The sequence below is a fragment of the Lolium perenne genome, chromosome 6 (genome assembly GCF_019359855.2).
Source record: "Lolium perenne isolate Kyuss_39 chromosome 6, Kyuss_2.0, whole genome shotgun sequence".
NCBI lineage: Eukaryota > Viridiplantae > Streptophyta > Magnoliopsida > Poales > Poaceae > Lolium > Lolium perenne.
This window is the reverse complement of record NC_067249.2, coordinates 193413832-193485920: the sequence shown is the minus strand read 5'-3', so window position 1 is coordinate 193485920 and position 72089 is coordinate 193413832. Positions and strand designations below refer to the sequence as shown.

The following is a 72089-nucleotide window of genomic DNA, read 5'->3' as shown; positions in this document are numbered from 1 at the left end:
TGTTATTGTTGAGCAAGCCATAAGGAGGAGATCATCATAAGCTAGCAAAGGAGGAGCAGGGCAAGCTCTGATCATCAACCAGAAGCAAATCCTCTACATCAGCAAATTAAGCTAGGAGCTGGAGTGAGGTATACACAGATGATCATGAGCAAGCACTTGTTTTGCTCATAAATAAGCATATGCATACAACACATAACCCAAATAGGGTAGAAAACCCTGTTTGTATCATCACTTGGCTGCTAAGCCATTTGGTGCAAGCAAACAAGGGAGAAGCTAGCAGGAAATCACCCAAGGGAACATTGGTTGTGTCAACACAGTGACACCACCAAAGAAATCCATCATGGATTTGATCCTATTTAGCCAACCAGAGTCACCTAGCACCTAACAGCTAGCTACACCATCAGATCTGCAGAAATATAAGTTTTATGCAAGTATTTGTCAACATCATAAGCTATTGGCAATCAAATATGATTAACCAGCAAGCATTTATCCATAAACAGCAAGCCACCTGAGGTGGGAGCTACCTAAACAGCAATGAATTGTTGTTGAGGCCACCTCAACCACACCATCATTTAAACCATCAAGCCATGCACACTTATCATCACCCAAATGGGTTCAAAGAAGAGCTAGGGTCCCCAACAATTGTTGGCGTCCCTCTAGCTCCATTAAATCAAGCAATAAGATCATCACTGCCAAGAAGTTCACATCATTTATCCATCCAATAAAACAAGACTACACAGATAAATGAAATACATAAGTAAACCATGCACCAGACACTTTCATATGATCCAATGGATCACTGCAAGCATCAGCAGGTGCTGGAGCAAGCAAGAGCAGGCACCAGCACATGTTTGAGCACCACACAGACACAAGGAGGAGCCCCAGTGAGGCATAAATCATAGACCAGTAGCCAATCATGAAGAAACTGGTGATCATATTATCAGCAGGGCTTGACAGTGCATGCAAGAGCATGCTAGAGCCAAGCCTAACACCAACACATTAACCATATGAGTTAAATAGCCACAGAGCAGGAATAATTGCATCACAAATAATCAAGTAAAGCATATCCAGTAGAAAACCATCCAGGGATGGAGCTATCTAACAACAGTCATGCTCAACAGGGCATTTCTATGAAGCATAGCACAATGAATCACACACCAAGGGCACTGGCACTTGCTAAAAAGCAAGAACTACTCACTGTAGTGAGCCAGGAGGGCCAGAACAATAACCTAGCACAAGGATGAAGCAACAGTAATGGCTAGGATCGACCAGGTGAGCATCTAGATAGACAGTAACATGCACAACCACAAGTATGAGCAAAGACAACAAGCCATGGCATTGAGCAGGTAGAACAACAGCAGTAGCAGCTAGCAACCATGGCAGTAGCAGAGAGTCCAACAGCAAAAGCACAACAACAGCGGCCAGTAGAGCCATAGCAGTAGCACAGCATGATCTCTCCATGAGGAGAAGCAGTCATAGCTCAAGCTAGTAGATGGAGGAGAAGAGCTGAGAGAGAGAGATAGAGAGAGGCGTGGAGCACTTATAGGTGAAGCAGGTCGTAGAACGCGACCATGGCGGCCATGGCGGCACACGCCAGGGGCACGGCGGTGCCAGGCCAAGCCAGGCCAGGCACAACATCGCCGCATCACCTGCACCACCGTGGCAAGGTTCACGGCGGCGCCATAGCACCCGAAACATCGGCGAGCATCAGAACGCCGCGGATCCATGCCGTGTGACGACGAGTAGAGGGCGAGCAGAGGAGGCGGCGAAAGCCAGATCGATGCGGACCATCGGGTTCGCCATCGAGAGGCTGTTCTATTGCGACCCACCGCGTCGCCGGAGTTGGCCGGAGGTGGCCGGATTAATTCGCCGATGGCGGCGGCGACACAAATCACAGCATCGGGGAGAGCTAGGGTTAGGCGGAGACAGCTTCTACGGGGGGCGACTGGGTCGGTTGGACCGAGCCCAACGGGCTGGTCCAACCTAACCAGCTCGGTCACCTGACAGGTGGGGCCCAAGGGGCATTTTGGTTATTTAAAAAATGACCATTTATGTGAATCTTTCCAAAAAAAATTGTAAAATAATTATAGCTCTAAAAAAATGTGTAAACCACTCAGCATAAATTCTCTATCATAATAAAATATGAAATGGAAATTTTGAGACAATTAAAAATTAAGTCATAATTAAATGCAAGGAATAAATATTGTAATCATTAAAAATCACACTTTATATTTTTAATGATAAAATAAGTCCATAAATTCATTTGGACTTAAAAACACCTTGGCAATATTCCAAGGTAGTAATTTACTCTTAAGGAGTCTTCTTGAAATTGTTCTTATTAATCACCTCTGACATGAAATGATAAAACACCGGGGAGGGGGAACTAAACCCTAAAACTGAAAAGCATGCATATTTGCTTCTTTAACCATTGCCCTTATCGGACAATGATGCTATCTTTCAGAAACAGAGGACAAGGGTCAGTCCACACCTTCCAACTGCAAACTTTGCAGTCTTCAGGCAAGTTCATCGCTTGCTCATGTCATTTGAGTATTTTTACCAAATTACTTGCAAAGTACTATGATTATCACTCTTGCATGAAAAGCAAAAATGATAATTTCATAACTATGAATATGACTATGTGGTGGGCAATGGAACCATGGTATGAGTATGGTGGAGGTTCCATTGCAAGGGTTTGTATCCATCTAGGATTAAACAACAAATGTCGTCCAATGATCCTTGTGCCGTAATACCCGTGTTAACCATAAGATCTGGAGTGGGACGGAGTAGTCAAGTGTGTTCTCTCCTCTCGTTCATCAATGGATGCGCTTACCGTGGACACTTGATCCAGTTAAGGACAAGCGGTAGGGTGGGGGTCCCATTGAAGTCCCCACGGTAATGCGGTCTATGATGGGTTGCAACTGCCGGCTTAGGAATACAGGGAGAGTCCTGAATTGTCATTGGGGTCGGAGGCTATCCATAGGGGTATGCTCACCGGCGTGGACCCAGGGTCGGAGTTGCAACAAAGGGTGGGTGTGCGAGGTCGCGGGAGAATGCATTTTTACTAAGACCTTATACCGGACCTCACACCAAAGAAGTGTGGACAGGAAAGCTGCCCGGTTGGCACCAAGGTTAAGATATCTTATGGATAAAGTAACACACCTCTGCAGAGTGTAATGAATCGTGACCTGTCACTCCCTGTTCCGGGTTTTGGAACTGCGAACGCTGCCGGAAAGGAACTCCATGAAGTTCTAGTAAACCGGTGAAGGCTGACGGACATAGTTCTTCTGAATAAAAGCAATCTTTTGAAGAAATGGTTATGAAAACATGCATTGGTATTAGACTTTCTGGTCTAATATCGTAGCTAGTGCATTCAACACCTCTTTCCTAATATGAACTTGTTGAGTACGCTCGTACTCATACCTCTTATAATCCCTTGCTTAGAATGTCTGAACCACCTCGAGGAGGCAACTGATGGACAAGGTGGAGCCGAGGAGATCTACTATGAGGAGCCTGAGATCTCAGGCGGCATAGAAGGCGTAGACTATCTTATCGTCTACGGAAATGGGGAGACATCCGAAGGAGACCAAGCCTGAGCTACCTTAGTGTTAGTGGTAACCGAGCAGTACAAACTCCTTATTATTTAGCTGCTCGGAAGGAATAAATGTATAATCTGCTTGGACTCTTATATTGTAAGCTAAGTTGGGTTCACCTCAAACCCAGGAATATTCCTCTCTGGACCCAGGAGGAACTCCAAGATGATGTATATATTTGGTTTGTAATAATATGTGAATGATTTATGGACCATGTATGTTCTGTTATACTACTCTGAGGGATGTAATATTTGCGGATTGGTACTTCGCGAATGTTATATCAACAACTGGCATACTACAAATGCAGTGGTATGCAGGGTCACCATAGTTTCCTAAGAAAATTTTCAGCCACTTCTGCCCTTAAAAGCTTTCAATTACTTATTATGCTTTTTGACGGTTGGTGTGGGTGGATTCAAAAGATTCAGTCATTTCTAGCCCAAAAGCAGGATAGACACTTCAACTGGGTTAGCTAGTTTTTTTGAACAAATTAGGTTAGCTAGTTTGAAAGACCCTTTAAGAAGAGTCTCGAACCCTATAGATCAAAAATAGTTAAGACATGGCATTTGGTATGTGGCTCGACTCAAATGTCTTACATTTTTAACTTACATCTGGAGAAGAATTAGCCAACCAAACTGGTGTGTTCTCTATATATATATATATATATATATATATATATATATATATATATATATATATATATATATATATATATATATCACTACGGGAAAAAAGGCCATTGCCGTGCAGCCAATCATTGCCGTGCAGCGCTGCACGGCAAAGACATCTTTGTCGTGCGCAGCAAGCAGCCCGCACGGCAAAAAAAATAGCACGACTGATACGTCCAAAACGTATCTACTTTCCCGAACACTTTTGCTATTGTTTTGCCTCTAATTTGTGTATTTTGGATACAACTAACACGGACTAACGCTGTTTTCAGCAGAATTGCCCTGGTGTCTCGTTTTTCTGCAGAAACTCAACTTTCAGGAAAATCCCCGGGATTAATTCCAATGGGCCTATTTTCACATAATATTGATGGAGCCAGAAGACCAGAAGGAGGGGGGCCACGAGGCGGCCACCCCAAAAGGCGGCGCGGTGGGCCCCTGGGCCGCGCCGCCCTATGGTGGCGGCGCCTCGGGCAGCCCCAGGTGCCCTCCTCTGGACTACTTAAGGGCTTCGACCTAAAAACGCACGGGGGTTAGACGAAATTGCCAGAAGACATCCAGAACACCGCCGCCATCGCGAAACTCCGTCTCGGGACCAGAAACTCCGTTCTGGCACTCCGCCGGGACGGGGAATTGGAGGAGATCATCGCCATCATCACCACCGACGCCTCTCCATCGACCAGCCATGTTTCCACATCCATGTGTGAGTAATTCCCCCGCTGTAGGCTGAAGGGGATGGTAGGGATTGGATGAGATTGGTCATGTAATAGCATAAGATTGTTAGGGCATAGTGCCTAGTATCCGTAGATGGTACTTTTATGATATTGTTGCAACTTGTTATGCTTAATGCTTGTCACTAGGGCCCGAGTGCCATGATCTCAGATCTGAACATGTTATTGTTTCATGATGATATTCATTGTTTTATGATCTTACCTGCAAGTTGTATACACATATTGCTGTCCGGAACCCGAGGCCCCAAAGTGACAGAAATTGGGACAACCGGAGGGGAAGGCTGTGATATGAGGATCACATGTGTTCACGGAGTGTTAATGCTTTGCTCCGGTGCTCTATTAAAAGGAGTACCTTAATTTCCAGTAGATTCCCTAGAGGCCCGGCTGCCACCGGCTGGTAGGACAAAAGATGTTGTGCAAGTTTCTCATTGCGAGCACGTACGACTATATATGGAACACATGCCTATGGTTGTTTAGTACTTGGATACTGTTTTCTTTGATTGTTACATGGTTTCTCTCATCCATGCAGCGCCCGTTCATCCATCCCTGTGCCAACAATATTTTAATCCTGTTGTTTACTATAATCACTACTGCTGTCTTTGTTACACTGCTACTGATATTTCACTACTGCTACTACTATAAAACTGTTGCTACTGATAAACTCTTGCGAGCAAGTCTGTTTCCAGGTGCAGCTGAATTGACAACTCCGCTGTTAAGGCTTACAAATATTCTTTGGCTCCCCATGTGTCGAATCAATAAATTGGGTTTTACTTCCCTCGAAGACTGTTGTGATCCCCTATACTTGTGGGTCATCAAGACTATTTTCTGGCGCCGTTGCCGGGGAGCATAGCTTTATTTGCAAGTTTACTTGGATTGATATTGTTTGCTTCAAATTCTCCATCATGGGTAAACCTCGCGATACTAAAGTCGCCATATTACCATCCACTACAACAAAAGGTACAACTCTGAGTACCTCTGCTGCTCTTGATTCACCATCTGTGATAAGTCAACTTGTTTCACCACCACAAGCTTCACATGCTGGTACTTCTGCTGAATCTGAAAATTCTTATAATTTTGATGATGCTTCTGTTGTGCTTGATGATAGTGGTTCGTTAGGATCTTTTCTAGATGCTACAATTGCTAGGTCTAGATAAATTGAAAATACTAAAACTCCTAATGAAAATATTGTTTCACCTGTTAATTCACCTGAGTCTGAATACTCTAGTGATGATCTTGATGAAGATTATGTGGAACTTGATGATGATTTTATTGTTAAATGCAATGCTACTACTGGTACAAGTAATATTAAAAAGCTTCTTGCACAACATATTGTTAGATATAAACTGTCTCCTGATCCTAAATTTGCCACATCTCCTATAAGCATTAAGGATAAGGATTATGATTTTTCTCTTGATTTATCTCATATATCTATTGTTGATAAAACACCTTTTTGTGGTACTGAAAAAGAAAGTGTTGTAGAACACATGAATGAACTTTCTACTTTGAGTAGCTTGTTTTCTAATGATATGAAGAAGCGTTTTTATTTTGTTGCTAAATTTTTTCCTTTCTCATTAAAGGATGATGCTAAAACTTGGTATAATAGTTTGCCTCCTGATTCTATTGATAGTCCAAGTGGTTTGCTTGATGTTTTCTTTCGAAAATATTTTCCTGCTAGTGCTCAACATATTGCTTTGCAGAAAATTTATAGTTTTGACCAGGAAGATGGAGAGAAATTGCCTGAAGCTTGGGCAAGATTTTGCTCTCTTATCAGAGCCCGGCCTGGACATGATCTGGAAAAGCATGATTTACTTGATATATTTTATAGTGGACTAACCATTGAGTCTAGGGCATATTTTGATAGTTGTGCTGGTTGTGTTTTCAGGAAAAGAACTCCAGACAAAGCTGAAGAATTATTGGCTAGAATAGGCCGAAATCATGATGATTGGACTACACCTGAACCAACCCAATGCCAATATTGAAGAAGAGGGGTATGATTAAATTAAATGATGAAGATATGAGGGAAGCCAAGAAATCTCTTAAGGAGAAAGGTATTAAATCTGAAGATGTGAAGAATTTACCTCCCATAGAAGATTTATGCAAGATAACTCCGCCTTCATCCATGATTGAGGTACATTCTCTTCAACGCTTTAGTAGGGAAGATATTGCGCATTCGAAACCTCCTGCTCAATGCTTAGATGAGTTTGATAATTATATTGTTAAGCAAGATAATTTTAATATGACAGTAGAAAATCATTTAATGGAAAATTCTCAAGCTATTAGTAATTTGCATGATACTGTGGAGAGAACCTCCAATGATGTTAAGATGCTTGTTAAACATTTTCATATGGTTCAAACTCAAATTGATCAACTCACTAAAGTGCAAAATAAATTGTTAAAAAATAGTTCTAAAGAAAACATGCTTATGAAGTAACAACTAGAGGCGGTGTTTCTACTCAGGATCCTCTATATCCTGAGGGGCATCCCAAAAGAATTGAACAAGATTCTCAACGAACTGAAACTAGTGCTCCTTCTAAGAAAAAGAAGAAGAAACATAAAAATGTTGTAGAATCCTCTGAGCCTGTTAATGATCCTAATAGTATTTCTATTTCTGATGCTGAAACTGAAAGTGGTAATGAACATGATAAAGATAATGATAAGAATGATGCTTCTGATAAAGAAGAGGTTGAAGATGAACCTGAAAAGCATGCTAAAAATAAAAAGTATACTAAAGAAGATTTTATTGCTAAGAAACATGGTAATGAAAGAGAACCTTGGGTTCAAAAGCAAATGCCTTTTCCTGCTAAGAAACTAAAATCAAAAGAAGAAGAACACTATAATAAATTTTGTGATTGGATGAAACCTTTATTCTTGCAAATCCCTTTGACTGATGCTATTAAATTGCCTCCTTATTCAAAGTGTATGAAAGATATTGTCTCTAACAAAAGGAAAATTCCTAATGAGGAGATTTCCACTATGCTTGCTAATTACTCTTTCAATGGCAAAGTTCCAAAGAAGTTGGGCGACCCAGGTATACGGACTATTCCTTGTTCCATTAAGAATAATTATGTTAGAACTGCTCTATGTGATTTGGGAGCAGGTGTCAGTGTTATGACTTTTTCTCTTTACAAGAGACTTTATTTAGATAAGTTGATACCAACTGATATATCTTTGCAAATGGCTGATAAATCTACCACTATTCCTGTTGGTATATGTGAGGATGTTCCTGTTCAAGTTACTAATAATTGCTTAATATTAACTGATTTTGTTGTGTTGGAAATTCCTGAAGATGATAGAGATTTCTATTTTCGTGCCCTCGGTTCCTTAGTTGTGCTCAGTTTTCCCCAGCTCCTTAGTTTTTCCTCAGTTTTCCCCAAGACCTTGTCTGAAACCATCACAGGTGCTGTAACGGCCGGTTGCCCGACGGTTGACCGTTATCTTCTAACTAGTGGGGCCACGTAGAGCCCGCAAAGACACGCCATACCATCCATCTTTGTTTGACCGTAAGCATCGCTGTATCCCTGACCAAAACGCGCACGAGTGGGGCTTCGGTATATCGAATGACAAGTGGGCCATGGCGCTGATGAAAGAACATTTCCCGCCCTTTTGGGTTTTGTGTGTTTGATGTCAACACTAGGTATATATTTATGTGTGTTGATGTAGACAGGTACAAGTTTTCGGGAAATACATTTGATCGGTGAAATGATATGGCTGTTCTGAAGTTCTGAAGGTCTTTTTGTTTCTGGCGGAAGTTCCGCCCCAGCTGGCAGAAGTTCCGCCCTGGTATGTTCAGCAGAAGCCTCTCAACGCAGTTCTGTGTGCAGTTGTTCTTCCGCGACCGGAAGTTCCGGTGGGTTCGGCCGGAAGTACCGGTCAGCGGAACTTCCGCCCAACTTCTGGACAAGTTCCGGAAATCTTGATTTGTGGCTCAGTATAGTCCCGTAAGGTTTTCTCACAATTCCGGAACTTGGCCGGAACTTCCGGTCACCGGAAGTTCCGCCCTAGTTCCGCCCAAACATTTTCTGAACTGGATGTCTGACGAAGAATCTTCCTGGCGGAAGTTCCGGCCCTCCTGGCCGGTACTTCCGGTTCCAGCCGGAACTTCCGGCCCTCCTGGTCGGAACTTCCGGTGTTAGTGCATTTCGCCCCAACGGTCAGATCTGAGAGCTCCAATCATATAAATAGCTCTCTTCTCCAAAGGGACATGTTGCTCAATCATTGCAAGAAAAATCTGCCAAGCTTCACCACCATTAGAGCCACCTCAAGAGCACAAGTTGTGCAAGATCTCCTTCCTCCCCCAACCAAAGCTCTTGATCTTTGGAGATCCGAAGGAGAATACACCGATCTACATCCTCACCGAAGCGTTTTTCATTTCCCCCTCATTTGTTTGAGGGATCTCATGCTAGTGTTCCTATTTGGTTCCCTAGTTGATTTGTGTTGATGTGTTGTTGTTGATTGTTGTATTGTTACAGATTTGGGAGCCTCCAATTCAGTTGTGGATGTGTGCCCCAAGAACCTTGTAAAGGCCCGGTTTCCGCCTCGAGGAAATCCCTTAGTGGAAGTGGGCTAGGCCTTCGTGGTGTTGCTCACCGGAGATCTGAGTGAAGCCTTCGTGGCTGTTGGTTTGGCTTTCGTAGCAACCACACTCCTCCAAACGTAGACGTACCTTCTTGCAAAGGAAGGGAACTATGGGAATCATCTCCGTGTCATCGCGTGCTCCACTCTCGGTTACCTCTATCCTATTCTATCTCTTGTATTGCGTAGCTATATCTTGCTTAGTTGCTTATCTTGTCATATAGGGAAATTCACTTAGTTGCATATCTAGAGAATTTACCTTTGTGTCAAGCCTAAATTGAAAAAGAACTAAAAATTGGTTAGCACCTATTCACCCCCCCCCCCTCTAGGTGCGGCATACGATCCTTTCAATTGGTATCAGAGCCTCGGCTCTTATTTCGGGCTTAAACGCCTAAGAGTATGCCGAACGAGGAGCCCTCGGAAGGGGCCGCTAAGATGGTATCCATGGAAGACTTCAATTCGTTGAAGTCCTCCATGGAAGCCCAAATGGAAAGCATGAAAAAGATGATTTCCGAGCTTTTGGCTCCGGTCCCTCCCAAGGCTCCCATTGTAGAGGTTAAGGACACGGGTGCGTTAGAAGAGGGAGATGCTTCGGCATTACCCTCCTCTACCAAACCCGTGGAAGGTGATAACTTAAACACTATCAAATCTCCCATTGCATCTCCTAAGGGAACTAGTGGAGGTGAGAGCTACAATCGAGTACCTCCACCTTTTCTATCTCCCGATATACCGGTTCCCCATCCTCATATAAACATTCGGGGCGACCCACCTAAGTTTTCCGTTAATGATTACGATACTTGGCAATTTGAGTTTAGCTCTCATGTTCGCAATGCCTCCAATGAACTTTGGAGAATCATCGTGGAAGGCTTCAAGCCTTACAACCCCGACAAGTTGACTAGAAGAGAAGCGGTTGATAGTCAACTCAACAACACCGCCTTGCACATGATTCAAACTAGTGTGGGGACAAAGGACTTGTCTCGTGTTCGGCACTTCACCACCGCCAAGGAAGCTTGGGAAGGTTTGGCCGCTAGTTGCATTGGAAGTGAGAGCACAAGAAGGAACAAGTTTAATGCTCTTCGGAATAAAGCCGAAGGGTTCATGAGGCTACCGGATGAAGATCATGAAGACATGTATGGAAGGCTTCTCACCGTCGCCGATGCCTTCCGGATTGTTGGTGCCTCACACATCAATGACACTTGGATCAAAGAGAAGTACATCGATTGCATGATGCCGTTTGAACCCATTGATGTCAAGACTCTTGTCGGTAGAGAATGCTATTCCTCTCTCACTTCTCAACAAGCCGTGCACGAGATGCAAGCTCTTAAGGTGCTTGAGCAAAACTCTCATGATTCTCGCAATCGGGCTCTTGGGATGACAAAAGGGTCCAACCTTGCATTGGTGGTCAACTCCGTGGAAGAAGTGATCCCTCAAGAATCTTATAGGGCATCTTGGAGCATGTCCTATCCGGAAGACTTGGAACACCACTATCATGACCACATGGCGTTCCATGCAAACTCCTTTTGGATTGATCCATCCAAGGCCAAAGAAGACAAAATCAAGAGAAACAACTCAAGGGGTCCCTCAAGCTCGGGCCCAAGAACAAGGTCTTGCTACAATTGCAATGACAAGCGCCATTTCATTGCCGAATGTCCGTATGAGAATAGGGAGACTAATGGAGGAAGGCTCATCCCCAAGGACAAGAGCAAAGACTCAAAGGGCAAGTATTCAAAGCCCCCCAACAAGAAGTTCTATAACAAGAACAAGAAGGGCAAAAGGCCCTCAAGGATTGTGCTAGTCACTAAAGAAGAATACTCTTCCGATGAGATTGAAAGTGCTAGTGATGATGAAGAGGAAAGCTCAAGAGAAGTGGCCGTCATTGTCACCACCAACATTCCCTCTTCATCTCTCTTTGAATCCCCCAATGAGAATCCTCATATCAAGAATGCGCATTGCTTCATGGCAAGGTCCTCCTTGGACACATCTATTGTGCTATCAACTCAAGAAGAGTATACCTCCAGAGATGATGATATTGATGATGAAGAAGATGCAACCTCAAATGGATTGGTCGCTCTTGCCTCCCTCTCCACTAACTCTTCATCACCAAGTGAATCCCCCAATGAGGTCATTCATGTGGAGGAAGAAAGTTGCCTCATGGCTAAATCCTCCGAGGTATCATCCCCTAACCCCTCTATGCCTATCATTTCAAGTGATCTAGGGGTTGACCTTGCTAGTCTAAAAGTGAAACAAGAAATGCTAGAGTTTGATGATTTCATTCTTAACCTACAAGGTAACACTAAGAAGCATGTTTCAAGTCTCATGGTTCGTATAGCTCAACTAAATGATACTCTTGAGAAAAAGTGTCAAATAGAAAGAGAAGACTCTCTAGAGATACATGCTCTTAAAAATGCTCTTGAGGAATGTCAAGAAACTATAGCATCTCTTGAAGAGAGGCTAGAAAATCTTGAAGAACCTCAAGATAAACTTAACAAGCTCACTAAAGCTAGAGATCTTGCTAGAGCTAAGACTAAAGTGCTTATAAAGGAAAAGGCCAAATTTGGTGTTGATCATGAGAAACTTATGAAGGATCTACATGAACTAGACAAGGCTCACAAAGCTTTGAAGAGTGAATACTCTCTCCTCTCCGAGTCTTATGAGCAACTTCAAATTAGGCTTGCTTCATATGACATACCTAGTACCTCGACTCCTTCATGTGATTATGCAAATATTATTGAGGAAAATGCTAGGTTGAAGGATGAACTTGCTAAGGCCTCCTCTCCCCAAAGTAAACTTTCCTTGGATGATCTTTTGAGTAAGCAAAGGTCAAATAATGGGAAGGAGGGACTTGGTTTTAACACCAAGGCTAAAAAGGCAAACAAGAGAAAGGCCAAGCCCGCACATGAGAAAGCTAATGGTGAAACCCGAAAGGGCAAAACCATTAATGATGATGGTGCGGGAATAGATAACCCTCACTATGTTCTTTTTAAAGATTATTATGGTGATGTGTATGCTAAATATGTTGGTCCATATGATGGTTATGTTGCTTGGTCTATTTGGGTCCCAAAGAACCTTGTTGCTAACAAAAGAGGACCCATTGAGATATGGGTACCTAAATCCAAGAATTGATCTCATGTAGGACTATGCCGCCGGAGGTTCAAAATGGGTACTTGATAGTGGATGTACAAGTCATATGACCGGCGGCAAGAACCTCGTCAAGGAGTTGAGGCCAACATAAATGATATCACCGTCTCCTTTGGCGATAATTCTACATCCGAGTTATTGGGTTTTGTCAAGGTTGTGGTTGCACACAACATTACTCTTGTGGATCTCATGCTTGTCAAAACCCTTGGTTACAATTTGCTTTCCGTTTCCGCCCTTGGCAAGATGGGTTTCGCCGTCTTTATTGATAATGATATTGTGGTCCTCTTGTGGAGCAAGACTCTAAAAGTCGCTTTCGTTGGGTATCGCGAACACAACTTGTATGTGGTGGACTTTTCGGGGACCACCACGACAAGTGCGATGTGCCTATTCGGAAAGGCGGACGTGGGTTGGTTGTGGCATCTCCGCCTAGCCCATGTCAACATGAGAACTTTGCAAAGTCTTCACAAGGGGAACCATATTGTGGGACTAATGGAAAATGTGTCTTTTGCCAAAGATCGTGTTTGTAGGGCTTGTGTTGAAGGCAAAATGCATGACTCTCCGCATCCAAGCAAGACCATCATCTCTTCCAAGAGGATCTTGGAGCTCCTTCATGTGGATCTCTTTGGTCCCGTTACTCATGCAAGTCTTGGTGCGAAGAAACATTGCTTGGTGATTGTCGATGACTACTCAAGATACACTTGGGTCTACTTTCTCAAGACGGAAGATGAGACTCAACAAATATTCATTGACTTTGCTACCGAGGTGCAACGCCAACACAACCTCCTCATTATGGCAATAAGAAGTGACAACGGCTTCGAGTTCAAGCACTACACACTCAATGATTTTCTTAGTGATGAGGGGATTCGTCATCAATATTCCGTTGCTTACACCCCTCAACAAAATGGTGTTGTGGAGAGGAAGAACCGTACTCTTATGGATATGGCAAGATCTATGATGGCGGAGTATAAATCCCGCTATAACTTTTGGGCCGAAGCCATCTCCACCGCTTGTCACTCCTCTAACCGGCTCTATCTCCGCAAGGGCTTGAACAAGACTCCATATGAAATACTCACCGGGAACAAGCCTAATATCTCATACTTCAAGGTGTTCGGGTGTAAGTGTTTCTACAAAATCAAAGGAGTTCGTTTATCTAAATTTGCTCCTAAAGCTTTGGAGGGTATATTTGTTGGTTACGGTGCCGAATCTCACACTTATAGAATCTTTGATGTATCCTCCGGGATTATCATTGAATCTTGTAGTGTGAAGTTCAAAGAAAATGATGGCTCCCAAGTGGGGCAAGTTGATGTTTGTGCAGGTGATGAAATACCTCAAGATGCCATAGTAAGAATGGGTGTGATATTTTTCCGCCCCGTTGAGGGACACGGTGTGGCGTCTCGGGAAGGACTATGCTCTACCACGGTGGAGCCCTCATCTTCTCAACATCAACAAACCCCATCAAGTGAAGCAAATGATGCACCAACCAAAGAACAAGAACAAAACCCTCCCTCTTGTGTGCAAGATCAAGGACAAGATCAAGGTCAAGATCAACCAAGAATTCATGATGGCTCCGACGAGTATCCATTTGATATTTGCTCCGCACCAAATGATGTCCAAGATCAAGTACATGAGGTTGAGCACTCTCAAGAAATTGAAGTTGCTCAAGTTGAAGGTCAAGACGGGGACCCAAATGATCAAGTTGATCAAGTGACACCTCCAAGGCCAAAACGAACCAAGGAGGAGATCGAGGCCCGTCGTCTAGCGAGAAGAGAAAGACAACTTGAACTTCGTGGACACACTCATGATAAGGTTCTTGGTGATGTAAGGGCAAAAGTTTCCACAAGAAGGCAATTGGCTAACTTTAGCAATCATCATGCTTATATCTCCTTGGTGGAACCCAAGAAAGTATTTGAAGCCCTTGAAGATTCGGATTGGTTGGAAGCTATGCATGAAGAACTCAACAACTTCAAGCGCAACAAAGTGTGGACCTTAGTGGAAAAGCCAAAGGGGTGCCGCAATGTTATAGGCACTAAATGGATATTCAAGAACAAGCAAGATGAGTTTGGAAATGTTGTGAGGAACAAGGCAAGATTGGTGGCTCAAGGATTCTCTCAAGTTGAGGGAATTGACTTTGGAGAAACCTATGCTCCCGTGGCTCGCCTTGAGTCCATCCGTATCCTTCTTGCTTATGCATCGCATCATAACTTTAAGTTACAACAAATGGATGTGAAAAGTGCTTTTCTTAATGGTCCTTTGCATGAAGAGGTTTATGTTAAGCAACCCCCGGGGTTCGAGGATCTCAACATTCCTAACCATGTCTACAAGCTTGATAAAGCTCTTTATGGTCTCAAACAAGCTCCTAGAGCTTGGTACGAGCACCTTAAGGAATTGTTGGTAGACCGTGGGTTTGATGTTGGGCTAATCGATCCCACTCTTTTTACTAAGAGGGTCAATGGGGAGCTTTTCGTTTGCCAATTATATGTTGATGATATTATCTTTGGCTCTACTAACAAAGCTTTCAATGATGAATTCTCAAAGCTTATGACCGATAGGTTTGAGATGTCTATGATGGGAGAGATGAAGTTCTTCCTTGGTTTTGAGATCAAGCAATTGAGGGAATGAACCTTCATCAACCAAGCAAAATATCTCCAAGACATGCTCAAGAGGTTCAAGATGACCGAGATGAAGGGTGTAGCCACTCCTATGGTTACTAAATGTCATCTTGCACTTGATCCCAATGGTAAAGAGGTGGATCAAAAGGTATATCGCTCCATGATTGGATCCTTGCTTTACCTTTGTGCATCTAGACCAGACATAGTGTTGAGTGTTGGTGTGTGTGCAAGGTATCAAGCTTCTCCTAAGGAGAGCCACATGATGGCTCTCAAAAGAATCTTTCGGTATTTGGTTGATACCCCAAGATATGGTATTTGGTACCCCAAAGGCTCAAGCTTTATTCTCAATGGATACACCGATGCGGATTGGGCGGGAGACAAGGATGATAGGAAATCAACTTCCGGGGCTTGCCAATTTCTTGGTAGGTCCTTGGTGTGTTGGTCTTCTAAGAAGCAAAATTGTATATCTCTCTCCACCGCCGAAGCCGTATATGTTGCCGCCGCAAGTGGATGCACTCAATTGTTATGGATGAGGCAAATTTTAAAGGAATACGGTGTCATTTGTGACAAAGTGCCTCTTTTATGTGACAATGAAAGTGCCATCAAGATTGCCTATAATCCGGTGCAACATTCAAGAACGAAGCATATTGAGACCCGGAATCATTTCATTAGGGATCATGTTGCCCGTGGTGATATTGAGCTTATCTATGTTCCTACCAAAGATCAACTTGCCGATATATTCACGAAGCCTCTTGATGAAGCAAGGTTCACTTTTTTGAGGAATGAGCTAAATATCATTGATTCAAGGAGTATAGCTTGACCATCTTGCAAACACACCTTCGTCTCAAAACTCTATTTGGTTTAGAGTGGGCATGGAATTTTTCTGCCAGTTCCTGCCCCGCTGTTCCTGATCAGTTTGTGTAGTATCTGGGGGACCGGAAGTTCCGGCTCCAACGAGCGGAACTTCCGCCCTTAAGATTCCACTACATAACTGGTCCGGAACGGGGAGACAGTCCCTGCCCCCCTCACTTTCCCCCATCCAAGATCTGTTTGTTGCTTCTCTCTCCCTGTGGTGGCTGCTCCTCCCTCCGGCCGGATCTCCCTCCTCCGGCGACCCCCGCCGGATCGGCTCCGTGGATCGGCATCCCCTCCCTCTCCTCCTCCATGGCTCCCCCCGGTTTGTGCCCTCTCCCTCTCTATGTGTGGGTAGACCTCACTAGATGAACTATAGGGCATACTCTAGGCAAAGCTATGGTAGACCATCTCTAGATGCCTTTCCCTTAGTAGATGTTGCATAGGATGTTGTGGTAATGCGGGTCACCAAGCCATTGCCGCAGATCTGGTGAGAAGCTGCCGCTGTTTTCGAATAGCCGGAAGTTCCGGCCCTGCACGCCGGAACTTCCGCCCGGGCGGAACTTCCGCCGGTTCTCACCGGAACTTCCGGCCTGGCAAATTTTTCTGCTGTTACCCAATATCCTGTGCAGGCTCTGGTTTTGTCCTCCTTGCTTGTGTGCACTCATTTATCATTCCAATCCTATTGATTCCTTCCAGGTGGTTCCAAGAAGAGAGGCAAGGGTCATGTGGATGAGATTGAGGAAGAACTTGAGCAAACTAGACCATCCAAGCTCACCGCTCGTCAGCAAGCAGCTCAGAGGCACAAGTCACCCGCTGTTCGAGGCAAGAACATCCATGTATCCGTGAAGAACATGCAATATCTTGAGTACAAGGAGCTCCGTGACATAAACCCTTACCTCACCCCTCGGAGCAATAGGGTTGGGGATAAGCGGTTTCACAACAAGACTCAAGAGGAGATTTTCTATGAGGTGTATGTGCCATTCAAGAAGGGGGTAGCCCCCCAACATGCCATTGACACCGGAAAGATGGCCGCTTCTAGGTACTTTCAAGAAGCTTATGCTATGTGTGGAGAGTTTGGGCTCTATCCCATTATGGAGCTCAACAAGGATTATGATGTCGGGTTGATCCAACAATTCTATGCCACCGTCCACTTTGAATCCGATGAAGCTAGAACATTCCGGTGGATGTCCCATGAGAGGCTCCTTGAGTCTAACTTGGCAAAGTTTGGAAGCGCCCTTGGATATCCTCGCTACCCGGGCATAGATGCAAATGGTTGGAGGTGCCATGATAGTTCATTTGCTCAAACAAGGGAAGTCTTGGAGCACCTCTACATCAAAGGTTGGGGTATTCCGGGCAAGAGTGCGGATCTTCTCCCTACTTGGGACATTATTCTTAGAGTCTACCGGGAAACCATTGGACCAAAGTGTGGCAACCTTGATGAGCTACATCTATATGAAGTGGATCTAATGGCAAACTCTTTTGCTAAGAAGGGCACCGGTGAGAGGCTTGATGTGATGGACTACATCTACCATGAGATGTGGTCATGTGTGATGGAGAAGAAGCTTCCCTCGTTTGCTCCGTACATTATGAAGCTCATTGAGGACACTTGGGTTGATTCTTTTGAGAGTACCCTCATTCACTCTATTCCTATCAATATCACATCTCATGAAGTGAAGGTTTTGAGGACCAAGCGCCACAACTCCCCTATTGAAGATGTTCCACCCATGGATGAGAAGCCACCTAGCTGGGCTTCTAAGCTTGCTCGCCGCATGAGACAGATTTTTTGCCTCACCTCTGCAGTCAACCACCGTCAGTACCAGCAGCATGCAGAAGCCAAGAAGTCTCGGGTTCGTCAGAAGAGCATCATGAGGGCTCTTGAGGTGGAAGTGTCTCCTCCCGGATCCGAGGAGAACATCACTCCGGAGGCTGAGTGGGTCTCTCAGCATGGCATGCCTCTCCCTCCAGATGGTCTTGAGATCGAGTCTCCTCCTCACACTCCTCCCTACCCCGGCGCTACATCGAACCTCCCTCCCGGCTGGGCTAACGCCGACCCTTGGGACGTGTAGTTTCTCCTATCCCTTTTTGGTGCCTTGGTGCCAAAGGGGGAGAGTGAGAACGTTTTAGGTTGCTCTCCGTTGGATATTTGCATGGGGGAGTCACAAGCTCGTGTTGGCTTTGATTTTTATCGCTTGTGATTCTATTTATCATTGTGGTGTCGAACTATGTGTTAGTTTATTTGGCTTGTAAACTCTATCTATGTATATGGTAAACTCCGTATGTGAGTCTTCCATGGTTATCTATGTGTGCATGATCTTATTTTCCATATGCCTATCACTATGTGATCTTATTATCTATGTTGTATTGCTAACACTATGTGTGCATGATCTTATTGCTAACCCATGGAAGACGGTTGCAAGATATAGGGGGAGCTTCTTATGTACCAATGCTCATATCTAGGGGGAGCTCCTCTATATCTTTCACATTGTTGGTTTACATTATTCATTCCTTGCAAATACTTGTGTTGTCATCAAACACCAAAAAGGGGGAGATTGAAAGAACATTTCCCGCCCTTTTGGGTTTTGTGTGTTTGATGTCAACACCAGGTATATATTTATGTGTGTTGATGTAGACAGGTACAAGTTTTCGGGAAATACATTTGATCGGTGAAATGATATGGCTGTTCTGAAGTTCTGAAGGTCTTTTTGTTTCTGGCGGAAGTTCCGGCCCCAGCTGGCGGAAGTTCCGCCCTGGTATGTTCAGCAGAAGCCTCTCAACGCAGTTCTGTGTGCAGTTGTTCTTCCACGACCGGAAGTTCCGGTGGGTTCGGCCGGAAGTACCGGTCAGCGGAACTTCCGCCCAACTTCCGGACAAGTTCCGGAAATCTCGATTTGTGGCTCAGTATAGTCCCGTAAGGTTTTCTCACAATTCCGGAACTTGGCCGGAACTTGGCCGGAACTTCCGGTCACCGGAAGTTCCGCCCTAGTTCCGCCCAAACATTTTCTGAACTGGATGTCTGACGAAGAATCTTCCTGGCGGAAGTTCCGGCCCTCCTGGCCGGTACTTCCGGTTCCAGCCGGAACTTCCGGCCCTCCTGGCCGGAACTTCCGGTGTTAGTGGATTTCGCCCCAACGGTCAGATCTGAGAGCTCCAATCATATAAATAGCTCTCTTCTCCAAAGGGACATGTTGCTCAATCATTGCAAGAAAAATCTGCCAAGCTTCACCACCATTAGAGCCACCTCAAGAACACAAGTTGTGCAAGATCTCCTTCCTCCCCCAACCAAAGCTCTTGATCTTTGGAGATTCGAAGGAGAAGACACCGATCTACATCCTCACCGAAGCGTTTTTCATTTCCCCCTCATTTGTTTGAGGGATCTCATGCTAGTGTTCCTATTTGGTTCCCTAGTTGATTTGTGTTGATGTGTTGTTGTTGATTGTTGTATTGTTACAGATTTGGGAGCCTCCAATTCAATTGTGGATGTGTGCCCCAAGAACCTTGTAAAGGCCCGGTTTCCGCCTCGAGGAAATCCCTTAGTGGAAGTGGGCTAGGCCTTCGTGGCGTTGCTCACCGGAGATCTGAGTGAAGCCTTCGTGGCTGTTGGTTTGGCTTTCGTAGCAACCACACTCCTCCAAACGTAGATGTACCTTCTTGCAAAGGAAGGGAACTACGGGAATCATCTCCGTGTCATCGCGTGCTCCACTCTCGGTTACCTCTATCCTATTCTATCTCTTGTATTGCGTAGCTATATCTTGCTTAGTTGCTTATCTTGTCATATAGGGAAATTCACTTAGTTGCATATCTAGAGAATTTACCTTTGTGTCAAGCCTAAATTGAAAAAGAACTAAAAATTGGTTAGCACCTATTCACCCCCCCCCCCCTCTAGGTGCGGCATACGATCCTTTCAGCTGATACAAGGGGCAATACACGGGTAGGAATAAATTTTTAAACGGAGCTCTACAGCGATGGTATAGAGGAGGTGGCCTGCGGGGTGCCGAGATGAGATCGACGTCCACAAAGAACTGCATGAGGCAAGACCAGATGCATTAGATAGATATGAACTAGACGCGTTTAACCATGCAAAGAAGAGAAGAAATGGTCGATGACATCGACGACTACCTCAAAACTTTGACTGACCGTGTCCGACACGAACGCGAGCAATGTATAGAAAACTAGTGTCTCTCCTTTCTGGCGTGTATAGATGGGTGAAAGAAGAGTGTGGTGGCGAAGGGAAAGATCTCGCGGTGGTCTGTGGCGTCCAGCATAGCGGGGCGGCGTGGCCGTGCCCACCGCGGCGTGCATGCATGTTCGGCATTGGCATCAGCATGTACCTTCGGCATTGGCCTCGGCGGTATCTCTGGTGTGTCAGTGATCGAATGAGGGGACGGGATTGAGGGTGCATCCCGACGGTGACCTAGCAGTGGCGGCGAGCATAGCCGTTCTGACCATGCCGATATCGGCATCGGTATCGGCATCGTTTGGAGGCTGTGGTGCTCGAATCAAGGTGGGATTTGTTTCTTGTACGCCAAAAGTGATTTGAAACAAGTTTCGTGTTGACGGTTAGGTAACGAAAGTTTGTAACTAAGCCCAAAATTATACTAGCGCCACGGTGAGGTTCTTTTTGATAGAGCTATACGGTTGGGCAAACTTTTTTGACACTATTTAGATAGGGTTCCTTGTTGTTACACGTATGGCATCATGTATGGCAAATTTGGGGTCATTTGGAGATGTTCGAAAAAATCACTTTGCTTAAACGCATGCCGTTTCGTCTCACTGAAACCAGCTTTTCTAACAAGGTGATTTATTCTAGCTTCTCTAAATGACCTCAAATTTCATACAGCTGATCTTCTATACATAGATAGATAGATTGTTTCGTTTTTATATTTTTCGGACTTTTTATTTCCCTTTATAATACCCAATTGATTTTTAGGTCAAAACCTCGAAAAACAGCATCATGTATGGCATCATTTCCCCCCTAAATTCAAATTTTGTGAAACTTTCCCTTTTAGATATTCCTTGTTGTTATAGATATGGCATAATGTATGCCAAATTTGTTTTCAGGTCAAAACCTCAAAAGTTAACATAAGTAGATGGTGAACCCTTCCAAACTTCAAATACAGAGATAGATAGATTGGTTCGTTTATCATTTTTACCGTGAATAGTAATGGCTACAAGAAATCGGTGATGGTTTATCATTTTTTGCGTGAAAAGTAATGGATACAACAAATCGGTGATGATTTATCATTTTTTTCGTGAAAATTAATGGCTACAACAAATCGGTGATGGTTTATCATTTTTTTCGTGAAAATTAATGGCTACAACAAATCGGTGATGGTTTATCATTTTTTGCGTGAAAATTAATGCCTAAAAGAGTTTATAATTTTTAGCGCGTGAAAATGAATACATAAAACCGCCCTTTAGCATACTTAGAGAGTGGAAGGTAACCGCCGACAGAGAGAGAGAGGGGTTATCCTGCCCGTTAGATCATACGATCAACGGTCGGCGGGCACGATCCGCGTGACATGGGCTAGACCAATCAGGGCAATGTTGCACGTGTGAGAGAATTTGTGGAGGGAGAGGGCAAAACTGAGTAGTATCACGAAACCAAGGGCACCTATGTAATAAACAGACTAAGGGATTCAAATATGAGATTTAAAAAATGGAAAATGTGTGTTTTGTACAATGAAACCCATCTTGGCCTATCTCAAACTATTTGCAATACAAATATGCATGAGTGTGAGAATTGTGGCCTCATTTAGACAAAGTATGTTTTGGGGAAAGCTGTTTTGGGAAGGGCTTATTGTGGAAAACCATGCACCTTCATAGCTACTAGGTGATTTGAGAAGGCCTTTGAGAAGTGGCAATTTGTGGTAAAACTTGATTTATCTATGACTTATCTATGTTTTGAGAACTGGCAATTTGTGGTAAAGACTCCATGAGTATGTGCCACTATTTTTCGGAATTTTTCGCACATTAAATGACTCATTTAACTAGTTAATCCCATTTGTTGACTATCTGTTGACCAGCTACTTGAGGGTAAAACTGGGCATATTGCACTAGCCAGTATTAGCACTCAAGGGGAAAACTGAGCACACAAAAAATGCTAGTATAATACTCTAGGTTATACCTGAGTATATCTAAATTTACAGGGTTAGTCTCGAGGACGCGTGTTGCGGTGCAGAAATGGAAGACGTGCAATTGTTGACGCGTAGACGCGGGTCGCAGTGCAGAAGTCGAAGACGTGCAATCGTGGACGCGTGTCGCATTGCAGAAGTCCAAGACGTGCAGACGTGCAGCGGTGGACGCGTAGGACGCGGGTCGCATTAACCACCCCTCGCCTTTATGGACGCCTCCTCCCACTATCTCTGTCACTCTCACTCGCCCACGCAACGCCGCCTCTCTCACGTCCCATCATCTTCTCCAAAGCAAAAAACCCTCTCCCTCTCCCTCTCCTCTGCCGGCGAGATGGACAAGAAGAATGCCAATCCCATCGTCCATGGCGTTGTCGGCTCCAAGCGCGACGCCTCCCTCTTCGACGTCGTCCCCTCAACGGACGTTGCCGCCGTCCCCTCAACGGACGTCGCCGCCTCCTCCGCCGGTGCATCGGAGGCTGCTACCGCCGGTCGCGGTCAGATCCCGCCGGGATATGACCCCTACGAGTATGTGACGTACGTCCCGCCCCCGAACCCCTACGACACCTCCCTGGAGGACGCATGGAACGAGGTAACTACGGTTTGCTTCCTTTTTTGTTCCCCATTCTTTTTTGAACCCTATTTTTGCTGGTGTAGATGGATCTGTGGATGGATGAGTATTGGGCTAATATTTGCGCCGATTTTATTCCATTTTGCTTTGATCCCTCCTTGATTTCGTTTAAGATTTGGGGTTCGGCCGTTCGGTTAATTTATGCAAGTAATAATGGGATCTCAATCAGTTAAGTTATGCAAGTAATCATAGGATCTCAATCAGTTATTTTATGCACGAATCAAAAGATATCAATCGTTTAATTTTGCAAATAATCTGGAATGTGTTCAAGTTCAGATCTGGAATCTGTTTCTTTGCCTATGATGAATCGGTGGGCACAGATTTTTACAGGGAGGATTCAACGAACCATTTCTGTGTACAAATCTGTTGTGCATGAGCTTTGGTTCGCTGACTACATCCCTGTAGACATATAATCGTGTCCACTCTAACTGAGGCCGCCTCTGTTTTTCCTAACTTTGTTATCATGCACGTTAGTCATCGTTGCAACTCATTCACTAATAGTTCCCGTTTGATATGGATCAGCTGTCTGGCAGCGACGTCGGCAGCGACGACGAGCACCATGACATAAAGACTCGCCAGGTGGTGCGGAGGTTGCAAGTCGGCCAGTACGTCTCCTACTTCGCCATCGCCAAGGGTGTCTACAGGTGCCCCTTCTGCACTAGGAGGCTCGGTGGCACTGACTTCAACTGCCTCCTCACGGATGCCGAGAACATCGGCAACACCAACCCCAAGGTCGGCGCGTCGGTGAACCCCCACTCCTTCCGCGCCAAGCACTTGGCGCTCGGCATGCACCTCCGCAGCATCCAGCGGGTGGAGATCTCTGCCGGGCGCATGCCTCTGCTCAAGCCCAAGGCTCCCAAGGGGAGCAATAAGTGGAGACAAAAGGCAGATGGGGTAGGCGGAGTCCTGGACGTGTGCTGCTGCTGCCTCCTCCATTTTGTTGTTGGGATCCCTTTGTTGTTAGCTAGGGATCCCTCGTTGTTATGTTGTTAGTATGATGGTGCTGTGAAGAACCTCGAACCCTACTATGTTTGGCTGCTGAATGCAGCTTATTATCTAGGGAGGGATCCCTATTATCTATCCCTATTCTACTATATGACCTTGTGAATTTATCGTACATTCCCTGTAGATTTGCTTCTAGATTTAACTACATACATATGGACCAGATGGAGTACTAGATTGGGCTCCCTACTAGATTTGCTACCATATTGGGCAAACAACGAGGGCCAAAAGGCACAAATAATAATTGAAGAAAGACAGAAATGCAAGGTTCTCTAGATTTGATACTAATTAGGTGAAAAAAGGCAGAGAGAAGGAGGAAGAAAAGGTACTCTTAAAAAGGAAATGCCAATTTGGGCCGAGAGAGACAAAACCCAGCTCCTGCTCACGTGCAACCAAACGCTATCTTGTCCTGTCCCACGCGGTCCCTTTCTACCAGCCCCACGCGATGCGGGCCCACACGACGTGGCCCCACACGTCAGCACGGAACGGTCAACTTAACGGGAATCCTGCCGTCTGAGCTGCTTCTGCGGGTTTCAAACAAGCACTTGAAGAAAACTGAGGAAAAACTAAGGAGCTGGGGAAAACTGAGCACAACTAAGGAACCGAGGGCACGAAAATAGAAATCCCAAGATGATAATATGTCTATTATTCTTGGAATACCTTTTCTTAACACTGCAGGGGCTGTTATTGATTGCAATAAAGGAAAAGTTACTTTCAATGTTGATGACAAGGAGCATACTGTTTATTTTCCCAAGAGGATTGATAAAGTATGTGGAGTTAATACAATTTCTAATGGGAGAACTATCAAAGTGGGAGTTGATTGTCCTATATATGAGCCTAAGCAAGGTTATCAAAATATTATGATTGGATCCATATCAATTCAATACAAGGTAACATGATTGATTTGAAGTTTATTTTATCTTATGTCATGTAAAATTTATTTGGTGGCAAGACTTGATCAACCTTGTTAACAAGTACATTTTATATGCATAGAGTAGCTAAACAACATTTCTTTCTTCCTCCACTTGTTTTACTTGCTGTAGCACTACTTGTTTTGCAAGGTTCTTTAGTTGTTTAGAGGTTTGAAAATCTTTTTCTGCCCAGTAATAATAATTCTAACACCCAGAAATGTGCATTTTTCAAAGTTTTCAAAAATTCACAAAAATTATACCGTTGGTCTTATTTTTCGAAGAGCTACCTGGGAGCACCTGGGGCTGACCAGTGGGGCACCCCAGGGCTGCCCCCCATGGGCCGACGCGGCCAAGGAGGGGGGCGCGCCACCCTGTGGTGTGGGCCCCTCCTTGCCCCACTAAGTCATCTCTTCCTCCCATTCTACTCTCTCTCCCGAAAAAACTCGTACCAACTTTCTCTCACTCGCGTTTTTTCTCAAGAGCTCAGGATTTCTCGATCTCTTTGCTCAGCCCAGATTTCTGTCTGAAATTTGGTACATTTGCTCTCCGGTATGTGACTCCTCCGATTATCCAAATAGAATTTTGATTGGTTGAGTATATCTTGAGTATTTTGCTGCTGTAGGTAACATGTTAAGTGAGCTTGCATGCTTGTTCTAAGTTGTAAAAATTAGTTTTGATGCATGTTTAGTACTCTACCAAGTTCCTATAGTAGTTTCCCTCAATTATATGTCTCCAAATCAACTTTTATAATGTTTGTTGAAAAATTTCAGAAAAGGAAGATGGATAACCATACCTTTGGAGAAATGTTCAAAACAGAGACGACAAGCACGGGGAGACCCTCAAGGGAAGCCACTCGAATTAGAAGATCCTATAATGAGGATGTCATCGCACCGAGCTTCGAAGTTGAAGAGGATAATGGAGTCCCTAATGCTTCATCCTTTCCATGTTATGACTTTTTGCGTAATGCAGGGCTGCTTGATGACTTCTTGTTCCTCGTCAATAATGTGGGCTTATCTACCTATATGGAAGATGAGAGGAGTCAATACTACATGCTAACTAAAATCTTTGTTGAAAGTTTTCAGTTCAACAACGCACACTTCTCGCCATCAGTTTCATTTAGGATTTATGACAGGCCCATTACTATGAAGTTGAAAGATTTTTGTGCTGCATTGGATATTACCCCTGTAGGTACAACAAAGAAGATCGAGAAAAACCCCAAAGCCTTGATGGAGCTCTATCGAGAGGTTACCAATGATGATAGCCGCACCATTCAGCGCGGCAAGATAAGAAACATTCAACTCCCTGCCATTAGATATTTCGCTTATTATCTTGCTACTAGCATTCTTGGTAGGGAGAACACTAGCAACATTTCTAGTTATCATCTTGATTTTCTAGTTGTTGCACTAACTGGAAGAACACCTTATCATCTGGTGCTCTCATTGCTCGTCGCTTAGCTAATAAAGGACCCATTTTTGGAGGAATTGTTGCCTTACGTATTATTACATATCTAGATCTTCCTCTTGATCCTAGTGATGAGAAATTAAATCCTATAAGGCTTGATATTGCTGCTATGAAGAGTCACCAATTTGTCACAACCGACTCTAGTTTAGAAAATATTGTCTATAAAATGTTGTTTATTGACGGGGATGAGAGGGAAATCCCTTTGCCGCAAACAGATTTGTTCAGTGTTCACAGGATACCGTGGTCGCGCTCTAAGGAGGAGGTGGATGAGCAGCTCAGGATACATGGCTTCCACCAGCAGCATGACTCCGAGGATGCCGAGCTCTCCTACGGGTACACCGTCACGTATCCTGGTGCGTCTTTCAGCATATACCCAGAACAGGATCCTTCTTCGTCGTACTACGGAGGTGCCACTTCATGGGCACCATGGGATTGATCTCCACTTAGGCCAAAAGCCTAAGCTTGGGGGGAGGTATACCGGCATCACTCATTCATTGCATATTATAATTGCTGGATACTTGTGCATACTTGTTTAGCTTCTTAAGGTGGTTTCTAATAAGAGGGAGATGATATTTGGGGAAGTGCTGTTTGAAAACAGATTCTGGACTGATACCAAAAAAAATTTCAAAAACATCCAGAACATTATTTTGCGAAGCCAATTTTTTTGCACGTTCCCCGGGTTATTATCTAACTTTCATTAGTTGAGCACTTTTCGCGTTGAGCAGCGGAAGATTTTCTTAAAAATTGATTACTATACTGTTGTCAAGTTTGACGAATTTCTGCTGCTTTGTGTTTATGTAACTCTTTTAGTTTTCATTTTCTTGTTTTTGCTTCGTTTCTTTCCTAAAACAAAAAAAGACCAAAAATATTTCTGTTGTTTCTCTTTACCATTTGTTTATTTTGGTTTCTTGTTCCTATTTTGCTTTATTTACTATTTCTAGTTTGCTAAGAGAAAATCCAAAAAGATTTTGCTTTGTTTGCTTGTTTCCTTTTTTTCTTGTTTCCAATTCAAAAACACCAAAAATATTTATTGTTCTTCTTATGTTTTGTAAAGTTCATTATGGAGTTCAGCGGTCTCCGGTGGCTGGAGCTTGGTTTTCATTCCATATTATTCAAGCTGCACAAGTGAAAGGCAATAATGACGATCTGCGACAACTCGACTGTGGTGAGAGGCTGGTATGAACTCTATTTGTTTTCATTTTTATACATATACTCATCCATGTGAGCATGCTTAGTTGGTTCATGTGAGGTATATGTCATTTAAGAAAGTCTAGTAGTTCATGATCTCTCATGTTTAGCTCCAGTTTATTAATATGAGTAGCACGTCATAGATATTTGCTTGCATTGTTTTATTCATAAATAGGTATGACATTGTGGTATCCTCCTCTGAATAATTCACTTGAATCGACTTGGCACATGCTCACGCATGCATATGACTGAACAAAAGTCAATTAAGCCTCGATGATTTACTTTGCCTCAGAGTTCTTGTATCACTTTTATGCCTCCGTTAATTTATTTTGTCGCAAGCATAATTATGACAGTTACTGCTCTCTTGATTGTCGCTTCCCAGTCTATTGCTAGCCTTCACTTGTACTGAGTGGGAACGCTGCTCGTGCTTCCAAACCCCTGAAAACCAAGTTATTCCGAAGTGTCCACTATAAATACCTATGCATGGCATTTCAAACCATTCCAAGTAAATTCTCATGTGCTACCTTTAAACCTTCAAAATACTTCACAATTTGTGTCGATGTTTTATAGCTCATGAGGAAGTATGTGGTGTTTATCTTTCAACCTTGTCATTTACTCCTGACAGACTTTCGTCAATGGACTAGTGGCATATCCGCTTATCCAATAATTTTGCAAAAAGAGCTGGCAACGGGGTTCCCAGCCCCAATTAATTAACTCTCATCAATAATTCTCTTCACATGTTTTGCCCTGATTTATCAGTAAGCAACTTAATTTGCAAATAGACACTCCTCCATGGTATGTGAATGTTGGAAGGCACCCGAGGATTCGGTTAGCCATGACTTGTGTAAGCAAAGGTTGGGGGGAGTGTCATCCATAATGAAACTAAAATACGTGTGTAAACAAAAGAGAAGAGGGATGATTTACCTTGCTGGTAAAGATAACGTCCTTCATGGGAGCCGCTCCTGAAAGTCTGGTTGACGAGGTAGTTGGAGTGCCCACTACCATTCGTTGACAACAACAAACACCTCTCAAAATAATTTTACTCCTATTTTAAAAATGAAGCTCTAGCGCATGTTAATCCCTGCTTCCCTCTGCGAAGGGTCAATCTTTTACTTTTACATTGAGTCACCATCCTTTCTTTGAGCACCTTCTTGAGAGCACAACTGTCATTCTTAGTATAATATGCTTGTCCCAAAATGTGATTAACTGTGGTATAACTTTGATGCTTTTATCTTTGATAATCTCTACTTCCAGTCTTTCCATGAACTTCAAAGGTGCCCAGGCATTTATGTTTTGCTGTACAAATACGGGCAAGCGAGATACCACTTTATCATATCCTTTTATGAATATTGCAATCTTGCTGATAGACATGATTCATGATGCTTATTATTAATTTGTCGGTACCTTTTCCATGATTGACATAGCTATTAGATGACTTTATTTGCATGTATCTTATTATGAATTGCCTAAGTACTTGTCCATATCATGAGAATATTTACATCATATGAACAAATGTGTTCGTGAAAGTTCTTTTATCGCACTCAGTTGTTAACTGAATTGCTTGAGGACAAGCAATAAGCTAAGCTTGGGGGAGTTGATACGTCCAAAACGTATCTACTTTCCCGAACACTTTTGCTATTGTTTTGCCTCTAATTTGTGTATTTTGGATACAACTAACACGGACTAACGCTGTTTTCAGCAGAATTTCCCTGGTGTCTCGTTTTTGTGCAGAAACTCAACTTTCAGGAAAATCCCCGGGATTAATTCCAATGGGCCTATTTTCATATAATATTGACAGAGCCAGAAGACCAGAAGGAGGGGGGCCACGAGGCGGCCACCCCAAAAGGCGGCGCGGTGGGCCCCTGGGCCGCGCCGCCCTATGGTGGCGGCGCCTCGGGCAGCCCCAGGTGCCCCCCTCTGGACTACTTAAGGGCTTCGACCTAAAAACGCACGTGGGTTAGACGAAATTGCCAGAAGACATCCAGAACACCGCCGCCATCGCGAAACTCCGTCTCGGGACCAGAAACTCCGTTCTGGCACTCCGTCGGGACGGGGAATTGGAGGAGATCATCGCCATCATCACCACCGACGCCTCTCCATCGACCAGCCATGTTTCCCCCATCCATGTGTGAGTAATTCCCCCGCTGTAGGCTGAAGGGGATGGTAGGGATTGGATGATATTGGTCATGTAATAGCATAAGATTGTTAGGGCATAGTGCCTAGTATCCTTAGATGGTACTTTTATGATATTGTTGCAACTTGTTATGCTTAATTCTTGTCACTAGGGCCCGAGTGCCATGATCTCAGATCTGAACATGTTATTGTTTCATGATGATATTCATTTTTTTATGATCTTACCTGCAAGTTGTATACACATATTGTTGTCCGGAACCCGAGGCCCCAAAGTGACAGAAATTGGGACAACTGGAGGGGAAGGCTGTGATATGAGGATCACATGTGTTCACGGAGTGTTAATGCTTTGCTCCGGTGCAATATTAAAAGGAGTACCTTAATTTCCAGTAGATTCCCTAGAGGCCCGGCTGCCACCAGCTGGTAGGACAAAAGATGTTGTGCAAGTTTCTCATTGCGAGCACGCACGACTATATATGGAACACATGCCTATGGTTGTTTAGTACTTGGATACTGTTTTATTACTATCTGCAAATGCCCTACTTTGATTGTTACATGGTTTCTCTCATCCATGCAGCGCCCGTTCATCAATCCCTGTGCCTACAGTATTTTAATCCTGCTGTTTACTATAATCACTACTGATGTCTTTGTTACACTGCTACTGATATTTCACTACTGCTACTACTATAAAACTGTTGCTACTGATAAACTCTTGCGAGCAAGTCTGTTTCCAGGTGCAGCTGAATTGACAACTCCGCTGTTAAGGCTTACAAATATTCTTTGGCTCCCCTTGTGTCGAATTAATAAATTGGGTTTTACTTCTCTCGAAGACTGCTGCGATCCCCTATACTTGTGGGTCATCAACGACACATATTTAGAGCAGCGCACGGCAACGAATAACCGCACGGCATACTCAGAAGCGGCGCACGGCAAAGAGACTTTGCACGGCAAAGTCTAAGCAGCACATACAGCAAAGAAAGGCATCACGACAAAGACCGTGCACGCCGCACGGCAAAGACGCAAAGGGTCTGGACGTTGCCGTGGCGCTCCCTTTGTCGTGCGGCCAGAGACAAGATGCACGTCAAAGGCTTCTTTGCCGTGCGATTACTTATTTGCCGTGCGCCACCATTCATTTTATTTGTTTTTCTTTCTATTTTATTTCATCTAACATTTATATTTTTTTAATTAGTTTTACTTTTTGATGTCTATTTATTAGTGTTACTTAAGACAATGTGCAATACAAAATTACTCTCCATGTTCATCCCCCACATATATGAGGGTTTCGGAGCAATCGGCGCTTCGGAAAATCTGCTAAGTGTTATCGCCCAAATGTGAGGAAGGTCACACCGGGAAGCTACTTTTGCACCATTACACCTTCCACCACACTTTCGCACATATCATAGGTCTACATGCAAGATTTGGTGGGCTTCCGGTGCTCCGGCGGTCGTTCCCCCCTCCCCCCCCCCCCAAAACAGCGGTATGTGTGCCCCGGCGGGTCTACCCCCCTAGATTTCTCTGCGCGAAGGTGCACCAATGTACCTTTTCATTCTTTTAGGTTTGTTTAGGACATACACACATGTAGAACCAAGATTGGGACCCTTTATAACATACACACGCAGCTAGAATCAATATCACACGATCGAGGGTGTGCCTGATCTACTGGTTAGGGTTAGCTTTAGGGTTAGGGCTAGGGTTTAGGGTGTAGGGCTAGGGTTTAGGGTCAAGGTAAGGATTTATGGTTAGGTATAGGTTTAGGGTTAGGGTTAGGGTTTATGATGCAGGGTTTTGCAGCTCGGTGTCAGCACGTGTAGTTAATGGTCTAGGGTCTAGGGGTTTAGCGCTCGAAGCCTCCCCGGTTTAGGGTTTAGGGTTTAGGGGAGCAACTTTTGCACCATTACACCTTCCACCACATTTTCACACATATCGTAGGTCCACATGCAAGATTTGATGCGCTTCTGGTGCTCCGGCGGTCGTTCTCCCCCTCCCCCCAAAAACATCGGTATGTGTGCCCCGGCGGGTCTACCCCCTAGATTTCTCCGTGCGAGGGTGCACCAATGTACTTTTTCATTCTTTTAGGTTTGTTTAGGACATATACACATGTAGAACCAAGATTGAGACCATTTAGCACATACATCCACAACTAGAGACATTATCACACGATCGAGGGTGTGTCTGATCTACTGGTTAGGGTTAGCTTTAGGGTTAGGGCTAGGGTTTAGGGGGTAGGGCTAGGGTTTAGGGTCAAGGCACGGCAACGACCAGCCCGCACGGCAAAAGCAGCCTGCACGGCAAAGCCTTGCACGCACGGCAAACAACAGTGCGCACGGCAAAGGCCTTTGCTGTGCGAAATGTCCATGTGCATGGCAACGTCTTCTCTGCCATCGGATCCATTGCTGGGCAGATTTTGTCGTGCATCCACAAACGGCAAAGCCTTTACCGTGCATATAAGGTCATTTGCCGTGCAGTTTTCCCATAGTGTATATATAAACTTTTAGATAAGCCATCGAAAATAGCGCGCCGGCTACAAGAAATTATAACCGTGGTTGAAAGTTTTCCGAAAGACTAGAAATGGTTTAATGTTTGGTTACGGGTCAGGCGAAGACACGAAACGCGCACGCATGCATGTCGTGGCGCTGTACAGGCATCGAATTCGCGGGCATGCCTGCATGCTCCTATATGTGTGCTACTGTCCTTTTCTTGTACTCTCCAACAGTTTGATGATCTAACGATCGATCTGTCGATTCAACTGCAGTGTTTGCAATCGATCCATGCAGATGCGTGCGAGTCTGGATCCGAAACAGCATGACATTTTTTTTATTTGCGTATAACAGCATGACATTATTGAGCACACACATGCATCCCACGGTATGATTGCTGCACCCCCATGGAGCTCTCACAGCGCTTTGGATTTTCGGCCGTCCGATCGAGCTGACGTGGCGCGATCTCGGCCATCCGTTCCGTCCAGGGCGCGAGGCCCTCGTACGAACCCGCATTTTATCCATGGGTCGCTAAAAAGCCCCGCTCGGCCTGGTGTCTCGCTAGCCCTCCACCGATCCCTCCCCAGTGGTCTCCCCAATCCCCACCTCCGGCAACTCCCCCAATACCCGCTCCTCCTCTCCTCCTCCAATCCCCTTGCGCCGCCGGCACCAGTTCGTCGCGTCGCCGGACGAAAGCACAGGCCATCGCTTGCATCGCAGCCTCGCGTAGTCGCCATGGCGCGGAGAGGAATTGCAGGCCGCCGCTCGCCCCGCCACCTCGCATCGTCCGCATCGCCAGGAGGAGCCGCAAGCTGCTGCTGTTTGGAGGTTCCTCTCCGCCTCTCCCTCGTGCGTTCTGGTACCCCTTCCATATGCCACCCTCCTCCTCTTGCCACTTCTCCTCTGAGTATTGCCCGGTCTGCCCAAAAACTCTAAGTTTTGTCCGCCCATGGCAGGGATCCGGTCCATGGCATGGTTGTTCTCTCTCTCTCTCTCTCTGAACGGTTTGGGAGGGGAAAAGGTGGAGGTTGTTAAGAGATGGGGTGGCGGCTGGGATTCTTTCACATCCATGACATTGGTCCTAAAAATCCACAAACCCTAGGTAGGGGCCGTTTTGTGAAGAAGAAGACCAAGGTCACTTTTCTCAGTCATATGTTGTTCAGTTAAGTTCTCAAGTGACTGAATTGTGTGATTTGATGTTTGTTCTAAACGTGTGCAGGTTTGAGGAAGAAGAGAAGAAAGATTTAGAAGATTTCTCATAACCAAACTTCAGATTTTTCTACAACACTCTTGGTCCAGCTTTACTATAGGTTGTTATGGGTGAACATACGGTGCCCTGAAAATAGGCTGTAAAAGTTTTTGCCTGATGCTTTAATCTTCAACCTTGAGCTCAGATATGATGCCTATTAACTCAGTTATCTGTATGCTTTTCTGCAGTTTTGAAATTTTATTTATAGCCTGGAGGTGTTCTGCAAAAATGTGGCTTGAGTACCAATGCGCATCCTTTTGCATATCATATTTTAAGTAGTGGGTCGTGGTTAAAAGCTGATTGTGGAAAATAGTGTCTTACAACTTCAGTTTGTATGTGGAAAGTATTATTTTTATTTTGTTTTTATATGGATATCTTCCCTCAGTTATGCCGGTTGCTTACTACTGTTTTTCGTTTTCTGATCATATTGATTGAGTCAAATCCCACAAGTATTTGAGGCTATCATGCAAATCGGCTATTATCAGGTCAGCATTACATGTTTGTTTACATTATGCTCCAAATCAGTGGTGATTGTCTAAATTCAATCTACATATGGTTCTCAGGCCATTAAAGCATGGCTTGGTTTCTTGCCCATATAAGACAATAATGTTGAAGCATAAGCTGTACATGATCAGCTTTATTCAATGGTGATGAGGTATCTTCTCTCTTTTCTTGGTATCACAACAATATTAGTGTCTTTTTAGAGTGTGTATAACCTATTTATATGTGCAGATTGGAGCACAAGTACTTGGACCTCGTAGTTAGCATCTTTCCAAAAAAACAGATTGTGCATTTGTCGAGGTAGGTTCTGACTTATGCGACAGCGGTTGGTGGCGCCCAGAGGGTTCCGCGGCTGGTAGCGCTGGCGGTTCGAAGTTGCGGAGGCGGTGCATCCACCAGCGATGGTCTGCTTTGTCGGAAGGAGCCGCTGACACCACCGCCAGGCGTTATCCCGCCGGCTGGTCCGCCGTGTGGAGGCCACGCCAGGTGAGCTTAAGGATGTTGTGCCAGGTGCAGAGTTCAGAGCTAGGGGTTCCCAAACTCCCTAGGTGTCAATTTTGGACCTTTTTGTTTTTGCAGTCAGTTTATGTCTTTGCCCCGATTCGTCCGCGCTCGCAGGTGAGGAAACCCTAGCGCGCCGCCTCACACTCCTCGTGTCAAGATCCCCTCGACGCCACAGCCCGGAACTCCGGCTGTAACTCGCGCCGTCGTTCACAGGGAGGAGCACATGAGTGGAAAATCGCCGGGAGGAGCGGAAGGTTGTCGCAGTTTTGAGCGACCGCGAGTTGAGGTGAGATGCTGCTATAGCCCCATCCCTTCTCTTTTTTCTTCCATTGAGCTAGCACTCGTGTTCCTCTTCTTTTTCCTCCTCACAGAACACCCGTGGAGCTGACCTCGGCTCATTGCCGCACTTGGCTGTCTTGCACGGAGAGAAAGAGAGAGAGAAAGAGGAGGCTATGTAGGGAGGAGGAGCAATCTGAGGAGGAGGTGCGGCAACAGTAGCAAGTGGTGGTCTGGTACCTCCATCCCTAGCCCCTCTACATCATTCAACCGCCGGCTGGCCGGCTCAGCCTTTTTCGGCCCCATCTCTCCTCCTCTACATCCTTGCGATTCAAGGTGCCCACCCATCTCTTCCTGTTAATTTGCATCCTGCCTTCTCTCTTGCAGTTCCCATAGTTTATCATATTTGTTTGTGTGGATGTTTTTGTATCTATGTAGATAAGGTGCTCGAGGAAAATCAAACGAAGCTGTAGGTACAGGTTAGTTCATTTTTATGTTATGGTATCTACTCAATAGTTCATTTCTTCTAAAATATACTTGCAATCAATGATGAATTACCTATTTTATATTACTCTCTCTTAGTTATGTGAATTGTGTTTTTATATATATACGTCTTTCGGTTATGTGACTTTCATGTATGTAAACTGATCTCACTCAGAGTTGGAACTGGAGCTACGAGTTTGGATAAAGTAGGTGGATAAACATTTACGTTTATTTGATGGGTCTTACCTATTTGATTTCGCTTCCAATGCAATGGGGTGCACGACGGGGTGTGCGAGTGCGGCCATCTCGAGTTGAGCTATGCGTTTCTAAGTGCACTTTGTTTCTCCCTTTGCAACGACGTGACTTTAGCGGCTCTGAGTTCTCTGAGACGATTGACCTAAAGCAGGGTTCCATATTCATTGATTCTCGAAGAGTTCCTTTATTCGTACCACGGTTGATTTATACATATCGGTTTGACCCTGATTTTGTTGAATTTCATGGGAAATGTTGCGAAGATCAGCCCTAGATATGGACACATCACGTGACATGCTCTTTCTCTATGGAACTTTCAATATTGCAATGGAAACAAGAAATTTTATTGAAGTTTGTTTTCGAGGACCTTGAGTAAATAGGGAATCCACCAGGGGGGAACCATCTGACCTAAAGGTTAAAGAAAGCATGCCATCCTTATTTTCAGATAACCGTTGATGTAGTTATGCACGTGTTTTAAATGCTACTGCTGTAGTTTTCAAAATAGGATCATATATGTGTTCAGGTCCCCTTCCAGTTTTATCTCATCATCTTCTATCATGCTTAAATTTTTATTTATTTAGACTAAGGCCAAGTGGTGGGAGTCCATTTGTGCAGCAGCTCGCATAACCTATCAGGTTGATTAACTTATACATATGCAGCTGTTTGATTTATTTGTATTAGTTTTTGTTCTAATGCTTCTTGCTTAATATTCCTTTATTGCAGTCTCCTAGGTTTACAAGCTGCAAGGTGGATAAGTTTATCCCTATGGGATGTCATGAGGCTGCTTCTGTGATGAAAGGTTCAGTGTTAGGTGCATGCTTAGATAATGTATTCCTAAATTATTCTTTGGTTGACTGTTTTCTGCCTCCACATTAGATAAAATACAATTTGGTTGTATCAGGGTTATTCAGTTATTTCCTGGAATACTATTGGATTTCTAATTCACAATTTCTCCCTTACAGCTTTTATGTTCTCCACACAGAAGGTTATTGGAGGTTTCTACTTAATGAGCATTGATTTTCTCAGGTTTCAGGTTGGTGCTCCATGCTTCCATGTAATGCCCATGCAATCATTTTTTGTTTGTTTGTACCGTGCACCCAAGGCGGAGCTGACGGTGATTTTCTGATAAAAAATGCAATTAGAAAATCCAAAGCACAAGTTGTATAAATACAGATTTAGTACATGTATTTCAGAATGCATGAATAACTTTGCAAGCTTATTCTTGTGATAAATATCTGACATCCGGTATACTAGCTGCTAGCATAGTTTCCGAGTTCCAACTGAACAATTTAAACTGTGCATCTCTGAAACTACAGTACAATTTAAACTGTGCATTCTTTTAGTGCTCTGTATGTGATCATCTTGTCATGTGCTTGTCTAAATAAGAAAATAGAAAATTAATGCTAATGTTAGGCCTGTGAGTAAACATGAACCAATAATTAGCTTACAGCAGCAGGTAGATTTTGGAGGCCCCGTAGCTTGTATACAGATTTGAGGCAAAAAGAATATGTCCAGCAAACATGCATGCTACATTGTTGTTCCAGCTCCGTCCCTGTATCCTTGTTACTAGAGTCTTAGCTAACTATATTATACTCCTTAGACAGGGTCGATATTTGCTGAGGCTTGAGGCTTGATCCAATGGTTTCAAATTCTTGCATTTCGATTATTGGCAATGTGTCTAAGGAGGGTTTTACTGCACATTAAGTCAAGTTATATAATGGGAGCATGTTAGTCTTAAATATTATTGCCAGACCCTTTATTTTGGAGATTGGTTATTTATTTGTGGCCCAGATCACCATACTGATTCTCTAATAGTAGTGCAGAATATGATTATCTCACACTGTCAGTTTGGTTTTCATCCTCTGAACTGGAATTAAGTAGATTATGTTTGTGGATTTATCTACGAAATATTTAAATAATTGGATCTATATCAGGTTATTCGTAAAGTATGAGTACTATTTACCTTATTCCAGAACTGTCTTAAAAGAGTAGGTGAGATTTATTCATCGATTATCATTTCTATATAAGGTTGGTCTATATCAGGTTATTCATTTTGTTGTTTGAATGCTTTCTTTGTCAATAGTAAATATACTTGCTCTTCATGACAGTCATCCATGCCGTCTATTTACAAGCGGCAAAACCATCAGTTTTTAAGTAAGCTAATGGACTGAGCATTGGTGACACAGTTGGAGCACGGAAATGCAACAGATTTCCAAGGTATCAAGGCCTTCTCAATTTTTGCCTTCTTTGCAGCACGATGTGACACTTATCATGTACAAATTTGTCTTGATGTAGTGGATAGACAGGAGATATGACTTCACCCTCCACTTGGACCTCAATGTGTTTCATTTCTCAGGAGTGATGTTAGATTCGTGTGATGGTATAACAGCATAGTGTCAGATCGAGTCACATATATGAGACATACAATTTTTTGTGGTCTTAATTCCTTGCCATGTCATTTTCGCAGTGTAAATTATTCATTTGTTTGCTCTACGTATTTGAATGTATGATTTAACATCTAATCGTTTCTGTAGCTGAACTGGATTTTGGACTGGAAGGCCTTGGAGGCCGAGAAGGAAGGCGCCTCCGTAAATGGCCGCGGAGAAAAATGATGTCGCCACTGATGATAAGTGGGAGTCTTGCAACTATTCAGTATAAAATGTAATTACTTCTGCCCAATCCTGCTATTCCTCTTCATTTTCTCCCTAAAAAATATTTTTGGCCTGCCCTAAGTTATCTATCAAACTCCTCCACTGACTGTAGTTTCTGATTAATGAAGTACATGTGCCTTCATTTTCTCACTAAAAAATATTTTTGGCCTGCCCTAAGTTATCTATAAAGCTCCTCTACTAGCTGTAGTTGCTGATTAGTGAAGTACATGTGCCTTTTTTCTAATAAAATCTTACCTGTAGTTTTTTTGGTATATTATATCTGCTGCATATTGAGCTGGTAATGGTTGTTCAGCTAGGAGTATGGGATGGATGAAAAAAAGACCTCTGGTTTGTCACTTCGTGTATTGTAAAAGGCCTTTAGTTTCCATTTGGTTCATAACATCAGATTAGTCTTTGCATACAACTAAACATGATTGAAGACATATTCCAGTGATTTGCTTTCTTATTGATGGCTCAGTTGTGTTCGTCTTAATTGCCTATTGTTTTGCCTAAACGCAGTTTTATTACATGCCGATGATTATTTAGATACCCTCCCTAACAAAGTACTTCCAGCCATTGTTTTTTTACTTTTTCTCCTAAACTGAAAAGCAAAAAAATTGAATATTGTGGTCAGCTTCGAAAATTATCAAAGATTTGGCAGATTTTCTCTTAAAGTAAGTTGGCAGGGCGCTATCAAATGGTTCCTTATTTTACAAGTTTCATACTGTGCATGAATAATTTTGGTAATGTGGAATGGAATGAATATCAGTCCATCTCTTACAGTTTTATGAACAATAATTTATCATTCTATCTGGGATATCTGCTTGTAATCTATCATCTCTTACAGTTTCATCATCTCTTACAAAAATGTAATATTTTTTGTTGAGAATGGTTACAGAAAACATGGATTTTTCTGGTGAGATTATAGAAATCTTAAAGATTAACTTTCTTATCCACACAAGTCTATTTCTGAACCAATACATGCAAGAAAAAATGAAGGTAAACAAACAACATCGGTACTAAGTGTAGATGGAGAAGATGTTCAGGTAAGTTTGGGACTTTCAATCTGGCCTAGCGCATAACAGTTTCTCTCGGAAAAAATTAATTGGTAGCTGCAAATAAACAACAGTGATTTGATTAGCATAACTATGAAAATGCAGGTTCAAGGAGGGCATGTGGGAGAAGCACAGGACACAACGTAGACGCATGCATACTTATGCTCCAGACCAGGGTTCTTGCACATCACTAAGCACTAAGAAGTATTCAGCTTGTTCTCTTTAAAGAAAAAATACCTACTTATTTCGTGTACCTGTGTATTTCCTGCTTATTTCTTTAAATAAAAAAGTTACTGAATATATAATATTTAAATCAATGGATTTATAGGTACTGCAACTTCAAGTGCATCTGCTACTTTGGTTTGTTCATATAAACACAACAATCTGAACAAGGTACAATAGTTTGTGTCATCCTTTTTGCTCTAATATTTCATGTTTGGGAATACGTCGGGCTTTTCTTCCTTTCTGGTTCTGTTTTTCGTAATGTTAAATGTAACTTACATCATCATCTATATCAGATTTGTGAGAATAAGTGAGATTTCAAATGAAGTTATCTTCAAACAGATACAGGCATTTTTTTTTGGATATCAGTAAAACCCATAACTATATGGACATTGGGTTTCTCTTTTCCAAGTTTGAGTCTTCGCTTATATTTATTTGAATATTTGTGCCATTGACTTGTTCATTCAGATGCGTGTTTTTTAGATTATGCATAAAATATGAAGTCTAAAAAGATTACACATTATAATACTATACGGGTATATGCATTGTTCTTGACTGACCTTTTTCTCTTAAAAGCTCGCCCATGTCCTATTGGACATCATCTATGCAATCTTTTGATGCATTATCTGTACTTGATACTAACCACACAATCATCATTTAGTAGCATTTTATTTTTCCCTGACTTCATTTAGAATAGCCTCCAACTGTTTTTACTATTGTACAAAATCATGACGCTTCAATAGAAGCAAATCTAAAACAAGAGAAGTTGTGAGGCACCGATTTTTATGGCATCATCATGGTGCGTTGGAAATAAAAACATAATTGATCCTTTCTGTCTTTCGGTGTCTAATTTTCATTTGTCATTTTCATTCTCAGAGTATTCTGCAGGAGAAGAATTCAAGCTTGGATAGACAGCTGGAAGATGCTAAGACTAATATGCAAGAGGAGATCATTCTGTTACAAGGATAGAAGTAACACGCCCTTTATTGTTTACAAAAGTCAAATGCTTCAGTCAAGAGTCTTGAATGTTAGTTAGAGCAGCAAAGAGAAAACAACTATATTCTACAGCCTGTCAATGAAGATCTGCAGAAGAGTAACTCTCACCTGAAGAAAGGGTCTGAAGATGCCATGGTTAGTTTCCATGATGAAATTGTAGCAATTCAAGACAAGAAGAATAAAACCCTCTTAGAGTTGCAGCAGTCTGTGGTTTCCGTTGAGAATCTTAGAATTTAGGAGCAGATTTCTGATGAAGACATGAAGAATAGCAATGCTAGCTTGACCAAGCGATGGGAGGAATTAAGAGCAGCTTGCTTGAGGAAAATGTAACACTACGTGAAGAGAAGGAAATAGCTCTGTCAGAGTTGAGTTACAACAGGCTCACGTTTCCACCAGGAACCTTGAGATAAAGGCAGAAAAGCAAATTGCGAGTATTTTAGCTCTACAACAATCTAATGATGACTTACTGAAGAGCATTTGTGGCCAGACCCAACAGTTTGGAAAATCCAAGGTTGAGTTGCAGAAGGAGATTAAAGTGACACAAGAAGAGAGATAATGTATTACCCAACTAAAACAATCAGAAGTTTTTCTCCGACGTAGCCTCCGAAGACTATCATATCTGTAGATAATGCTTTTGTTGTTCCTTTCTTATTTCTGTTGCTCTTGACATAGCCATTGAGTGTTTGCTACTATAATATATTTCCTGGTTCTATATAAACGGTTTCCTACTCCGTCCGTTATATAGAGTTTCCATCGGCACGAGTTTCACGGGATCGTGCGCCAAGGCGCACATTTAAATCTAGTACACGTTAATTTGGAGACAAGGTTCGCGGGGTATACGTATTCAGAACAGGGTGTGTCCCCCGTGTACTCGTGCTGTTGTTGTACCCTACGTACCCGTGGATGGATGGGAAAATGTACGGAGTATTAACTCTTGTCGGCCAGAAATCGAGGCCCACGATATACATATGGGCATAGTATTTCATTCGTCACTACTCCCTCTCTATTTATATATAAGGCCACTAAGTATTATGTGCCAAAATTTTAACTAACAATTTATTTATAAAAAGTAAGTTATATACTTTTAAATATGAATCCAATAGCATATTTTTATGACATATAACTTATATTATGTTAGTTAAAGTTATACCTCGAAATGCGCTTTATATGTAGAAACAGAGGGAGAATTATAAAACATTTTAGATATTTAACACAAACTAGACACGGATTAAAATAAGTGAACCTGAAATGCGTCTAGATATATGCATTTTTGAAAAATGCCTATAACATCTTATCATAGTGAAGGGAGGAAGTAGTATACGTGCATATGGCTATCTTGATATACTTCCATATATGTGATACATGTATGTAGTGTAGAGGGCAGCAGGAGATGTGTATGGAAAACATGTGCTCCAAGCCTCCAACTTACACATACTCCCTCCACCTGCGAATAAATGCATTTTAGCTTTTGTGATAATTCAAAATTATGAAACTTTAAGTTCATTTTTTTATGAAACTTTGATCAATTTTATAGGGAAAAGTGACATTATTTATGATACTAAATTAGTATCAATAGATCCATCTTAAAATGTAGTTTCACACTATATCAATTCGACGATGTATTTGTTGCTACTCTTTCCCATTATGTTGGTCAAATTTTAAAGATTTATTTAATGGGGGCAAAAGCTTTGCCCTATTCAATCAATTAAGAATAGTTTTTTTACAAGACCATAAGATAAAATTACACGGATTACTCTCCCGGAATAATTTCCCCAAACGCTTGGCACCCGCCAACACCCAAAGGCGCGCCTCTTTTTTAATCTTATAGAAGACTATGTGCAAGAGAGCTTGCTTATTGTGGAAGACCCTAGCGTTGCATTGGTTCCATATATCCCAAAGACAAGCATGTTTAGGGATGACATGGCCTTGCAGTTCGATGTAGAGCCTCCCGACAACATGTTCCACCATTCCAAGATGCCGAGTCATGTCCATTGACAATTGGGTTGAGCTCGGGGATACCCAAACAATCCTTAGAGAGGCTCAAAAGGCGGGTGGTGGACTGGCAATGCAAGAAAAGGTGAGCCACGGTTTCCGTGCATTGTTTACCAACAGGGCAAAGCCCACAATTTGGCCATCCCCGCTTCTCCAACCGGTCTGCAGTCCAAATCCTATTTTGTTTCGCAAGCCACGCGAAGAACTTGACCTTGGGAGGTGCCCAATCTTTCCAAGCCATCGTGTTCATGGTCAAGGAGATTGAACCCAAGAATTGCACCTCATAGGCCAACTTAGCGGACTATTGCCCATTTGCGGTGAGTTTCCAAACAATGTCATCATCCACGTCTTCATTAATATTCACTTTCGCCGCAAGGGACCAAAGCTCCGAAAATTGAGAGAGTTGCCCATTTGCGGTGAAATCACGCTCCAAGTCGATTTTGCCCATCCATGCTACATCATGAAGCACTTGAGATACCTTCCAATTCTTTCTCTTGGACGAGACGTACATAAGCAGAGCAATCTCAATTATACCTGTGCATTTCTCGGGCCGGCCGGGCCTCGGGCCAGGCCGACCAAAGCCCGATGCAAAAAATCCTGGCCCAGGCCCGGCCCGGCCTGACCGTCGGGCCTAAAAAAGTGGCCCAAGCCCGACCCATCAAGGAGAAAGCCCTTCGGGCCTCAGGCCTCAGGCCTCGGGCCGGGCCGCTTCAGTAAAACACATGAAATCAAGGCCCAGGCCTGGCCCGGCCCAAGCATCGGGCCACAAAATCAGGCCCAGGCTCGGCCCAAAGACATGGTCGGGTCGGGCTTGGCCCGGGAATTTTGGGGCGGGATGACCGGGCCGGGCTGCCCATGGCCAGGTATAATGTCAATGGGCTTCCTACCTTGAAGCGAAGGAGCATGCCAAAATGGCATCTTTTCCCATTTCCAAGGATGATAGTGGTGATGGCATAGACGATTTTCATATCCTCAAATGAGCAAGAGTTCCCATAACCAACCCAAATTTTTGTTGTGCATTTCCATTTAAGCCAAGGCCAACGAAGTCTAAGGGCCGTAGAAACTTTCTCCGTATGAAGAATCCCGAGCCCTCCAAGCGTCTAGGGGTGTGATACGTCCAATTTGCATCACTATTTTATATCATAATTTGCTGTTATTCATTGATATATTTCATATTTGGACACAATACTTATGTTATTTCATCTATTTTGCATGTTTCATCATTATTGGAGGATCAAGCACCGGAGCCAGGATTCTGCTGGAAAAAGCACCGTCAGAATGCAATATTTCGGAAGATCAACTGTGAAAGGAAATTATACCAAAAATCCTATTTTTCCAGATGACGAAGGACGCCAGAAGGGGGAGCCGAGGGGACCCAAGGTGGGCCCAGACCACAGGCCGGCGCGGCCCATGGCCTGGCCGCGCCACCTGGTGAGGAGGGGGCCCCACAGCCCCTCTCGCCTCCTTTTCTTCGCGAAATCCTTTGTCCCGAAGACCTAAGCCACAGAGGGTACCTCGCGAAGAGTTACAGCCGCCTCTGCGGGGCGGAGAACACCAGAGAGAAAAGAGCTCTCCGGCGGCTGAGATCCGCCGGGGAAATTCCCTCCCGGAGGGGGAAATCGACGCCATCGTCACCGTCATCAAGCTGGACATCATCTCCATCACCATCACCATCATCTCCACCATCATCACCGCCGTCTCCACCGCTGCACATCGTCACCGCCGTAGCAATTTGGGTTTGATCTTGACTGTTTGATAGGGGAAACTCTCCCGGTATTGATTTCTACTTGTTGTTGATGCTATTGAGTGAAACCGTTGAACCAAGGTTTATGTTCAGGTTGTTATTCATCATCATATCACCTCTGATCATGTTCCATATGATGTCTCGTGAGTAGTTCGTTTAGTTCTTGAGGACATGGGTGAAGTCTAAATGTTAGTAGTGAACCATGGTTGAGTAATATTCAATGTTATGATATTTAAGTTGTGGTGTTATTCTTCTAGTGGTGTCATGTGAACGTCGACTACATGACACTTCACCTTCATGGGCCTAGGGGAATGCATCTTGTATTCGTTTGCTAATTGCGGGGTTGCCGGAGTGACAGAAACCTAAACCCCCGTTGGTATATCGATGCAAGAGGGATAGCAGGATCTCAGAGTTTAAGGCTGTGGTTAGATTTATTCTTAATTACTTTCTTGTAGTTGCGGATGCTTGCAAGGGGTATAATCACAAGTTTGTATTAGTCCTAGGAAGGGTGGTACATTAGCATAGGTTCACCCACACAACACTTATCAAAACAATGAAGATTAATTAGCCGTATGTAGCGAAAGCACTAGACTAAAATCCCGTGTGTCCTCAGGAACGTTTGGTCATTATAAGTAAACAAACCGGCTTGTCCTTTGTGCTAAAAAGGATTGGGCCACTCGCTGAAATTGTTACTCTCGCACCTTACTTACTCGTACTTTATTCATCTGTTACATTAAAACCCCCTGAATACTTGTCTGTGAGCATTTACAGTGAATCCTTCATCGAAACTACTTGTCAACACCTTCTGCTCCTCGTTGGGATCGACATTCTTACTTATCGAAGATACTACGATACACCCCCTATACTTGTGGGTCATCAAGACTATTTTCTGCGCCGTTGCAGGGGAGTGAAGCGCTATTGGTAAGTGGAATTGGTAAGGGAAATTTCTACTGTTTGTGCTGATTTTATTTCTGCCTGCTGCCATAATTCATTATGGAGAGATCTTCTCTTGAGTGTTTATTTGGGAAATCTACTACTACTGCAAAGGTAGTGGATGAGGCGCCAGGTGAGGAAGAGATACCATACAAAATACCTATGAAAATTATTGAACGTGTAGTGGATAACCGTTATACAGGGGATGGAACTGTTCACCCTGGAGATCATTTACTGTTCTTACATGAATTATGCGGTTTATTCAAGTGTGCATCTATTGCTATGGATGAAGTGAGGAAGAAACTATTCTCTATATCGCTGTCTGGTAAAGCGGCGCATTGGTATAAATTACTGGATAATGGGGATTCTCTTGAATGGAATGATATTGTGCCCCGGTTTTATTCTAAGTTCTATCCTCCAAGTGAAATTCATAAGGATCGGAACCGCATATATAATTTTTGGCCTCATGATGGAGAGAGTATTGCCCAAGCGTGGGGGAGATTGAAGTCTTTAATGCTCAAATGCCCCATTCATGAGCTTCCTGGTAATGTTATTATTGATAATTTCTATGCAAGACTTTCTTTTGAAGACAATACCTTGCTGGATACTTCTTGTTCTGGATCATTCACGCGCAACAAAGAAGAGTTTAAAAGGGACCTTCTTAATCGGATCCAGGAAAATACTGAAGGATGGGAGAACGACAAAGATAGAGAATCAGGTATAAATTATGATTACAAATGCATTGAAGCTTTTATGGATACTGATAAATTTCGTAATATGAGTGCTACTTATGGTCTTGATTCTCAAGTTGCTGCAAATCTTTATAAAGCTTTTGCCTCTCATTATGAATTGCCTAAGAAGAATTTTGATAAGTTTCATGAACCGTATAAAGATAAAATTGATTCATCTATAAATAAATGTGTTGTAGTTGAAACTGTGGATCATGTTATTCCTGAAGCTTATATTGAAAAAACTCCTTTCCCTGCTAAAATGAAGGAGTACTCTGTTATAAATAGTGCGGTTCATAAAAGTGAAAAGAAACCTATAGAACCTGAAGAACAAATAAAAGTTGAACCTGCTGTTGCAATAGTTAAAGATCTTGTGACTGAAAATGTGGAGGATGGTCATATTATTTTCTGTGAAGATGCTTCTAATATTGTTTCACATCCTAATAAACCCAAACAAGTTAGTGTTCCAATGCTATTGGTGATCATTGCTATTATGGTTTATGTGATATTGGTGCAAGTGTTAGTGCTATTCCTTATGAGCTTTACACGGAGATTATGCACGAAATTGATTCTTGTGAACTTGAAGATATTGATGTGGTTATTCAGCTGGCTAATAGAGAAACTATTTCTCCAATTGGTATTGTTCGAGATGTGGAAGTTCTATGTGGTAAGATTAAATATCCTGCCGACTTTTTGGTACTTGGTTCTGCTGCTAGTGATTATTGTCCTATCATTTTTGGTAGACCTTTTCTAAATACTTGTGGAGCTATTATAGATTGCAAGAAAGAGAAAATTTTGACTAAATTTGCTGGTGAATCTTATGAGTTTAACTTCTCTAAATTTACGAAAACTCCTTATAAAGCTGATTTGCCTAATGATGATTTTAAATTTGAAAAGTGTGCATCTATTGTTCTTGTTCCTAATAATCCTTTGCAGCAACATTTGGAGAATAGCGAGAGTGAAGTTTTTAGGAAAGAAAGAGATGAGCTTGAGGAAATTTTTCTTCGCCAACCTATTCTTAAGCATGATTTACCGGTGGAAGATCTGGGTACAACACCGCCACCAAAGGAAGATCCTGTCTTTGATTTAAAACCTTTGCCTGATAATCTTAAATATGCTCATATTGATGATAAGAAAATATATCCTGTTATTATTAGTTCTAAGCTTACAGAGTTTGAAGAAGAAAGGCTATTGGAAATATTGAAGAAACACCGAGGTGCTATTGGCTACACTCTTGATGACTTGAAGGGGATTTCTCCCTCTATTTGCCAACACGCCATTAATATGGAAGATGATGCGAAGCCTGTTGTTGAACCTCAGCGTCGTCTAATTCCTAAGATGAAGGATGTGGTAAGAAATGAGGTATTACGACTTCTTGAAGCTGGTATTATATATCCTATTGCTGATAGTAGATGGGTTAGTCCTGTGCATTGTGTTCCTAAGAAAGGAGGAATGACTGTTGTGCCTAATGATAATGATGAGCTCATACCTCAAAGAGTAGTTGTAGGTTATAGAATGTGCATTGATTTTCGTAAAGTTAATAAAGTTACTAAGAAAGATCATTATCCTTTGCCTTTTATTGATCAAATGTTAGAAAGGTTATCCAAAAATACTCATTTTTGCTTTCTTGATGGTTATTCTGGGTTTTCACAAATTGCTGTTAAAACTAAGGATCAAGAGAAAACCACTTTCACTTGTCCCTATGGAACCTATGCTTATAGACGTATGCCTTTTGGTTTATGTAATGCTCCTACTACTTTTCAAAGATGCATGTCTGCTATTTTTCATGGCTTTTGCGAGAGTATTGTAGAGGTATTCATGGATGATTTTTCTGTCTATGGGAATTCTTTTGATAATTGTTTGCGGAACCTTGATAAAGTTTTGCAGAGATGTGAAGAAACTAACCTTGTTCTTAATTGGGAGAAATGCCACTTTATGGTTAATGAAGGAATTGTATTGGGACATAAAATTTCCGAGAGAGGTATTGAAGTTGATAGAGCTAAAGTTGAAGCAATTGAGAAGATGCCCTATCCTAGGGATGTTAAAGGTATTCATAGTGTTCTTGGTCATGCTGGGTTTTATAGGAGGTTTATTAAAGACTTCTCTAAGATTTCAAAACCTTTTACTAATCTTCTTCAAAAAGATGTACCTTTTGTTTTTGATGATGATTGTAAGGAAGCTTTTGAAACTCTAAAGAAAGCCTTAACAACTGCTCCTATAGTTGAACCTCCTGATTGAAACTTACCATTTGAAATTATGTGTGATGCTAGTGATTTTGCTGTAGGCGCTGTTCTTGGACAGCGAGTAAATAAAAAATTGAATGTTATTCATTATGCTAGTAAAACTCTTGATGCTGCTCAAAGAAATTATGCTACTACTGAAAAAGAATTGTTAGCTGTAGTCTTTGCTTGTGATAAGTTTAGATCTTATATTGTTGATTCAAAAGTTACTATTCATACGATCATCTCGCAATCGGATACCTTATGCAAAAGAAAGATGCTAAGCCAAGGCTTATTAGATGGGTACTTTTGTTGCAAGAATTTGATTTACATATTGTAGATAGGAAAGGTGCTGATAATCCTGTTGCTGATAATTTGTCTAGATTGGAAAATATTGCTTATGATCCTGTTCCTGTTAATGATAATTTTCCAAATGAACAATTGGCTGTAATAAAGGTGAGCTCGCGAGACAGTCCTTGGTATGCTGATTATGCTAACTTTATTGTTTCCAAGTACTTGCCTCCGACCTTTTCAGCTCAAAGAAAGGAGGAAATTCTTTTATGACTTGAGGCATTATTTCTGGGATGACCCACACTTATATAAAGAAGGAGTGGATGGTATTCTGCGAAGATGTGTTCCCGAATATGAACAGCAGGAGATATTGAGTAAATGTCATGGGAGTGCTTATGGAGGACATCACGCCGGAGATAGAACCGTGCAAAAGGTTCTACAATTAGGTTTTTATTGGCCAACTCTCTTCAAAGATGCAAGGAAGTTTATTTTATCTTGTGATGAATGCCAAAGGGTTGGTAATATCTCCAGACGCAATGAAATGCCTATGAATTATACTCTTGTTATTGAACCGTTCGACTGTTGGGGATTTGACTTCATGGGACCCTTTCCCTCTTCAGAAGGTAACACTCATATACTTGTTGCTGTTGATTATGTTACTAAATGGGTGGAAGCCATACCTACAAAAAGTGCTGATGGTGAGACCTCTTTAAGAATGCTTTTAGATATTATTTTTCCTCGATTTGGAGTTCCTAGATATATTATGACTGATGGAGGTTCTCATTTTATTCATGGTGGTTTTAGAAAAACTCTTGCTAAATATGGCATTAATCATAGAATTGCTTCTGCTTATCATCCTCAAATTAGTGGGCAAGTAGAATTATCAAATAGAGAAATTAAATCTATCTTGCAAAAGACTGTTAATAAAACTAGAAAGAATTGGGCTAGTAAATTGAAGGAAGCATTATGGGCTTATAGAACTGCTTATAAAAACCCCATGGGAATGTCACCTTATAAAATGGTTTATGGAAAAGCTTGTCATTTACCCTTAGAACTAGAGCACAAAGCTTATTGGGCTGTTAGAGAATTGAATAAAGATCCTAAACTAGCTGGTAATAAGAGGTTGCTGCAATTGAGTTCTCCAGATGAATGGAGAAGTGAAGCTTATGAAAATGCTAAACTCTTTAAAGAGAAAGTTAAAAAATGGCATGATAGAAGGATTATCAAGAGAGAATTTAATATTGGGGATAAAGTCCTATTGTATCGGTCTTGTCTCAGATTCTTTGCAGGGAAATTGCTCTCGAAATGGGAAGGACCATATGTTGTTGAGGAAGTGTATCGTTCAGGAGCAATAAAAATTAGCTCTCTCCAAGGTAATGCCACACAAGTGGTGAATGGACAAAGACTCAAGCATTATATCTCAGGTGATTCTTATAATGTTGATGTTGATATTATTCGAGTGGAAACACCGGAGGCTTTCATCAAAGGACAAATTGACAGTCCGCCAGAGCTCGACTTTGAATAGGTAACAGTACTGGTAATAAAAAGTCCGCAATTTACTTTCCGAACAATGTTTTTGCTGTTTTTGGAAAATATGAAAAATTACGAGATCGAAACGGAGTGGAAGAGACGCACGAGGGGGCGCCCCCATAGGCCGGCGCGGGCCCTACCCTGGCCGCGCCGCCCTATGAGGAGGCCGCCTCGTCGCCTCTTTCCGACTCTGGTTTGACCTGGTACTTTCCGTTTGTTGTGAAATTTTTTGCTATATAATCCCCTGGACCCCTGGAGGTCCGTATATCATTTTCTCGACGTGTTTTGTTTCAAGCTGTTTCTGCCAGGATTTGTCTTTGATCTAGAAGCACCATGGTCTCCCACAACAAGGACAAGGAGCCTTCAGAGGAAGGTATTCAAGACCCCGAGTTGAAGGAAGAAGTGAAGGAGGATGAAGAGGAAGTCGAAGAAGTTCCGCAAGTACGCCCGCGCACCACCATTGCAAGCATCGGAGTGGTGTCAAACCCGTTCAACGCCAAGAAGAGCGCACGGATTAGCACCGGAGGAGGAGTTCCACGTCATTACCTAGCTCCAAAGACATCTTCTTCAGGCACTTACCATCCCTCCCGCAATCTAATCTACAATAATCAAATTGAAAGGACTCCCAAGGCAGCATTGCCTAGCAATTGGGATATAGATCGTTCTAACACCGCAGGAAGGACGAAGCCTGAAGCTGAAGGGTGGGGAAATAACTCCAAGAATTGGGACTCGCCGTCGGACATACTTCTTAATCGCGTCGAGCACAATTCGGAGATGATCCGCAACCTCATGTACAAGATTGATGAGCTTCAGGAGCTTGTGGAGAAGCTTGTGAGGAATTCATCACCACCACCGCCAAAGGAGTAATTCATCATCGGTATTGGCATCCCCTTGGTTTGTTCCAAGCTTGGGGGAGTGCCGCGGTATCACATCATCACTACCTTTTACTTTTTACTGTCAAGTAGTGTCATATCATGAGTAGGGAAGTTATCATATAAGATGGGTTGCAGTGTGGAAGTATCTCTCCTTTAGTTGGTTGTCTATGTATCCCTTGGTGTGAGTTATCGTTATGAAATATTAATGAGAAGTCTTATCATTTACATATTGCACACCTTATTTTAGTTTGCAATTCTATTATATGATTTACCTTGTTCTTAGTATTGGTATCACTTTGGGAGCATCGAATAAATCTATTTGGTTTTGGCAAACTTAGCATTGGTCAATAGCAACAACACTTTGAGGTTTAAGTAGAAAAGAGAAATACATGTAGTTGTTTCATTGTCTTTCTTTCTTGTTAGCTCATAGCTTATTATTCTGAAGTTAAAATTGTTTGTGCTTACAAGGAAGATGCATGATTGTTTCTATCACATGTATATTTGTTTGTTTCCTTCAATTCTTATGCTTGCTAATTAACCTTGCTAGCCAAAGACCTGTACTGAGAGGGAATACTTCTCGTGCATCCAAACCTTAACCCAAACCTATGTCATTTGTGTCCACCATACCTACCTACTGCATGGTATTTTCTGCCATTCCAAGTAAATACTTCATGTGCTACCTTTAAACAATTCAAAATTTAGTATCTCTTATTTGTGTCAATGTTTTATAGCTCATGAGGAAGTATGTGGTGTTTTATCTTTCAATCTTGTTGGGCAACTTTCACCAATGGACTAGTGGCTTCATCCTCTTATCCAATAATTTTGCAAAAAGAGCTGGCAATGGGATTCCCAGTCCCAAATTAATTAAACTAATTAGACACTCCTCCATGGTATGTGATTGATGGACGGCACCCGAGGATTCGGTTAGCCATGGCTTGTGTAAGCAAAGGTTGGGGGGAGTGTCATCATAATAAAACTAAAATAAAAAGGCACTCCTTCATGGTATGAGATTGTTGGCAGGCACCCGAGGATTCGGTTAGCCATGGTTTGTGAAAGAAAGGTTGGAAGGAGTGCCACACAAAATGAAAATAAAATGGGAGCCGCTCTTTGAAGGTTTGTCTGGCAAGGGGGTTAGAGTACCCGCTACCAGTCGTTGACAACAACAAACACCTCTCAAAACTTTACTTTTATTCTCTTTATATGATTTCAAAACTGAAAAGGCTCTAGCACATGATTTAATCCCTACTTCCCTCTGCGAAGGGCCTGTCTTTTTACTCTATGTTGAGTCAGTAAACCTATTTCCCTCCATCTCAAGCAAGCATTTGAGTTGTTGTGATCAAACCATTATATTGTGATTTGCTTCATCATGTCTTTTATTCTTCCTTGTTTAGTACAAGTTTTATCTGAATGAATATAGCTTTGCAAGTTATCAATGATCATTATGATTGAGTATGCAAGTTTATCATAAGCTTTAACATAAGAGCGCTGCTCAATAGATAAGTATAATCTGTTAACTGTTCTTTGACCAAGAACGAAGTTTACCATCACCAACTATGATTTCTTATGCACCTTTGTTTGTGATTACCTTATACTTGTTTCAAGTTGAATTATATGAGGGAGTTGTTTACTAGAATGATTTGTGTGAATGAATATGATGCTTCTTGTCCGTATTTTATTTATCGACTCTTCACTCCATAAACATGTGGTCCTGTTTACCGAGTTCAGTTTCGCTTGGGGACAAGCGAAGTCTAAGCTTGGGGGGAGTTGATACGTCCAATTTGCATCACTATTTTATATCATAATTTGCTGTTATTCATTGATATATTTCATATTTGGACACAATACTTATGTTATTTCATCTATTTTGCATGTTTCATCATTATTGGAGGATCAAGCACCGGAGCCAGGATTCTGCTGGAAAAAGCACCGTCAGAATGCAATATTTCGGAAGATCAACTGTGGAAGGAAATTATACCAAAAATCCTATTTTTCCAGATGACGAAGGAAGCCAGAAGGGGGAGCCGAGGGGACCCAAGGTGGGCCCAGACCACAGGCGGCGCGGCCCATGGCTCCGGCCGCGCCACCTGGTGAGGAGGGGGCCCCACAGCCTCTCTCGCCTCCTTTTCTTCGCGAAATCCTTCGTCCGAAGACCTAAGCCACGAGAGGGTACCTCGCGAAGAGTTCTGACCGCCTCTGCGGGGCGGAGAACACCAGAGAGAAAAGAGCTCTCCGGCGGCTGAGATCCGCCGGGGAAATTCCCTCCCGGAGGGGGAAATCGACGCCATCGTCACCGTCATCGAGCTGGACATCATCTCCATCACCATCACCATCATCTCCACCATCATCACCGCCGTCTCCACCGCTGCACATCGTCACCGCCGTAGCAATTTGGGTTTGATCTTGATTGTTTGATAGGGAAAACTCTCCCGGTATTGATTTCTACTTGTTGTTGATGCTATTGAGTGAAACCGTTGAACCAAGGTTTATGTTTAGATTGTTATTCATCATCATATCACCTCTGATCATGTTCCATATGATGTCTCGTGAGTAGTTCGTTTAGTTCTTGAGGACATGGGTGAAGTCTAAATGTTAGTAGTGAACCATGGTTGAGTAATATTCAATGTTATGATATTTAAGTTGTGGTGTTATTCTTCTAGTGGTGTCATGTGAACGTCGACTACATGACACTTCACCTTCATGGGCCTAGGGGAATGCATCTTGTATTCGTTTGCTAATTGCGGGGTTGCCGGAGTGACAGAAACCTAAACCCCCGTTGGTATATCGATGCAGGAGGGATAGCAGGATCTCAGAGTTTAAGGCTGTGGTTAGATTTATTCTTAATTACTTTCTTGTAGTTGCGGATGCTTGCAAGGGGTATAATCACAAGTTTGTATTAGTCCTAGGAAGGGCGGTACATTAGCATAGGTTCACCCACACAACACTTATCAAAACAATGAAGATTAATTAGCCGTATGTAGCGAAAGCACTAGACTAAAATCCCGTGTGTCCTCAGGAACGTTTGGTCATTATAAGTAAACAAACCGGCTTGTCCTTTATGCTAAAAAGGATTGGGCCACTCGCTGAAATTGTTACTCTCGCACCTTACTTACTCGTACTTTATTCATCTGTTACATTAAAACCCTCTGAATACTTGTCTGTGAGCATTTACAGTGAATCCTTCATCGAAACTACTTGTCAACACCTTCTGCTCCTCGTTGGGATCGACATTCTTACTTATCGAAGATACTACGATACACCCCCTATACTTGTGGGTCATCAGGGTGACACACCAAATCCCAATTAACTTTGCACTTGGGGCCGGTGGTAGTATCCTTGGTGGACCAAAGCAAGGCCCTCTCAATTTTGTTGATGAACTTAAGAGATTCCGAAGGTATGTTGAGAGGGGTGAGATGGTAAATAGCTTGGGAGGCAAGCATCGATTTTACCAAAGCGGTGCGGACGGCCGTAGTAACATACTTTCCGTTCCAGGTGGGAAGTTTGTCAGTGTATTTATCCTCAAGGTGTTGGAAGTCCACCCTTTTTAGACATATAACCGAGAGCGGGAGGCCGAGGTATTGCAAGGGAAAGGAAGTTCTAGTTGCCGGAATGCCATTGAGGATTTCATCAAGATCCAAGTTGCCACAACGAATGGGGACGGCCGAACTTTTTTTTTGGAAATTGGTACCGAGGCCGGTTACCCCGCCAAAGCTTTCGAGAATAATTGCCAAGTGTTGGATGTATTCCTTGAACAGAGCCACAAACCGCCGCATCATACGCACATTAAAAGGTTTTATTTAATACAAACGGAAGAATTACACTTACTCGTGGAGGAAGTATGATGCTTGAATATATAATACAAAAGGTAAAGCAGCCACGCGCCGCGGACCTGTGTTGCCTGGCACGACCAAGGTGACCAAATGGCCATGTTGTCGTGTCTTTTTACAGTACAGACGGCAAAGATGAGAGGGTCACCGTGTTCTGGGTTAGCAAGCACACGACAAAGGGCTTGGATTTTGCCGTGTGTTTTTCTTGGAGGAACACGACAAAGGCATGATGATGTGTCTCGATCACCGTTAGCATTGTGTGCCACCGTTACCCTCCTTTTCTACGCCGTGCTGCAAAAAAAAAAATATGACAAAAGCTTTGCCGTGTTCCGGGGAAAAAACACACAACAAAGGAGTTCGTCGTCCTTTTCCTCGCCGTGTGCTAGGACACGGCAACGGCGTCGCCATGTTCCGAACGGTTCTTAACATGTATTTTTTTTTACATAGCAAAGACCTTCTGTGCGGTAGTATATGTACCCCTCCTGTTTTAATTACTTGTCAATAATTCAATAAATCTAGAGAGGTTTTGGCATATATTTTGCCTAAATTTATGACAAGTATTAGTACAATTAATGAGTGCGTACGTAGACATAGGTGTGCATGACAGAGGTGGGCCAGTAGTAAAGATGTATTTCTTGCAGCTGGAGACAAAAGTATGCACCATGCCAGACCCAACATATTCCCTTCTCATGCAAGCAAGAGGCAGCACTTTTTCTCACATTTTTCTCTTGAGATTCTCATCACAGCCAGACGCTGCACTATTCTGCCCATGAGAAGAGAGAGAGTTATTTGATGTCACATCTAGTGCACTTCATGTTTAAAACAGTTGCAACCTAAGCTTTATGTCACGTCTGGAAGAGTACATGTCTTTACATGCTCCGTCGATCCATCCTTTTCGCCAAGCACATAGAATATAGTGTTCTGTTATATAACAGTGAACCATGAGAGAGAGAAAGAGGAGTGAATATCCATGCATGTACTCATGCCTCCTTAGAAAGAGAAAAATGTACCATATATCTGGATATGATCATCTTGAACAAAACCCCTCTCAAGTCTCAATCACATTAGAAAGAAGGAGCACACAGTATATGTAACTGAAGAGAAGGAAAGAGAGCGAAACACTCAGTTCCCTTTTCTTGCTCTTTGTCATGTTCACGGTTATTTCAAGCCTATATCTAGCTAGCTAGAGATCAAACATGTTGTTTGCATTTGCACATGCATCGATGCAAGCTTGTTACGTACTAAAATGTAGTATGTTTTGAGATGCTAAATTAGGTTTCCAAAACATACTACATTTTGGAACGAAGGTAATATGTTTTAAGGTAACTAATCAATGTCATATCTGATAAACCTCTCTCCACTTTCTCAAATGAGCTCCCTGCAGAAGTTGTAACAACACTTGCAGGCGCTCAGTCCATCATGAATAATGGATCAAAGTCCTTGGCTGCTGCCTTCTCCTTGTCACTCTTGTCAGGCATGGCCTCCATGTACTCCGTGGAGAAGATCAGGCTGACAGGGTCCGAGTCCAGCTCGGTGAGGTCGGCGAAGAAGTCATCGTGGTGGTGGTAGCTGCCGGCAGCCTCCGGCGTCATCGGCCTGTAGCTCTGGCTGAACATCTGCTGCAGGAGATGGTCACTGTGATGATCGACCGTGACTGAAGTATCGTCGCCTATGCTTCTGTCCATTTCCGCCTCTTCTTTCACAGCCAACGGAGGTGTGCTGTTGCCGGTGCTCGTAGTCGTGCTCGCGGCGGCGGCGGCCGCCGCGGCAGATTGGTCCTTCCGTTCTGCCTTGACGACTGGCTTGTGCTGGTTGCGCGAGGAGGAGTTGCTGTTCTTCGACGAAGCTGAAGCTGTGTTGGTGCTATTCTTGGCGTAGTTGGACCTCGTGGAGCCGGCAAGCACGTTTCGCTGCGTCGGCCATGGGTGGTTGTGCTCCGAGTTGTAGGTGATGACCAGCATGTTGGGGTCTGTCCGGCAGCGCTCCACTTGCTTCCGTGCAGGGCACCCCTTGGAGCTGCTGCACCTGTAGTACCCTCTGGATATGCATCCATGGTGAAAAAAATCATTAGAAAAGTATTCTGGTGGTATTATGCAGATCAGTGCATTCCAAAGTTAATCAGTTAAGAGCATATATATGGTATGTTATGTACCGGTACCACACCCTAGATACATCGGTGGGAATTGTTTGGTGGCCATGAGGGGAAACCGATTTTCCTTTTGCTTAAGTGCAATTTCAAAGACTTCATGGATGGAATTAATACACGTTTAGGTAAATAATATTCAAGAATTGATAATCTTATTTCTTCTCTAACACATCTAACAAAAATGTAGACGAGTAGGTGTAGTAGAGACGTACAATGCAAGATACAAACTTTTCCTTTTTGGTTAACGATATTATGAACAAATTCATCAATTGCTGTGCTAGCTCCACCCTTTCAAAAGAAAAGGCGACCTCTTGGAGTTAGGCACAAGAATGGAAACTGTGAGTGAAATGTTCGTTTTATGATCTCCTTTTCTTCTCATGTTCATTGTATCATATGTTTTACCTCACAAAGCAATGTATGCAAGAAAAATAAGCTAATTAGCTGTATTTTATGACATTGACCTTGGGCAAAAGCAAGAAATATAGTGACTAAAACTGCATTGGGACTCAAGAAGAGCTATATTAATTTTTAGAAATTTTAAGAAGTTAGAAGGACATCTATTTGTATTTAAACAGGTGGAGTATAAATTTTAGCAATATGTTACATATATGGTGCATTTTTAGCAAATGGGATGCTAATTCCATGATCAACGGTTTATTATCCTTATGTCATTTAAATATTTATTTATATTCACCACAAATGAAGAACATATATAGGCGGTCATAAAGGTTATAAACATTTCACATTTAATTGATTTACAAATATGTTTTGATAAATAACTTCAAAGGGAAGTGGAAAAAGGACGTTCATAATTTGCAAAGAGTGGATTTAGATGAATGGATCTATGTATAGTTGTATATAGTTTCATGTCAGCTCAACCTAAATGAACTTGATTACAGGCTTGTTAATTTTTACTAGATAGGTTAATCCAATATTGGAAAAACTTGGTTAGTTCAAACTACATCTTAAAATGAAGCAGTGTATATTCAAGATGTAGCCACCAACAAAAAAAATAGTAAGCCCATGCATGATCGGTTTACTTATATATGTTGGATGAATGGAAGAAAGAGTTGGTTTGACAAAGTAGTAACTAAGGTCATATATAATAATTTCCTCTGATAACCTTACATGCGACAATTCTAAGCCGCAAACTGAAGTTAAATAAAAAAAAGGAAAATGATAATATATGACAGAAATATCAATATTATTATATTTGCTCAGTTTGTTTGTTCAACTCAAAACATTATACTTTTGTGAAGAAAACAATGCGAAATTGTTTTCTAGGCTTCACCAGTGGGGAAAAACCTCAACCCTATTTCTCAATGAAGTAAAATATGAAAGTGTGAGGCCACTGAAATGCACTAAACATTGTTTGAACTGTACAATTGATTGCAGATGTCAAGTTGGAAGGAAAAAGTAATAATACAACTCCATGAAAAAGACAACATGAGAGTACTGCAGTACAACCTTCCCCACATGCTAGTTGCAATACCTTATCATACTCTTCTACAACTAACCAGGTAGAACAGTACTAGAAAATAGGGAGATATTCATGTGTTTGAGTGTTTCTCTCTGTTGATTGAGGAGAGCAAACTGTGTGAGCTTTAGCATGCTCGATCTTATTATGGTTATGATCGCCATAATTATTACATGCATATATAACCTGGTGCATATATGCATGGAGCAGATAATAGCTAGAGAGATGTGCGGCCATACAACAGTACCATGTAGTGCAGAGATAAACTAATGTGATATACATGTCATACCTTGGGTAGGGGGAGCCTTTGATAGGCTTCTGGCCATACTTCCTCCAAGCCCAGAGATCAGAAGGAACAACCTCCCCAGTGGTCTTCCCGGGTACTGCTGCCGCAGGTGCGGGGATGCACACCACCTTCTTTGCCTGGTTCTTCCTGCAAACACAAGACCATCGCCTTCATTTAGCAGACAACGCACAATATTGAGCAAGAAATCAGTAGTCCAGCACATGTGTTTGACCATCTCAAAACAAAACTGAAAACTAGGGTTTGCTGCAATACAAATTAGGAGATGGGAAAACATCAAAATAGGTTTAGCTGAGTATATGCATAATGCCCGTCCTACTTTTTGTGTTTCAGAAGAATTAGAAGCTCGAATCTCAAACCAAAACACTTGTTTTTTCTGTTATCCTACAAAATATTGCTGTTTTTTGTCACACCCCAAAAGGGGCCGTGCATTAAATTTTCTTCCCTCGTCTCGATCCTTACATTCTTGGGAGTTGCAGAATGAGGAAAAACTAAGAAAGGTAGCAGGAAAATGGAGCTGCAAACTTTCCCTGAATTACGAATCTTGAACAGTGCTTTCCTCCGCGACAAGGAACCTCCATCCTTAATTACACTTGTCGGGAGGAAGCTATAGAAATCAAGGCATGCTTCATGGCTGACTGATCAAGATATTTTTTGTATAGATCTAACTTGATACAGCTAGGTAACGACCGATGCCTAACCTGCGCTTGATCCCGTTGGAACGCGGAGACGACGTCATCTGCAGCCCCGCAGCCGCGTCGAACGAGCACGGTGCCAGAGCCGCCTGCCTGTGCGCCGCCATCGGCACGCCTAGCTTCGGCGCGCCAGCGCCCATGACCGCGTACGGCCCGATTGCTCGCGGCGACACGCCAGACATGGGCATCTCCCTCGCAAACATAGGGTGATTCCTCATGTCCAACATCCCTCCATCAGCACCAACAGCTCCACCGCCGGCGCCGCAGCCAGCCGCGTCGACGAAGCCGACTTGCTTGTTGGCCATGCCGATATCCATTGCGTTCTTTACGGCGTCGTAGAAGTCGGCGGCAGCACTGCCGGAAGAGGAGGGGTAGTCGCTGATGAAGGGGTCCTGGAGGCCGGAGAACGGATCCCCGAAGGCGTCGGCAACGCTGGGTCCGGAGCCGTCCGAGGACGACTGGGCCGGCGGGAAGAGGATCGGGCCCGTAGGGAGCTGCAGCCACTCGGTCGCCGTCGATTGGGGACCGGTGGCGCCAGACGGCATGGCGCCGCCAGCTCGGACGATGTCGGTGAGGTCTCCAGCATGCTGGTCGCCCTCCACCGTCTGCAAGAAGTAGTCGCACATGACTACCTCTCTCTCCCGCTCCCTCTGTTGTGGTACGTATGTATATATGCAGGTTGTACCTACCAAGCAGCTACGAGACAGCTTAGAGCTAGTTCGTGCTTCTTCTTGGCAATTCACACGAACTCCTGAGCTAGATAGCTTTGTTTTTGTGTGTGAGAGAAGGTGGAGAGAGAGAGACGAAGATGATATGAGAGAGAAAATGGCTGTGCAAATTGCCTGTCTTTTCTTTAAGAGAGAGAGAGTCTCATGTGTGGTCTGCATGTTCAAAAAAAAAGTGTGGTCTGGCTCCCTAGAGGACAAAATTGTCTGTGCGAGAGCGAGAGACTGAGAGAGACGCGAGGAGAGAGGGAACTGGCAGTCACTGGTAGTGGTAGTCGATCCTGTTCTTGTATACTTGTTTTCCTCTGGAGAAGAGACATGGATGGAGGGGAACACGCTGACTTCTTTCATCGCAGACGCAAAGTGTCCTCCACACGCAAAACAGCACGGGCCGGGAGGCCTGGTAAATAAGTACCGACGGGCCGGACTGCACGGTAAAAATCAGGCCAGGAATTCAGGACGCTTGCCTTACACCGACCTAAAAGAAGCCATAAAAGTCACTTGGGAAGCATACATGTATCAAGTACTATAATACATGGAGCCTTTAAAAAGTATAATACATGTAGTTATCAATACATAAGTATTGCGTATCTAATGTTGTCATAATACACTACCAGAATCCATGTGTAATATGGCCCAGAACTCGGAAAACAAGGGCTTTGCCAGTCAGGCCAAACAAACACATGTCAAAGGTTCCGCACACCACAAACATTGGCAAAAACACACGGCAAACTGAACACTGTAAACACCGAAGAAAACACACGGCAAAGGTGCAGCACACGACAGTGTTCGAAAAGGCTCACCGCAAAAAATCTATCATGGCAAGCACCTGGGACATGTCGTGGTGGCCACAATTGATGGAGTCGTTACGACGATAGGTCTTTGTTGCGTGTCCCCTAACAGAGACACGTCCAAGATTTGTGCCACGTCGCCCCATTTCCTTCATGCGCGATGTGGAGTTCCTAATGTGCTCTTCCCGCGCGCGCATTCATTTCCTTCCCTAATATTTGTGTTTCCCTATATGTACACGGAAAAGGATCCTTTGTCGAGTGTTTGTGGCAATACAGTCGGCAAACAACCATTTCCCATTGTTTCCTCCCCGCCTTCGTTTTCCACAATCTTTGAGCCCGACTACCCCCATATATAGCCATCTCTTTTGGACACATATTTCACAACTCATTATGTGGTGTTGTTTCTCCCATCCCCTCTATGTTCTATGTGTTCGTTGAATATAACCCGTTGGATATCCAACATACATGGACTTATCGAGGCGCTGTTGGATGTAACCAGTTTCAGATATGTGCTTTGTTACAGCCCACTCAGTTTTCTTTCTATTCGCCGAATACAAATCATCCAGATGAGACCAAGTTGTGGACTGATTGGGGAAACTCCCATGTCGGATCCACTAGAGGGAATCTTGTGAGATCTTGGGCTCAACCTTGGCTTAATTCTCATGCTCCTATGAACTAACCAAACACAAACCAAGAGAAAATTCCGTTGTCCAACCATCGTTCAGAGAATTTAAGAGGGGTAGACTGTGTTGGGCCTAGACATGCTTCAGAAGGCAGGAACCCACCCAAAAGTTATGTGTGGCCCTAAGATCTATATATAAGTGTGGTGAAATGTTGATATACTCAATAGTTTGCTCCAGGTGTGACGTGAGCATGCACTTTCACTCAGGGAGGTTTTGGACTTATATGGGGAAATTATCACATCTGTACCACCTAGGGATGGCACTCACAGGGTATGGGTACGGGTAGAGCCATCTCATACCCGTACCCGTCGCCTCAATCTTACCCGTCACCCATACCCGTTAACGGGTACAATTTTTCCCCATACTCGTCACCTGGCAAGGTAAATGGGTACTCGTGGGTTAAATTACTCGTGCTTACAACATATCAAATTAATCAAAAAAATGTGACATGAGGTGAAGCGATCCTAAATAGGAGTCTAATCATCACTAACCTACCAACGATTGTGAGACCGAGAAGCGTGAGGTTCCCCCTAGCAACATGAAGGCATGATTAGGAGTAAAATTAAGTACTTTAGAACATTACACCGGCTCACTTGTCGAATTTAGATGCGTGAATGGGTACGCGGGTATGGGTTCTACGATCCTACCTGCTCTACCCAATAGGTATGATATTTTCCCATTTATAAACCCATGGGTAATATTTTGTCTCATACACGTACTCCTATTGGGTTTTTACCCGGCTAGTATGCGGGTCATGGGTACCCATTGCCAGCCCTAGTTCCACCGAAGGGAGTCTTGCGAGTTGTTTGGCTCAACCTTGGCTTGCCATGTTCCTATGAACTAACCAAACACAAACCAAGAGAAAAGTACATTGGCAAACCATGTTCGGAGAATTTAAGAGCGGTAGACCATGTTGCTTCAGAGTGGCGGAACCCCCCCCCCCCCCCACACACACACACACACAACTTGTTTGTTAAGATATGTATAAAAGTGTGGTGGAAGGTTGAGGAACCCAATAGTTTGTGCTCAGTTGTGACCCAGTTCACAAGGATGTGTTGTCACTCGGAAAGGTTTTGGACCGATGGTGGGGAACTCCCACGTTGGGTCCACCGGAGGAAATCTTGTGAGATCTCGGGCTCAGTCTTGGCTTCCCATCTTCCTATGAACTAACTAAACACAAACCAACATAAAATTCCATTGGCTAACCGTTGTTCCGAGAAATTTAGAGGGGGAGGCAACGCTAGGCTCATGGCTCTGGGATTTGCCATAGATCGCGCTTCGGAGGGACAGAACCCACCACAAACTTGTGTGTGGCCTAAGATATGTATATAAGTGTGGTGGAAGGCTGAGAGACCAAATGATTTTTCCTAAGTGAGGGACTTTGCTGTGTGTTTTCCATGAGTACAGATGGCAAAGAACAGGAACATGTGATGTTGTGGCTGCCGTGCAATAATTGAATCTTTTTGTCGTGTGTTTCCCAAAATACACACGACAAAAGGCCGAGACATGTGGCATTGTGGCTGCCATCTGATGGCAATGAAACTACACTCTTACCGAGCGTTGGGACTCAAAGTGGATAATGATGCGACAAGGGCGATTTTCCCCACAAGGGTGACTAGAGGGTTTATATCGAACTGTCAGAAAACAGTTTATGTGCCCAACTCCACCGAAGTGTTTGTTCGGCACAACGAGGGTCAGCATTACAAAATTTAACTAATTAAACCAAGTAAATGAAGGAGATATGCCCTAGAGGCAATAATAAAGTGGTTATTGTTTATATCTTTATGTTTATGATAAATGTTTATATATCATGCTATAATTGTATTAACCGAAACATTAATACATGTGTGATATGTAGACAAACAAGAAGTCCCTAGTATGCCTCTTAAACTAGCTTGTTGATTAATGGATGATTAGTTTCATAATCATGAACATTGGATGTTATTAATAACAAGGTTATGTCATTGTATGAATGATGTAATGGACACACCCAATTAAGCGTAGCATAAGATGTCGTCATTAAGTTATTTGCTATAAGCTTTCGATACATAGTTACCTAGTCCTTATGACCATGAGATCATATAAATCACTTATACCGGAAAGGTACTTTGATTACACCAAACACCACTGCGTAAATGGGTGGCTATAAAGGTGGGATTAAGTATCTGGAAAGTATGAGTTGAGGCATATGGATCAACAGTGGGATTTGTCCATCCCGATGACGGATAGATATACTCTGGGCCCTCTCGGTGGAATGTCGTCTAATGTCTTGCAAGCATATGAATGAGTTCATAAGAGACCACATACCACGGTACGAGTAAAGAGTACTTGTCAGGAGACGAGGTTGAACAAGGTATAGAGTGATACCGAAGATCAAACCTCGGACAAGTAAAATATCGCGAGACAAAGGGAATTGGTATTATATGTAAATGGTTCATTCGATCACTAAAGTCATCGTTGAATATGTGGGAGCCATTATGGATCTCCAGATCCCGCTATTGGTTATTGGTCGGAGTGAGTACTCAACCATGTCCGCATAGTTCACGAACCGTAGGGTGACACACTTAAAGTTGGATGTTGAAATGGTAGTGCTTGAATATGGAATGGAGTTCGAATATTTGTTCGGAGTCTCGGATGAGATCCCGGACATCACGAGGAGTTCCGGAATGGTCCGGAGAATAAGATTCATATATAGGATGTCATTTTATGTGAAATAAAATGTCGCGGAAGGTTCTATGGAAGGCTCTAGAAGGTTCTAGAAAAGTCCGGAAGAAACCACCAAGGAAGGTGGAGTCCACATGGGACTCCACCTCCATGGCCGGCCAACCCTAGGTGGGGAGGAGTCCCAAGTGGACTCCCCCTTAGGGGGCCAGCCACCCCCCACATGGGAGGTGGAAATCCCACCTTTTGGTGGGAGTCCTAGTTGGGCTAGGTTTCCCCTCTTATGGAAGGTTTTTGGTTCGGGTCTTATTCGAAGACTTGGACACCAACACTTGGGGATCCACCTATATAATGAGGGGCCAAGGGAGGGGGCCGGCCACCCCAAGACCACAAGCTGGCCGCCCCCCTTGAAGTGGCCGGCCACCCCCTCCCAAACCCTAGCCGCCCCCCTCTCCTCCATATAGCCCGCGTAGCTTAGCGAAGCTCCGCCGGACTTCTCCACCGCCACCGACACCACGCCGTCGTGCTGTCGGATTCAAGAGGAGCTACTACTTCCGCTGCCCGCTGGAACGGGAGGTGGACGTCATCTTCATCAACAACCGAACGTGTGACCGAGTACGGAGGTGCTGCCCGTTCGTGGCGCCGGAACTGATCGTGATCAAGATCTTCTACGCGCTTTTGCAAGCGGCAAGTGAACGTCTACCGCAGCAACAAGAGCCTCATCTTGTAGGCTTTGGAATCTCTTCAAGGGTGAGACTCGATAATCCCCTCGTTGCTACCGTCTTCTAGATTGCATCTTGGCTTGGATTTCGTGTTCGCGGTAGGAAAATTTTTGTTTTCTATGCAACGTTATCCTACAGTGGTATCAGAGCCGTGTCTATGCATAGATGGTTGCACGAGTAGAACACAATTGTTTGTGGGCGTTGATGATCTTGTTATCTTTAGTTTGAGTACTTTGCATCTTTGTGGCATAGTGGGATGAAGCGGCTCGGACTAATTTTACATGACCACGTTCATGAGACTTGTTCCTCATTCGACATGCAACTTGTATTGCATAAGAGGCTTTGCGGGTGTCTGTCTCTCCTACTATAGTGAAGATTCAATCTACTCTTCTATTGAAAACATTAGTATCAACGTTGTGGTTCATGTTCGTAGGTAGATTAGATCTCTCTCGAAAACCCTAAACCACGTAAAATATGCAAACCAAATTAGAGACGTCTAACTTGTTTTTGCAGGGTTTGGTGATGTGATATGGCCATAATGTGATGATGAATATGTATGAGATGATCATTATTGTATTGTGGCAACCGGCAGGAGCCTTATGGTTGTCTTTAATTTTCATGTTGAGTAGTATTTCAAAGTAGTTGTAATAGTTGCTACATGGAGGACAATCATGAAGACGGCGTCATTGACCTTGACGCTACGCCGACGATGATGGAGATCATGCCCAAAGATGATGGAGATCATGTCCGTGCTTTGGAGATGAAGATCAAAGGCGCAAAGACAAAAGGGCCATATCATATCACATATGAACTGCATGTGATGTTAATCCTTTTATGCATCTTATTTTGCTTAGATCGCGACGGTAGCATTATAAGATGATCCCTCACTAAAATCTCAAGATAATAAAGTGTTCATCCTTAGTAGCACCGTTACCAAGTCTTGTTGTTTCGAAGCATCTCGTGATGATCGGGTGTGATAGATTCAATAAGTACATACAATGGGTGCAAGACAGTTTTGCACATGCGGATACTAAGGTGGCCTTGACGAGCCTAGCATGTACAGACATGGTCTCGGAACACGTGATACCGAAAGGTAGAGCATGAATCATATGGTTGATATGATGAACACTTTGAGTGTTCACCATTGAAGTCACACCTTTTCTCGTGATGATCGGGTTTAGGTGCGGTGGATTTGGTTCGTGTGATCACTAAGACAATGCGAGGGATATTGTTTTGAGTGGGAGTTCACCTAGATTTTTAATTATGTTGAATTAAAATTTGAACTCAATTTGTCATAAACTTAGTCTAAACTATTGCAAATATATGTTGTAGAGATGGCGTCCCAAATCAATTTTAATCAGTTCCTAGAGAAAGAGAAACTTAAGAGCAACGGTAGCAACTTCACCGACTGGTTCCGTCATGTGAGGATCTTCCTCTCTGGCGGAAATCTGCAATTTGTGCTTGATGCACCGCTAGGTGACCCTCCTGCAGAAGATGAAACCGATGAAGTAAAAGCTGTTTACGCAACTCGGAAAACTCGGTACTCTCAAGTTCAGTGTGCCATCCTGTGCAGTCTGGAATCCGATCTTCAAAAACGTTTTGAGCACCACGATCCTCATGAGTTGATGAATGAGCTGAAAGCTATATTCGAGACTCATGCGGCCGTGGAATGCTATGAAGCATCGAAACATTTCTTCAGCTGCATGATGGAAGAAGGAAGCTCCGTTAGTGAGCACATGCTCGCCATGACCGGGCATGCGAAGAAACTCAGTGACTTGGGAATAGTGATTCCTAATAGACTGGGGATTAATCGTGTCCTTCAATCACTGCCACCAAGTTACAAGAACTTTGTGATGAACTACAATATGCAGAACATGAACAAGGAGTTACCTGAACTCTTTGGCATGCTAAAAGCTGCTGAGATTGAGATCAAGAAAGAGCACCAAGTGTTGATGGTCAACAAGACCACCAGTTTCAAGAAACAGGGCAAGTCTAAGGGAAAATTCAAGAAGGGTGGCAAGAAAGCTGCCACACCTCCTATGAAACCTAAGAACGGCCCTAAGCACGATCTTGAGTGCTATTACTGCAAGGAGAAGGGACACCGGAAGCGTAATTGCTCCAAGTATCCGGCTGATCCGAAGAGAGGCCTTGTCTAGAAGAAGAAAGAAGGTATATCTGATATACATTTTATATATGTTCATTTCACTGGTTGTCGTTCTAGTACCTGGGTTTTTGATACTGGTTCGGGTGCTCATATTTGTAACTCGAAACAGGAACTAAAGTATAAACGACAAGCTGCTGAAAGATGAAGTGACGATGCGCGTTGGAAACGGATCCAAGGTCAATGTGATCGCAGTCGGCACACTTCCTCTACATCTACCTTCGGGATTAGTTTTAAGCCTAAATAATTGCTATTATGTACCTGCGTTGAGCATGAACATTATATCTGGATCTTGTTTAATGCAAGACGGTTATTCATTCAAGTCTGAGAATAATGGTTGTTCTATTTTTATGAATAATATCTTTTATGGTCGAGCACCACAAAAGAATGGCTTATTTCTGTTAGATCTCGATAGTAGTGATACGCATATACATAACATTGATGCTAAGCGAATTAAATTGAATGATAATTCTACTTATATGTGGCACTGTCGTCTTGGTCATATTGGAGTGAAACGCATGAAGAAACTCCATACTGATGGATTACTTGAATCACTTGACTTTGAGTCACTTGATAGATGCGAAGCATGTCTAATGGGTAAAATGACAAAGACTCCATTTTCTGGTATGATGGAGCGAGCTACTGACTTATTGGAAATCATACATACCGATGTATGTGGACCAATGAGCGTAGCATCGCGCGGTGGTTATCGTTATGTTCTAACCTTCACAGATGATCTGAGTAGATATGGGTATATCTATTTCATGAAACATAAATCCGAAACTTTCGAGAAGTTTAAGGAATTTCAAAGTGAAGTAGAAAATCAACGTAACAAGAAGATTAAATTTCTACGATCTGATCGTGGAGGTGAATATCTGAGTTATGAGTTTGGCATGCATTTAAAGAAATGCGGAATACTTTCACAATTGACACCGCCAGGAACACCTCAACGTAACGGTGTGTCCGAACGTCGTAATCGAACTCTCTTAGATATGGTTCGTAGTATGATGTCTCATACTGATTTGCCGTTATCATTTTGGAGTTATGCATTAGAGACAGCCGCATTCACTTTAAATAGAGCACCATCAAAATCCGTAGAAAGGACACCATATGAATTATGGTTTAATAAGAAACCTAAGCTGTCGTTCCTGAAAGTTTGGGGTTGCGAAGCCTATGTAAAGATGTTACAACCGGACAAGCTAGAACCCAAAGCGGAGAAATGCGTCTTCATAGGATACCATAAGGAAACTATAGGGTACACTTTCTATCACAGATCCGAAGGCAAAATATTTGTTGCTAAAAACGGAACCTTTCTTGAGAAAGAATTTCTCACTAAAGAAGTGACTGGAAGAAAAGTAGAACTCGATGAGATTGATGAATCTATACTCGTTGATCAGAGTAGCGCGATCCGGAAGTTGTACCTGTACCGCCTACACCGGCAACAGAGGAAGCTAATGATAATGATCATGAAACTTCGAACGAGGAAACTACTGAACCTCGCAGATCGACAAGGGAACGTGCCACTCCTGATTGGTATGATCCTTGTCTAAATGTCATGATTGTGGATAACAATGATGAGGACCCTGCGACGTATGAAGAAGCGATGATGAGCCCAGATTCCAACAAATGGCAAGAAGCCATGAAATCTGAAATGGGATCCATGTATGATAACAAAGTATGGACTTTGGTAGACTTACCTGATAGCCGAAAGGCTGTCGAAAATAAATGGATCTTCAAGAGAAAAACAGATGCTGATGGTAATATTACTGTCTATAAAGCTCGACTTGTCGCAAAGGGTTTCCGACAAATTCAAGGAGTTGACTACGATGAGACATTCTCACCTGTAGCGAAGCTAAAATCTGTGAGGATTTTGTTAGCAATAGCTGCATTTTTTGATTATGAGATTTGGCAGATGGATGTCAAAACAGCGTTCCTTAATGGAGACATTGAGGAAGAGTTGTATATGGTACAACCCAAAGGTTTTGTCGATCCTAAAAATGCTGACAAAGTATGCAAACTTCAGCGTTCAATCTATGGACTGAAGCAAGCATCAAGAAGTTGGAACCGACGCTTTGATAAGGTGATCAAAGACTTCGGGTTTATACAGTGTCATGGAGAGGCCTGTATTTACAAGAAAGTGAGTGGGAGCTCTGTAGCATTCCTGATATTATATGTAGATGACATATTATTGATCGGGAATGATATAGAACTATTAAGCAGTGTTAAAGGTTATTTGAATAATAGTTTTTCAATGAAAGACCTTGGTGAAGCATCATATATATTAGGCATCAAGATTTATAGAGATAGATCAAGACGCCTAATAGGGCTATCACAGAGTACATATCTGGACAAGATTCTAAAGAAGTTTAGAATGGACGAAAGTAAGAAAGGGTTCTTACCTATGTTACCAGGCAAGGTATTGAGTAAGACTCAAGGACCGGCTACGGCAGAAGAAAGAGAAAGGATGAGTAAAATCCCCTATGCCTCGGCAGTAGGATCTATCATGTATGCCATGCTATGTACTAGACCGGATATAGCACATGCTGTTAGTTTGACTAGCAGATATCAAAGTGATCCAGGAATGAAACACTGGACAGCGGTCAAGAATATCCTGAAGTATTTGAAAAGAACTAAGGATATGTTTCTTTGTTATGGAGGTGACCAAGAGCTCGTTGTAAACGGTTACACCGATGCAAGTTGGAACACTGATCCTGATGACTCTAAGTCACAATCTAGGTACGTGTTTATATTGAATGGTGCTGCAGTAAGCTGGGCAAGCTCGAAGCAGTGCACGGTGGCGAAGTCTTCAACAGAATCAGAGTACATAGCGGCTTCAGAGGCTTCATCAGAAGCGGTATGGATGAAGAGGTTCATTGTAGAGCTCGGTGTGGTTCCTAGTGCATTGGACCCATTAATCATTTACTATGATAACATGGGTGCCATCGCCAATGCACAAGAGCCAAGGTCACACAAGAGGCTGAAGCATATCAAGCTGCGTTACCACTCGATTCGCGAGTACATCGAAGATGGAGAAGTAAAGATTTGCAAAGTACACACTGATCTGAATGTAGCAGATCCGTTGACTAAAGCTCTCCCTAGGGCAAAGCATGACCAACACCAGAATGCCATGGGTGTTAGGTATATTACAATGTAATCTAGATTATTGACTCTAGTGCAAGTGGGAGACTGAAGGAGATATGCCCTAGAGGCAATAATAAAGTGGTTATTGTTTATATCTTTATGTTTATGATAAATGTTTATATATCATGCTATAATTGTATTAACCGAAACATTAATACATGTGTGATATGTAGACAAACAAGAAGTCCCTAGTATGCCTCTTAAACTAGCTTGTTGATTAATGGATGATTAGTTTCATAATCATGAACATTGGATGTTATTAATAACAAGGTTATGTCATTGTATGAATGATGTAATGGACACACCCAATTAAGCGTAGCATAAGATGTCGTCATTAAGTTATTTGCTATAAGCTTTCGATACATAGTTACCTAGTCCTTATGACCATGAGATCATATAAATCACTTATACCGGAAAGGTACTTTGATTACACCAAACACCACTGCGTAAATGGGTGGCTATAAAGGTGGGATTAAGTATCTGGAAAGTATGAGTTGAGGCATATGGATCAACAGTGGGATTTGTCCATCCCGATGACGGATAGATATACTCTGGGCCCTCTCGGTGGAATGTCGTCTAATGTCTTGCAAGCATATGAATGAGTTCATAAGAGACCACATACCACGGTACGAGTAAAGAGTACTTGTCAGGAGACGAGGTTGAACAAGGTATAGAGTGATACCGAAGATCAAACCTCGGACAAGTAAAATATCGCGAGACAAAGGGAATTGGTATTATATGTAAATGGTTCATTCGATCACTAAAGTCATCGTTGAATATGTGGGAGCCATTATGGATCTCCAGATCCCGCTATTGGTTATTGGTCGGAGTGAGTACTCAACCATGTCCGCATAGTTCACGAACCGTAGGGTGACACACTTAAAGTTGGATGTTGAAATGGTAGTGCTTGAATATGGAATGGAGTTCGAATATTTGTTCGGAGTCTCGGATGAGATCCCGGACATCACGAGGAGTTCCGGAATGGTCCGGAGAATAAGATTCATATATAGGATGTCATTTTATGTGAAATAAAATGTCGCGGAAGGTTCTATGGAAGGTTCTAGAAGGTTCTAGAAAAGTCCGGAAGAAACCACCAAGGAAGGTGGAGTCCACATGGGACTCCACCTCCATGGCCGGCCAACCCTAGGTGGGGAGGAGTCCCAAGTGGACTCCCCCTTAGGGGGCCGGCCACCCCCCACATGGGAGGTGGAAATCCCACCTTTTGGTGGGAGTCCTAGTTGGGCTAGGTTTCCCCTCTTATGGAAGGTTTTTGTTTCGGGTCTTATTCGAAGACTTGGACACCAACACTTGGGGATCCACCTATATAATGAGGGGCCAAGGGAGGGGGCCGGCCACCCCAAGACCACAAGCTGGCCGCCCCCCTTGAAGTGGCCGGCTACCCCCTCCCAAACCCTAGCCGCCCCCCTCTCCTCCATATAGCCCGCGTAGCTTAGCGAAGCTCCGCCGGACTTCTCCACCGCCACCGACACCACGCCGTCGTGCTGTCGGATTCAAGAGGAGCTACTACTTCCGCTGCCCGCTGGAACGGGAGGTGGACGTCGTCTTCATCAACAACCGAACGTGTGACCGAGTACGGAGGTGCTGCCCGTTCGTGGCGCCGGAACCGATCGTGATCAAGATCTTCTACGCGCTTTTGCAAGCGGCAAGTGAACGTCTACCGCAGCAACAAGAGCCTCATCTTGTAGGCTTTGGAATCTCTTCAAGGGTGAGACTCGATAATCCCCTCGTTGCTACCGTCTTCTAGATTGCATCTTGGCTTGGATTTCGTGTTCGCGGTAGGAAAATTTTTGTTTTCTATGCAACGTTATCCTACAGTAAAGTGAATAATATACTTTTGTATTCTCAAAATAATGAAGCATTGAAAATAAAAGTGCAAGTAAAATAAGTTTAAAGGTGTTTCTTATGGTTTAAAATAGACCAGGTTCATGGTTGCACTTGATCCCATCTCATAAATATGGTCGATGTGAATATAGCACTTAATAGAAAGCAACAATTGATAACAAGTAATATTGTGTAATTTATAAGCAGTCATATGGGCATCACATCCTAGCATAGAGATGATGCAGCCCATCTCACTACTACTCGCTTGGAAAGAGATCTTCTCAAACCAAGTTTAAGACTAAACATAGTATTGTCTCAAGAACTATGACAT

The 72089-nt window shown here is 43.1% G+C and overlaps 1 protein-coding gene and 1 long non-coding RNA gene across 8 annotated transcripts; one reads left to right on the top strand and one right to left on the bottom strand.

The window, feature by feature from the left end:
• Positions 1-32662: 32662 nt before the first annotated feature.
• LOC127306563 (uncharacterized) lies at positions 32663-41002 on the top strand. Of its 7 annotated transcripts, none has more exons than XR_011747531.1 (17): positions 32663-32944; positions 33042-33219; positions 33305-33395; positions 33523-33989; positions 34067-34321; positions 34454-34625; positions 34711-34951; positions 35054-35094; positions 35932-35985; positions 36074-36161; positions 36313-36383; positions 37459-37567; positions 37885-38011; positions 38900-39047; positions 39162-39260; positions 39385-39449; positions 40155-41002. It is a non-coding gene; the product is annotated as an uncharacterized lncRNA (long non-coding RNA). The 7 variants fall into 7 exon arrangements; XR_011747526.1 differs by having other exon boundaries at positions 33305-33819; positions 33898-33989; XR_011747529.1 differs by having other exon boundaries at positions 32663-32934; positions 33305-33989.
• Positions 41003-55442: 14440 nt separating this feature from the next.
• On the bottom strand, positions 55443-59994 carry LOC127306564 (uncharacterized). The gene is made up of 3 exons (XM_051337220.2): positions 59039-59994; positions 58323-58466; positions 55443-56447 (listed from the first exon to the last, which is right to left on the bottom strand). Exons 1-3 carry the CDS (start codon positions 59917-59919, stop codon positions 55820-55822), a joined length of 1653 nt encoding a protein of 550 aa, XP_051193180.1. The 5' UTR covers positions 59920-59994; the 3' UTR covers positions 55443-55819.
• Positions 59995-72089: the final 12095 nt, after the last annotated feature.

Bases quoted from the DNA above. Each gene is read 5' to 3' on its own strand.
- LOC127306564 (XM_051337220.2), bottom strand. From the start codon at position 59,919: ATGCAGACCACACATGAGACTCTCTCTCTCTTAAAGAAAAGACAGGCA. The intron at 58,467-59,038 runs GTTAGGCATCGG...TTGTGTTTGCAG, and splicing joins TCCAACGGGATCAAGCGCAG to GAAGAACCAGGCAAAGAAGG. The intron at 56,448-58,322 runs GTATGACATGTA...ATGCATATCCAG, and splicing joins AAAGGCTCCCCCTACCCAAG to AGGGTACTACAGGTGCAGCA.